Source organism: Lepidochelys kempii, chromosome 1, assembly GCF_965140265.1.
Source record: "Lepidochelys kempii isolate rLepKem1 chromosome 1, rLepKem1.hap2, whole genome shotgun sequence".
Classification (NCBI taxonomy): Eukaryota; Metazoa; Chordata; order Testudines; family Cheloniidae; genus Lepidochelys; species Lepidochelys kempii.
In genome coordinates, this window is record NC_133256.1 from 260,745,109 (window position 1) to 260,811,810 (window position 66,702).

A 66,702-nucleotide genomic window follows, 5' to 3' on the forward strand; every position below is an offset into this window, starting at 1 on the left:
GCCACCAGAGTTAAAGGAGGGTCTCCAGTCAGTCTTAGACATTTGTGCCTCTGCAACCTCAAGAGGTCAGTGTGATCACTCTCACTTGATCAGGTCAGAAATTCCATGTAGTAATGAGCAGGGTGCAGCCAACATGCTAGCCAACCAATTAACATCAGGATTCCAAAAGTTCATATACGTACCTGGGAATAACAATCTGACAGGCCCTATTCCTGCCCTGGTAGCTTCTATGAGAACAGGACCTCAATGCTACCTACTGAACCAACAGTCTCCCCACCAAGTACTCTTCAGGGCCACCGTGCTTAGCGTACAAGATATGACAGGATCGCAGCACGAAGTAGTCCGGCTATCTTTTGTAATGCTGTGGATTTTATGTGTCTGTTTTCTAAGGGTTTCTTATCTCAATTTTTCTCAGACCAATTCTGTAAATTTGGACTTAGACTTCACATGGGCAATCACTAATATGCTATTTAAGAGCCAATTACAATGTAATTTGCTTTGTTTACGACTCAGAAGAAGAAGCTGACATTTAGAAATTTCACACAAAATGAAAGTTTTTTAAAAACGGTTTCAGGTTAATCAAAATTTAAAAAATACTATAAAAATAAAATATAAAAATAAAACAATAAAATAAAATAAAAGTGAAATGAAGTAATTTCTAAATGAAAAATTGAAATATGCTGTGACAAAGTTCCTCCTCTACCTTGGCGGGTCTTGCGCTTATTGGCAGATTTGCTCGCCTTGGAGCTTCACGGCAGCCCTCAGCTTGGCCGTTTTCGTGAACCCACAGTCCAGGTCAACTCCTCCTATGTCTGACCAGGAGTTGGGAGGTTTGAGGGGAACCTGGGCCCTCCCTCGACTCCGGGTTCCAGCCCAGGGCCCTGTGGAATGCAGCTGTCTAGAGTGCCTCCTGGAACAGCTGTGTGACAGCTACAACTCCCTGGGCTACTTCCCCATGACCTCCTCCCAACCCTTTCTTTATTCCCACCATAGGGCTTTCCTCCTGGTGTCTGATAATGCTTGTACTCCTCAGTCCTCCAACAGTCCACGTTGTCACACTCAGCTCCTAGTGCCTCTTGCTCCCAGCTCCTCACATGGGCACCACAAACTGAAATGAGCTCCTTTTTAAACCCAGGTGCCCTGATTAGCCTGCCTTAATTGATTCTAGCAGCTTCTTGATTGGCTGCAGGTGTTCTAATCAGCCTGTCTGTCTTAATTGTCTCCAGATGGTTCCTGATTGTTCTGGAACCTTCCCTGTTGGGAAACGGAACGTCTTTTGCTTGCTCCTCAGCTATCTGCTTTCTATTCTTTCCTAAAGCCCCCTGGCCTGGATTTTTCTTACTTTTTGAACCTGCCTTAGTTCCCCCCTCCGACTGGGCCAGACGCCTTTTTGTTTCGTTTCGTCTTTCTGCCATTTCTTTGCCGTTGCTGAGTGCTGGTTAGCTGCCAACTTTCACCAGCACCCCCCCACGCCTGTTCCCGGGCGCAGCTATTTGCCTCAGCTGAAACCCCCGGAGGAGGGGGGGAAGATTGCCAATCTGCTATCCGGAGCGGGGAGTGGAAGCCCCCAGACCCAGCTGTTTTGCTGTCAGCTTATTTCTGTAATTTTTCTCAGCCTGCTGGAAGCCTTGGAACACAGCCAACACAGCTGGAGAAGAAGATTTCAGAAGACAGGAGAAATAACCCAGGGAAGCTACAAATCATCGTGAAGGGAGCCATAAGACTGAGTAATTTTCTGAATTACACTCTTGTGGGGGGGAGTTTGACTGTGGTTTAATTGCATTTGTGGCGGCAGAGGGGGTGTGGCACGGAGCCCCCCCAATCCATCGGTGCCTGCCCCCCCCATACTACTACAACTGTCACGGCCCCCCCGCCATCCGTCCCTGCTGGCAACTTGCCATCTGCCTTCGGATCCAGCTGTTTGCTTTGAACTTTGCCTTTCGGACCGGACACAATAGCCGACCAAACGAGACTCTTTGGACAAACGTGCGTGGGTCCACACACACACACACACCCCCGGATTGTTTATTTTACAGCTTGCCCCCATCACCGGACCCCGGTTTTTGTTTTTCCCCCCTTCCAGTCCAACCTATTTGGCACCCCCCCGCACACCTGCAGCCCAGCAGGGAGGAGCGGTTAATCTGCTTCCCCCTCCCCCCTCCTCCTTCCGGCGTCTCCCCGTCTCTCCCTGCTCACAATGGCAGGGAATGAGAGGGGTGAGGCCCCTCTAACAAAATTAGCTGTCCCTCCCCCACCTCCCCCCCCGCCCGACCCCCAAGGTCCCCCCCACCACTATTGTCAAAATACTTGCCCCCCCCCATTGGGGCACCGGCAGCAGGAGGCACCAGGGTGATTACTGCCGCTGCTGCGCCCACTGTCCCCCCAGATTCTAGGAACCACCCCCAGCTGGCCAGAAAGGTCAGGGCGGGAATAAAGGAAAGGGCCCCACTAAAACCACTAGGCCCTCCATGGCAGGGGCTGCCCCCACAGCTGTGGCCTCATCATCAACCGTGGCGCCCCTCCCTGCATTTCCCTCCACCAGCTCCGTGAATGTTCCTCCCCCGGCCCCCAGGACGTATGCCCGGGTGGTGACGGGCTCCCCCCTGCCTGCCACCTCGTCATCTCCCTCGTCACCCCCTGTCTCCGCTACCATCACCAGCGGCCGGGGCCCTTTCCCCACCTTGACCAGGAGGCACGGTGTCCGTTGCCTCTCGGTGCCCACCTCGCCCCACGTGGAGACATACGTGCAGGCGTTGGCGAAGGTGGTAGGACCCACAGCTATTGTGGCGGCCTCCAAGATGTATGGGAAGGTCGGTTTTTTTTTAGCTTCGGAGGCTGCCGCCCAAGAAGCGGTGGAGAGGGACCTGGCGGTGGGGGGGGTGTTTGTCCCCCTAGAGCCGCTAGAAGACCTGGGCGTTCGCCTCGTCCTCACCTCCGTTCCTCCCTTTTTACCCAATGTTGCCCTGTTACCCGCTCTCTCCACTCTGGGGAAACTTGTCTCTGTCATCAGCCCTCTCCCGTTGGGCTGCAAGGACCCCACCCTCCGTCACGTCCTTTCGTTCCGCCGGCAAGTGCAGCTTCTACCGCCGGCGGGGGCGCGTGACGGAGAGGCGCTCGAGGGGTCCTTCCTAGTCCCCTACCAGGGAGCCCGCTATCGGGTCTTTTACTCCACCCGAGAGGCCCGGTGCTACCTCTGCCGCTCAGCGGGGCATGTCCGCAGAGACTGCCCTATGGCCCGGGGGGGAGGGGCACCCGAAACCCCCGAGACTCGGCAGGACATCGGCCCCGTCGTTGCCGACGCCCCTCGCTGCCCGGCACCTAAAACCAACCCTCCTCCTACTCGACCCTTCGCTGCTCCCGTCCGGGCCCAAGAGATACCTTCCCTACAATGCCCGGGCGAGCAAGAGAGTCCCAGCCTTGCTATTACCAATCCAGCAGAGCCTATGGAGGAGGGTGTGGCAAGGATAGTACCAGGTATAGGAGAGGGCCCGCCCCAAGGAGAACCCCCCGCCCCTCATGCTGCCTCACCGCTACCCCCCCGAACCTCTGAACCATCGCCTCCGCCCCCTGACACGACCCCTGCTAACCAACCCCCAGACGACGCTATGGAGGGCTGGACCCTAGTCCAGGGGAAGCGAGGCAAGCGGAAGCTGCATCCATCCATTTCTTCAGTTCTTCATTTACCCCTGAATGCTTGTAAACTTGACAACAAGGGAAGCTAACGGAGTGTTCCCATCACTAATACATTCACAGAGCCAAAGAGATCTACACCTGCCCCTCTCCTCCTACCTTCTCTATCTCTTGTAGAAAAGCATCAGTGAAGTCTCTCTTTTGGGTAGGATTCCAGGTCATCCTGTGCTCCTTCAGAAGCTCATTTGTGAAGTCCAGGATCTCCTTTTGGGATCGGAAGATGCTCTGTGGCACTCCAGGGATGCGCAGCAGCCAAGGTACTACGACAAGGAGCTAAGATAACAGAGAGTGAGAGAGAGAGAGAGAGAACCACACTCTATGGCTCCCAGAAAAGAATCACTAAAATACAATCTTACTGATCAATCAAATGACAGCTTCTTACTGACCAAGTCATACATGCTGAGTTACCTGGGGCAGGAATCCAGCTTCTTCATTCAAGGCCTGATCAATCAAATGCAACAACCTCTGAAATTTCTTATTGTCATAGTCAAAGCGCTCACCATAGATGAGGGAGCAGATCACATTGCTAACTGCGTTGTTTATAAGAAAATGTGGATCAAAAGGATGACCTGAAAAACATACAGGACCAACCAAAGACATTAGGAGGCACAACATCATTGTAGCCTGCCCCTCACTGCATGGAACATACTGAGCAAGAACCGCTAACATTTCAAGACTTCTTATGGAACAACCAGTTGAAAGTCCATGCTCATGTAAGCTGGGGAAGTTAAAGATGTCTCACAGACTAACAGGGTTGGGCCTGCTCAATACTTGGAAGAGAGATCACCATGGAAAAAACTTAAGAATTGCAGATTTCTGCTGCGGATTCAGTCAGTGGTACTATCAGGATAAGCCCTGTCGCATTGTACGCTTACCATGTGTATTCTGCTTGGTAATTGTTAATAAATAGAGGTTATTACTGTGTAAGGCTCTTTCACTGGTAAAAGGTCTTGCAAACCCCCAAACGGTATGCCCTGAGCCCTAGGATTGGGGTAAGGGTGGGTGTCTAAATTAAGAGGGTTACGCCTTCAGCCTTAAGAACTGGGTCAAGTGGGTGCCCCCAGAATGTGCAAGTAACAGAGAATTGTGTGCAGGTAACAGTACTCATCTCCTTGCCTCGGGACTGAACCCGGGCCGCCTGTGTACAGACAGATGTTACTGTGCTGCTACAGACATTTTTAAGTTGAGGCATAAAAGTGACGTCCTTAAAGACGTCATGGCATGTTTTGGAAGCATCTTAGTGTTGACGCCTTCACCAGATTCCAGTTGAGGTAATTACATTCTACCAACCTAAAATTCCTCTTGCACATTCAATTGGAGGTGTCGGGGTTTTGTTGTTTTTTTTTACTTCCCATCACAAACTGTCATGTTAAAACAGCTGTCAGGTTCGACCCCACAGGTGGCTTCATGATAGTGCTGGATGAATGATCACTATGTGTCTGGTCTCCAAAGCACTTTAGTATCCTTCTGGCTATCAGGGATTATGTAGAAATGTGAGATACTGTGTTATTATTCCTTCCTTCATAATCAGTCATATTATCCTTTCATTTCCTTATCTATGGAAGTTACACGGCTCCTCTGCCCCATCTCCCTGGATGCCACAAACCTTTTTCAGAACTGATCGTAGAGCATAGAAATCCAGCTTCCTCGGTCACACGGTGCTCCAAGGATTTCTTTCCCATCCCAAAGTTCCTCAAGGTGGAGAGTGCAAATCTCCTTTGCTCCTTCCACGCATGACCATATCTTGCAAGCACCACCCCTGGAAAATATTAACAAACAAGAGACATAATAACCTCTGGGAAGCACCATACAAAATTCACTGGACAGCAACAAAATAGGGCTGGAGGGACTGGCTTCTGAGAAAGGATAAAAGGAACCAAGTATAGCTTGGCCAAAATGGCAACTAATGGGAGCTATTATTTCAGCTTTCATAGGTGTAGGTGGTTAGTGCAGAAGGAGAGGGATTATTCAGGGAGGTCCAAGGTATAGCTAGGAGTAAGGGGATGAAATTCAGGACCAGATCCGCAGCTCGTATAACCGGATGCAATCAATGGAGCTAAGCCATGCTATACCCTCAGGGTGTGAGGCTCACGCTGGATGTCAGAAAACATTTCCCAACGATTAGATCGACTAAACTACTCAATAGTCTCTCAAAGGAATTCATGGATTCCCCACCACAAGTCATTTAAAATTGGACTGGAGAAAGCACTGGAGAACATACTATAGGGCACATTCCTGCATTGGCCAGAGTATGGGCCAGGGTGAGCTGAGAACATAGGCGGTGTGTAACGGAGGCTGGAGGAGGCTAAGCCTCCCCAAACTTCTGCGAATAATCCCCACCATGGCCCCAGGCCAGCGGGAGGACTCAGAGCTCCTCCAGCCAGCCAGGGCTCGGGGTGGTTCAGGCCGGCGGTGGCTTGGCCAGGGCTTCTCCAGCTGCAGTAGAGAGCTCAGGGCAGGGAACTAGCCTCCCCAAATGGGGGGTTCACATACTGCCCATGGTTGAGAAGATGTGACTCTATAGATATTTGTCCAGCTCTAATCTTTCTAATGAAAGTGCTCTGGGATAACCCGAGAGGATTCCAGCCCAACAAGCCTCCCTTTTAGGTTGCTTTTCTTTCTACCCTCCCCCACTTTCATTCTTGGGTCCTGGAGGTTCCTTGGAAGGAGGTTATTTTTTTTACAAGCCGAGGAAGGTGCATACATATGGTGAGGGGTAGGACTCCGCCAGTTCTGACAGTGGCAGCCAATCGGTATTGATTGGCATGTACATCCCACTGAGCATTTCAGAACGGCCCTGTCTTAGTAGTTGTTGCAGCGCTGAAGTTGGGAAGGAGAGTCCCCAGTTCCATCTCGCCTGACTTCCTCCTCGTGAGAGGGAGCGTCAGGGGCAGACTCCAGCTCACTCGCTAAGTCCCCTTCAACCTCTCCAGGAGCTCAAATGATAAAGCCAGTCCCCCTGCAATGCTGCCAGAGAACTATGTTAGTTTCCAAGGTACTTGCCTTCAGAGTTCTCTCCATAACCCAAGTGTTCATATATAGGAAAGTATGGTCGGTCAGCAAAGTCCTCTGATTTCTGGACCAATGCTTCCTTTACTGCTTTGAATCCATTCACTACTATCAGATTAGTCCAGCAGTTCTGAAGACTAAAGACATTTCCATATTTTTTACTCAGCTGCCAAGAAAAGAAAAGGGGAAAATATCTCGTTGGAAGCCAGATGGGGTCTTTAACAACTACCAGAGGTCAGGACCTCTTTTGGTGTCTTCAAGGATAACAGACCCAAGCGTACATTGTTCCTGGTGTGGCAATGGTTTAACCACTGACACAGACAGCCTCCTACAACGCTTCCTGCAGCACATGGCTTTGCCTAGGCGATATCCCATTCAAGTACTCACCAGGCCCAACCTTGCTTCGGTTATAAAATCTGATATTACCACAGAGGGTACAGCAGTGCTGCCTACAGATACACACAAAATAAAAATTACTGACATAAGGGATTGGGGGTGGGGGAGGGCGTTTCCTGTGATGCTGGCAAACAAGGTGCCAGCACTTGCCCAGGCTGCAGGCACTAGCTAAGAACTAACAAACTCATAGCTGGAGACCAGACCAGGTCACCTGTATGTTACTTTGCTCAAAGTAGGTATTAGTCTTACAAGAATGTATTTCATGTTTAGGCTATGAAATGCTTGTGAGTTGCTGCAGGCTTTAATCTCACTTGCAATGTCGGTGTTCCACGCCACGAGAAAATCTGTACGTTTTGCTTTATAACTTTGCAAATGTCCGCTCTGCGCTTGTGAACCAGGCACAGGACTCCTCCCCCACCCCATCCAGAAGGACTATCAAAATCAGCTGGGTCAAGGAACATTGCAATACAAAGGACTGCTTAATGGCCCTATCCCCCCTTGGAAATGCTCTGTGCAAGGAAGCTTGTTCTGTGGACTTGGAAGCTGAATGAAGGAAATAAAACAAAGTCACAGGAAAATTTTCCATCTCTTTGGCTGTCTGAACTCTGACAGGGCTAGAGATCCCCAGGGCTGCCTGCTGGGTCTGCCCCGAAAGACACTTTGAATAGACACATCACTGCAACTTGGTCACTCTTAGGATTTAGATGGTAACTCATCTGTGAGTATATGTTTGCTTGCTTGAACCTGCAATTAACTTTGTAATTTCTTTTTCCTAGTTAACAAACCTTTAGATCATTTATTACAGGATTGGCTACAGGTGTTGTCTTTGGTGTAAGATCTAGGGTACCAACTGATCTGGCGTAAGTGACTGGTCTCTTGGGAGCGGGAATAAGCTGAATGTGGGGTGATTTTTTTTGGTGACCATTTATCAGTAAGTTCAGTTTGTCTGAGTGGCAAGATAGACTGGAGAGTCTAAGGGGACTTTCTGTGACTCCATGGTAAGACTGTTACAATGATCCAGGAGCAGGGGTGCCGGAACAGAGGGGGCCGGGGGCTCTCAACTGTGGCCAGGCTCCCTGGGTGGCTCTTACCACAGCCAGGCTTGGGCTTCCAGGCTGGCTGGGGGGTAGGGCCTCAGGGGAAAGAGAAGGAGCAGGGGGTGGGGCCACAGAGAGGGCAGAGCCTGGGGGGAAGAAGAGAGGAAAGATAGGGTCACAGAGGGGGCAGAGCCCCATGTTCTCCCACACACTTCTACCGAGGTTCCAGCACTCCTGTCCAGGAGGCAGAGGTGAAAGTAAGCCGGTCCGGCGTACCGGCAAGCGTCAGTACGCCGTGCCGGACCGGACTGGCTTCCCCGGCAGTGCTTTAAAGGGCCCGGTCCTCCGGCCACTGCGGGGAGCCCTGGACCCTTTTAAGCGCCACCGGAGCTCTGGCAGCGGGGCAGTGGGAGCACTCTCACTCATGAGCCACTCCCGAAAGCGTGACCGTTTCTTTGCCCCATCTCTTAACCTATGTGGGTGGTGCATTACCCCAAATACATTCGCCAGGAGATGGCTTATTGCCGCTATGAAATGTAATGTAACTATGATGGTATCCTAGCCAATGCTGTTCTGGGCATTACAGCAGATGGCAATGACACTCAGACAAAGGGAAATGTTAGGGCGTTGACTAGTGCCCTAATGCAGCTCTGATTCAACTATTTTGGTAGGGGAAGAAATCACATCCCTGACTGAAATCATAACTCGATACAAAAACTGTGTGTAGACCAGACGTGCCTAGAAAGGGGACGCATAAAAGTCCTGCCCTTTTTCCACACTCAAGGGAAACCTGAGGAGGGGGCACCTATGGAATTGCAGGTGTTCAGCTCGTGCCCAGCAACTTTCAGGTCTTCGACCAAAGCAAACCAGGTAAACTTCATTGAGAATGTCATGCTTCTAAGTTCTTGGCTGCAAATCTGAGTTTGTAATTACGAACCTTGATCCTTTCCCGCAGCCAACAATTGTGTGGTGCAACGCAGGAGAGGGTAGTACAAAGTTCTTTAAGATACCTCTGGACTCTCCTGGTCATGTGTGCCAGGCCAGTCCCGTTCCCCTGCAGTAATTTAGATTAGCCTGAAGGCCGTTCTAAATTGTGGCAGTTTTCGAGAACCATGAGAGGCAATTTCAGCAGCTGGGATTCTGCAGGGCACTGAAAACCGTGGCCCATGCCCCGGGCTACAGGAAAGCATCCCGTAGGAATTGCTTTTGGATTATCCCTCTGTCCTGGCTGAATGCGCTGTGGCTGGCTAGACTAGCTTTGAGGCTACTTTGCACCACTCCGCCAGCACAGAGTGTGCCTGATGTGAGCGAGGACCAGGGCCACTGCACCCTGGTGACAGACAGGCATTGCAGAGCACAAAGCAGAACAGTTTAAAACAATCATCAAATAGTTTAGGCTCAAAATTTAACCTATTTTCAGCTTTTTGTGGGATTTCTTGAGGATTGTCCACTCATACAAGAGAAAATGCCTTTCTGGGCCAAGAATTTAGGGAGAGAAAAACCACAAGTACTTGTTTTTTGTGTACATGAAAAACACAAAGCACAACATATTGTGTTCCTGCTTTTCTACAATAACTTTCCTCAAAGCCACATGGGCATCAGCCAACGAGATTAGGGAGCTGGATGGGTTGATTCATGAGGAAAGATAAATTGAGGTAAATATATAGACTGGTCAAATATCTAAGGAAGGGGACTATGATTGATGCCTGCAAGTATCTGAAAGGTGCAAATGGAAAGGACAGAGGGAAATTGTTTAAGGTTGGTTGAAGGAGTAATGGAATGAGACTAAATAATGGAAAATTGACTCTGGACAGCAAGAAACACAACCTCAGCGAGAGGTGTATTAGACTGGGGAAGTGTCCTAGCAGAAGTGATGAAAGCCTCATTGCTGGTTATTAAAAAGGGATAAAGCCCTCAGGGGCACACCACCAGAAGGGAGAGGGGTGGATAAGAATAGGCCATTTCTACCTTTAATTTCTAAGATTCTGTAAGTAAAAGGACAGAAAAGGGAATAATACGTTGTTAGTAAAAATGTGGAGTTAAAACAGCTGCAGGTCAAAAGTGTTGTTGCTAGCATTGTCATAATCCGATTTGATCTGGAAACTCAAATGCTCTTTCTACCGCATGGTGAAAACAAGACCCGGTTTCCACGCTCAGACGCTCAATCATCTCTGGTGACTTACAAGGAAGCGGTCGTCCCTGCCTCCACGTCCCCAAAGCAGAGAAACTTTGGAATGAACGGAGGGAGCTGAGCAGAGACAAATGCATTTTCATATACGATAAATCTTTCGCTAGCCCTTTTCATCCCAGAGGATACGGATGGTACATAAAGGGACCACTTCACCCACCACTGAGTGCACCCACCTCTGAGGGGGAATGCAGCAGCTGTTTAACAGTGCTAATATTGCGTAACAGCCCAGCACGCTACAATGTCTCCAACTGAAATTACAGGGAGAAGGTAAAGAGTCGGGTGGGGGGGGGTGTCCCGGGGGGGGGGGGGGTGCGCAGTGGGGGTCACACTCCTCCAGCGCTATCACAACCTTTGCAGAGAACTGGGCTGGACTCCGGAGTGGAATGCTGCCCTCTGGGGTCCGGAGCCAGAGCAAGGCCGAAGCAGAGAAGCAGAGAGCCTTAGGGCCCCCCCGCCCCGAGGGGCACTGCCGGCTCCTGCCTTGGAAAAGCCCCGGGCCGGTCAAATAACCCGTCCAGCCCGCACCAGCTGCATTAACGAACCACCAGCCCCGCTCCCCAGCACGCTGGGCTCTCCAGCCCCTCTGGCACTGACCTGGGTAAAGGAGACGTGCGGGTTGTGGAAGTCGATCTGCAGCATGGTCCCAAGGAAGGGCAGAGAGCTCGGCCCTGGTGGGTAGCGACTCCAGCGCTTCCTGCGCTTCAGGAAATCAAACAGCAGAGCGAAGACTGTGAGGGCTATGCCCAGGGCTGGGAGGTTGTTCCCGCAGGATCGAAGCTGGGACCAGAGCCACAGGAGCAGCTCCATGATCTCTCTTTGCTCTCCTCCCCGTGCCTTCACCTCTCCCCCGGGCCTCTTTTTCCTGCTCCTGTTCTCTCACTCTTTGCTGTTTCTGCCTCCCTAGTTTCCTCCGCCCATTCCCCTTCTCTCGCTCTCGGTTTATTGCTCAGACACCCGCCCCTCTCTTGCTACTGTCACAGCTTGGAGCTGCCTGGCCAGAATTGCTCTGTAGCCCCTCCTCTGCCCAGACCATACAAACTGCAGGGGAGTGGTCGTGAAGGGTGGCCCAACCTCTGTAAAAGGGAAAGGGCATAGCTCTATTTCCAGCATCTGCAGTGTGTAACATGAGGGAGAGAGGAGCCCCTGGAGCCTGTGGGAGCTGTCAGGCTGGGTCCACATGCAAGGATGAGTCTCTCCTAGGGCTCGAATTGCCCCTTGTATTCAGAAGTAGCAATCCTTACCTAGCGTGACCAGATGTCCCCATTTTATAGGAAGAAGAACGAGGAGGACTTGTGGCACCTTAGAGACTAACAAATTTATTAGAGCATAAGCTTTCCTGAGCTACAGCTCACTTCATCGGATGCAGAGAATGAAACATATAGTAAGATATAGATCTAGGTATATATACATACAGATAAGTTGGAAGTTACCTTACAAAACTGTGAGAGGCTAATTAGTTCAGATGAACTTGTGGAGTGATAATCAAGATGGCCCATTTAGACAGTTGACAAGAAGATGTGAAGATACTTAACTTAAGGAAATAGATTCAACATGTGTAATGAGCCAGCCATTCCCAGTCTCTATTCAAAGCCAAGTTAATGGTACCTAGTTTGCATATTAATTCAAGCTCAGCAGTTTCTCCTTGGAGTCTGTTTTTGAAGCTTTTCTGTTGCAAAATTACCTTAAATCTTTTACTGAATGGCCACAGAGGTTGAAGTGTGCTCCTACTGGTTTTTGAATGTTATGATTCCTGATGTCAGATTTGTGTCCATTTATTCTTTTGCATAGAGACTGTCCGGTTTGGCCAATGTAAATGGCAGAGGGGCATTGCTGGCACATGATGGCATATATCACATTGGTAGATGTGCAGGTGAACGAGCCCCTGATGGCATGGCTAATGTGATTAGGTCCTATGACGGTGTCACTTGAATAAATATGTGGACATATATATTTTCCACTGAATGCATCCGATAAAGCGAGCTGTAGCTCACAAAAGCTTATGCTCAAATAAATGTGTTAGTCTCTAATGTGCCACAAGTCCTCCTTTTCTTTTTGCAGATACAGACTAACACGGCTGCTACTCTGAACCCTATGTGGACAGAGTTGGCATCGGGCTTTGTTGCAAGGATAGGTTCCTGGGTTAGTGTTTTTGTTGTGTGGTTGCTGGTGAGTATTTGCTTCAGGTTGGGGGGGCTGTCTGTAAGCGAGGACTGGCCTGTCTCCCAAGATCTGTGAGAGTGCGGGATCATTTTTCAGGATAGGTTGTAGATCTTTGATGATGCGTTGGAGAGGTTTTAGTTGGGGGCTGAAGGTGACGGCTAGTGGCGTTCTGTTATTTTCTTTGTTGGGCCTGTCCTGTAGTAGGTGACTTCTGGGTACTCTTCTGGCTCTGTCAATCTGTTTCTTCACTTCAGCAGGTGTGTATGTATATATATATGTCTTACTATATGTTCCATTCTATGCATCCGATGAAGTGAGCTGTAGCTCACGAAAGCTTATGCTCTAATAGATTTGTTAGTCTCTAAGGTGCCACAAGTACTCCTGTTCTTTTTGTGGATAGAGACTAACACGGCTCTGAAACCTACCATTTTATAGGGACAGTCCCACTATTCAGGACGTTTTCTTATTATATAGGCGCCTATTACTGTCCCCTCTCCCCATCTGGATATTTCACACTTGCTATCTGGTCACCTTACCATCAGGGTTTCTCCTCACTTGGTTGGTTAGTAACCAGTTTTTCCTGAGCCCTCAAGAGGTTGCTTAAAATGGGTTTAACTAGATCTGAAGCCCCTCTCTTTCTTATTGGATGATTTTTACAAAGGATTTAAGGGAGAACCAGCTACTGAACACTGGCAGGTCAAGAGTTTCCGAAAGAACCTGTGGCTTTGCGTACCACCTTTTTGGCTGCCCAGCTTGTGCCACCTTAAAGTGGGCTGGTTTTCAGCAGGTGGGTGCTCAGCACTGTGCAAATCAAATCTCTTCAAGGTGTCTCGATCAAGCTGAGCCCCCCAACAATTGGGGCAAAGTCACTAGCCACTTTTGAAAACCCTACCCAGACCATTATGAAGACAGTTCCCGCTTTCGCTAACTTTTGAAGGAAAATGATTCACTCAGTGAGACAGAAAAATTATCTGCCAGCCCCTGGCCAGGAGCTGAAATCCACTTCCTGCACAGACCACTGTCTGAGGATCTTCTGTGTGGAGAGAAGAGCCCCTTGTACCGCCTTTAAAAATACACTTGTTACAGCCAGGGGAGGTTATTTTTTATGCTATAGAAGGCAACATTTCTGTTAATGCAATGGTAGGGTGTGAGCTAGGCAACTCCTGATGCCAACTGACAGAGGGCACAGGGGTGCACAGAGTTTGACAGGAAACCCCCTGGATCAGATCGCTGTGAACATTGTGAAAGTCCAGTGGAACAGGGGCTGGACACTGCAGGGAGATGCCCAGGGGGCTCAGGGCTTGGTGTATGTGTGCCTATCCCTGGCCTGCAGAGAGACAGCAGAGCTTGCACAGACCTAGAGGGGAGTGCTTATGTTGCCTGGGGCTGGTGGAGCTGCAGATAAGGCTCCCTCACACTAAGAGCAGGCGGTAGGGAGGTGCCCTCATGCCAGGCTCAGGCTCTGAGGCCTGGAGAAAGGGTTGGGTGTCAGAGCCTGAGCCCAAACATCTACCCAGCTATTTTTAGCGCTATAGCCCAAGCCCCACAAACCTGACTCTGTAGCCCCCAGCTCCAAGACTTGCTGCTGCAGCATTTTTTTGGCCATATAGACATGTGCTGTGATGCTCAGAATGGGGGTCACACAATTTGTCTTCCCAGCAGCACCTCATAGATCCCTAGAGAGTGCTTCTGGAATCACGTTTCTCATCAGGCTGGGCCATGTTTGACTTTAACCTATCTCTGGATATTCCAACACAGAGCAGACAGCTCCCCCCCGGCTTTGTTAAAATCCAGGCAATGCCCCTGTTCCCTATGAAATCAATGGCAAAATACTCACTGATTTCAATGGGAACTTGGTTGAGCCCTAAATCTGAGAGTGAGATTGGTTATGTCCTGGGAGAGTTCCATGCTCATTTCATGGAGGTTAGGTCCCTCAATGGCTCTTAGCCAAGATGGTCAGGGCTGCAACCCCATGCTCTGGGTGTCCCTAAGCCTCTGACTGCCACATGCTGGGACTGGATGGGAGGGGATGGAACACCTGATCATTGCCCTGTCCTTTTCACTCCTTCTGAAGCATCTGGCATTGGTCACTGTCGGAAGACAGGATCCTGGGCTACACGGACCATTGGTCTGACCCCCCATGGCCATTCTTATGCCAATCAGAATCGATGCCACTCCAGATCCTTCAGTGGGATAGGTGGAGCAATCTGATCCTGATTTAGAGAGTTGTAAGGAATAAATTAGGGGTAGATTCCTCATTTATTCCAATGATGCCCAATATACTCGCAACAGCACTAATACGCTTAGACATGAGACTCATAACGGTACAGTGCTGATGGGTCCCATCAATACTATCTGCCTTCTGGTAGATCATTTTGATGGTCTCCTCCATCTGCTGTTTCTGCTCAGGGACTTCTTCACAAAGAATGCCATGTTTTTGACTCTTCCATAGCTTTCTGCAAACTTTCTTATTTCCTCCTGCCTGTTGCGGGAAGGGAGGGTGTTCAAGGAGATGCCCATATGGACAGCAACAAAACAAGCCATAGACGCACTGTTAGAGGGCTTTCCCTTCACTTTCCCACTTCCCTGGTTCTTGTCACGCAGACAGCAAGCAGAAAAAGACCAGAAGTCCGAAATGCGGACAATGTGATGTTTATTGGGGTTAGTTTCCAAGCAAGCATATTCCGAAGCCCTTCATAACAGTTGGGCTTATCTCTATATGCCGCGAGAGTCGGTTCCCGTGTTCCCTTTCCAACTCTGATGCTGCGGAGCCTTTACCCCGTTTCCCTCCTTTCCAGCTCTGACGCCGCAGAGCCTTGCCTGTGTCCCTGTTCCTCCTGCTTTAGCGAGCATGATTCCAATTTCCCTTCCACTTCCTGCTTGACCCCAGTTTATAGAGTAATATTCTCAGCTACACCTTAACCAATCATTTTACTGAAATTTAACTAATCAGTCCTAACATACTGTAACATAATTATCTAACCAATTATATCCCACTACCCTAATTCATTTACACCTAGCAAAATTAATTATACAGTGGACAGAAACAATTAGAGAACCAGACAGATTAACAATAGAAAAGTGGGGCCCATAAAGAAAAAACAATACAGAAATGAGGGTTTCACAACTACAACAACTGATAAGAGATTTCTTGCCAGACAGGATGCTATCAAACTAAGTTTTCTTTAACCATCTTAAGATCTGTTTCTTTATCTGGTGGTGATGGGCACTATCAGGACAGGATTGTCTTCCTAACAGCCCAATACCACCTTATTTCAATGTGACTGGTTTGGAATGTGAGGATCTGACCATACGCTTCCCAGCTTATGGCTGGCTGCCCCTGCTGCTTAGTCAAAGGCCTTAGCCTAAGAACAAGGCCTCAGACTTTCTTAGTGAGAGAAGGCCCATACACAGGCGGACTGTGATTTTGATTCTTTGTTTTTGTTCCCCTGTAATTAGCTACGTGATAAAAATACACCTAAGTTCTTAAAGTATAGGCTTTACAGGCAGGCCTGAATATCTATATTCTAACACGCGCACCAGAATGTCCAAGTGTTATCAGTTCATTACATTCGTGAATTAAACAATTAGGTGCCAACATGATGTACAGCATAGAACTGTTTACATTGGAGACTGAGGACCTGATCCAGTCAAGCATTTAAGCATGTTTCTATGGGACTACTCATGGTCTTCACATTAGGCATGTGCTAAAAATCCTTTGCTGGACCAGGGCCTCACTTAGCACATTATGGGCCATATCCTCCTCTTACGCACGCCAGTGTACATCAGGAATAAGCCCACGGATGAGCTATTTGATGGTGGTAAAGCTGGTGCAAGTGTTGAATCTGGCCCTCAGTGTGCTCTACACATTCATTTTTCCATCATTTTAATTACTGCATTTTTGAAATTTTTGCTCTAAATTGGCCCTTAATGTTCAGATTTTAACACTAATTAAAACAAATATACAAGGCCCAGTTCTCAGAATATGGCACCCTCATTTTATGACACACCATGTGTGATGTGTAAGAGTGGAGCAGGCGAAGGTGCCATAGGACCATCTTCCGAGGGGTACAGCCTACGTTGTGTCTTCTATACCATCCCTCCTTCCTTGCTGCCACTGTAAAGGGGCATGGCCGGGGTGTACCGAGGCCCTACTGATCTCCAGTTGTCATACTGGCCTGTGGTTAGCTGGTGTATTAGTCTGCTGTAAATGACGTGAGGAGACAAGAACACCTCAGTCAGCCCAGGTTTGGGAGAGCACAAAGACTAGCTTTCTGTCCCCCGTTTTGAACTGTGCTGTGCTCTCCTCAGTCATAGCTGAGGACCCGGGCCACGGAGACCATTTCAAACCCCACAGTATTTCTAAGTGATCAGTATGGAAAATAAACTTTCAGAATTCATGCTAGGCTAGGGACTGTAGCAATCAGGGAAGTGGGGATGGGATACAGAACCTGTCATCCTAGGTCAGTGCTTCCAATCCTGCTTCTCAGACCATTGCTCAGTGGCTATGGGGAGATGAGTGAGTGGCCTCAGTCAAAGTGCTAATAGGCTAGTTATCCACATCACCTAAACAGCTTCACAACCAGCAGGAACTTTGTTGGCATTGTCAGTATAGAGGACAAGGACTGAGCAAAGCCCATGGAGACTTAATTACCCTCTTGCGCAAACAGCAGGTTCCGATCCAGGCTGCGACACCCAGTATTGACAGGGGAAGGGCAATGATGAGTTTCCATCGATGCCTCTTGTGAAGCCCTGCTCTGTGGAGAATAGCAGACCCCTCAGTTTCCAGAATATGATGTAACTGGAATATGCTTTATGCAAAAGGGCTCTTGTAAGGTATCATTACAAAGCTTATAGTCTGCTAAGTGTGTTCATCCTATTTGTTTGCATGTATTATTTCAATGTCTGGAGTTAGGCGAATAAGATATAAACTCGTATTACTGATGTACATGTATTAAGTGGAAGCCATTAAGGGTGCTTCCAAATCAAGGACCTGTAAATGGCTCTGTTTACTTGCAAACCTTCTTGGGTATCTGTGGGCCAGCCCTAGAAAAATGGAGGCTGGGCTCTCACAGGACATGTGAACATGTCTCCTGGTACTGGGATCTATCTTAAACCTGGTGCTTTTCCATTTAGAAGGGGGGGTGGGGACCCAGAGAGACAAAAGATTCCCGCCTTCTGCCAAAGCTATAAAAAGGGGGTGGAACAGAACAAAGGGGGTTCCAGTCATGAGAAAACCTCTGTTTTCCACCTAAGATGTCTGCTGCAACTAACAAGGATGGTACCAGGGGAAAGGATTGGGCCCAGACTAGGAAGGAGTCTAGTCGGTGAAAGAAGCTTATTGGAACATCTCTGAGGGTGAGATATTACCTGTAATCAGTTTCTTAATGCATTAGACTTAGACGTGCATGTTTTTGCTTTATTTTGCTTGGTAACTTACTTTGTTCTAAGAAAAAAGAAAAGGAGTACTTGTGGCACCTTAGAGACTAACCAATTTATTTGAGCATGAGCTTTCATGAGCTACAGCTCACTTCATCGGATGCATACCGTGGAAACTGCAGCAGACTTTATATACACACAGAGAATATGAAACAATACCTCCTCCCACCCCACTGTCCTGCTGGTAATAGCTTATCTAAAGTGATCATCAAGTTGGGCCATTTCCAGCACAAATCCAGGTTTTCTCACCCTCCACCCCCCCACACAAATTCACTCTCCTGCTGGTGATAGCCCATCCAAAGTGACAACTCTCTACACAATGTGCATGATAATCAAGTTGGGCCATTTCCTGCACAAATCCAGGTTCTCTCACCCCCTCACCCCCCCTCCCAAAAACCACACACACAAACTCACTCTCCTGCTGGTAATAGCTCATCCAAAGTGACCACTCTCCCTACAATGTGCATGGTAATCAAGGTGGGCCATTTCCAGCACAAATCCAGGTTTTCTCACCCCCCCACCCCCATACACACACAAACTCACTCTCCTGCTGGTAATAGCTCATCCAAACTGACCACTTACTTTGTTCTGTCTGTTAGTACTTGGAACCACTTAAATCCTACTTTTTATACTTAATAAAATCACTTTTGTTTATGAATGAACCCAGAGTAAGTGATTAATACCTGGGGGAGCAAACAGCTCTGCATAGCTCTCGATCAGTGTTATAGAGGGTGGACAATTTATGAGTTTACCCTGTATAAGCTTTATACAGAGTAAAACAGATTTATTTGGGGTTTGGATCCCATTGGGAGCTGGCTGTCTGGGTGCTGGAGATAGGTTACCTGCTGAGCAGTTTTCACTGAAAGCCTGCCGGCTTGGGGGTGTGGTCCAGACCCTGGCTGTGTGTTGCAGCCGGCTAACATGTCTGGCTCAATAAGGGAGGGTCCTGGAAGTCCCAAGCTGGCAGGGAAAATGGGCTCAGAGGTAATTTCAGCACATCAGGTGACAGTTCCAAGGGGTCTCTGTGATTGAACCCTTCACAGTGGCATAGGCGAGCAGGATCTGTGCACAGCTGATTGCTTTGAGACACTGGTAGTGATTTTAAGTGAGTTTTAAGTGTGCTGGCTGGACAGCAGACAAAGTGGTTAGTGGTTTGTTATTTTCTGTTTGCTTATTTCGGGAATGGGAAGTAGGAACAGAAAAACAGGAAAATGAGTGAAAGAGTGAAGCGATTGCGAAGTTGGAGCTTCTTAGGCTGCAAGGTGCAGAAAAGGAGAGGGGGCTCAGAGGTACTTTCAGCACATCAGGTGACAATCCCAAGGGGATCTCTGTGACCAAACCCAGCACAACAACATCCTGTAAAGCAGGGATCGGCAACCTTCGGCACGCCGCCCATCAGGGTAATCCACTGGCGGGCCGTGAGACATCTTGTTTGTTTGTTGACCGTCCGCAGGCACAGCCCCCTGCAGCTCTCAGTGGCCACAGTTCACTGTTCCCGGCCAATGGGAGCTGCGGGAAGCGGTGGCCAGCATGTCCCTGCAGCCCGCACCACTTTCCGCAGCTCCCTTTGGCCAGGAACGGCAAAGCAACCGAGCAACAGAGATTGGGACAATGGAAGCAAGAACACCAGCATGAGGAGAAGCACCTTGTTGACTGTGAGCAAGAGAGTGGGATAGGCACAACCTGGCCCCACCAGTACCTTTAAATTAGGGATTGTGTTTCTCAAACCTCTAGAAATGTTATTCTACACAGAAAGCAAACTCTAATGAAAGTGATGTGTGACGCTCTCCTTAGCAAGCCCAGAACTGTAAGCCACTCTGTCACCTCTCTGCCATAGCCAGAGAGAGCTTTGCGGGAGCATAAACTTGTGTCCTGCCACACCTGCCCACTTCTGTCTGCCTCACTAGCCAACTCCTTGAGAATCTGCCAGTCTAAACCTGGCTTTGCAGAGAACATTCAGGGAACCCCAATTCCTGAGTTCCCCAGTGACATGTCTTGGTAGTGTCCAGTCCCTCTCACTGGACAATCACAGAAGTCTGCTGTTGGCTCAACTGAGGATCCACACCTCACTTTAATATAACAGCACTAAGATGCATTTATAATAAAACATGAATAAGTTTATTAATAAAGAACAGAGATTTAAGTGATCTTAAGCAGAGATAATAGGAGCAAAAGATGGTTACAAATAAAACAAAAGAAAACACACTTTCTAGTGTCTACAGTTTAACAGATTATAATTCTGGTCTGAGGCAATTTCTCACCTCCAGTCAGTTCTCAGCCTCTTCAACCCACCTGGCTGGTGGACCCACTTTCCACAGCTTTCAAGAACACTGGCCTCTTTTGCCCCTTAAGGGATGGATAGCTAAGGGGTCCTCTCCTTTTCTTTTTATAGAGCCAGCACCCAGCCTGTCTCTCTCATATCCTGGGACTGACATGGCTACAACTACACTGCATACTTCTTTTTATAGTCCTGTGCAATGTTCCCTCTAATGTTTTCCACCCAGGCGTGGAATGAATTTTGTTCTGTGCACCAGCATCGAGGTAATGTGTGATGTGCGCCACCAGTAGAAACAAAAAACCTAGACATAATATATATTTTTTAAAAGTTACCATAGGGCTAATTACTCCAGCCAGGACATCTTAGGCATTTTAGAACTCACTACTGAAAGAATTAAATTTAAGCATGAGAGAGAAATAAAAATTATGAAAGGCACAGACCAGTCAAAAAACTCAAACAACAGCACTTTGAAAGACTAAAATTACAGAGAACATGTGTGCCTTGCAGGAAATATCAAGAAGTAACAACAACAACAACATAAGTGTGTGTTGGGAGGTGAGTGTAAGAGAGAGAGACACACACAGGGTGTGTGTGTGTAACTGTGTGAAAGAGACACACGCGCTGCCTCTTTAAGTAGATGGCACGGACAAGTCTGAAGCCGTTTGTTCGGACACAGCAGCAGCCGCCGCCAGCAAGCTCTGTCCCACATCCCACTCCTGAGCCCTGCAGAGATGAGGTACAGAGGGGACGGACACCCTGACATCAGAGCCCCCTCCTCCCCCCGGCTTCTTTCTCTAGGACAAACTTTTTTATCAGCTGCCTCTGCAACATATTTTAAGACTCTATTACAACACATACATAGATAACTCTCATTACACAACCCATACACACATCACACAATGCTATCCGTGACCAGCGGGTCACCAGTTTTTATAGGATACCTTACAAAACACTGTTTGGCTAAATATTTGGACATCACTGAGTTGAGTGTGCCCTTTGCCAATTAGCACACAGGGGGTCTTATCTCCCCTCTTACAGGGCTGCAGGAGGGTCCGCCATTGGCACAATTTCCAAGTCATATTCTTGGAGCCTCATGTTCCACCGCAGCAGTTTGGAATTAGTGTCTTTGGTTCTATGTACCCAAATGAATGGAGAGTGGCCAGTTAAAGCCCTGAACTCTCTATTAAAGAGAGATGACCTTAATTGCCCGATTGCCTACTCAACAGCATAGCATCCTTTTCCTATGACAGAGTAATTCTGTTCAGTGGGAGTCAGTGTTTTGCTCAAGAAAGCAAGGGGATGCTTTTGTAACTTTCCCGATTGCACTGCTACTGCACCTAAACTTATGTCGGACACACCAGTTCAAACATTTCATCAAAATCAAGACTGGCCAGAACAGGCTTTTCGGACAGAATTTTTTTTACCTTATCAAAACCCTGTGGGCAAGCCTTTGCCCACACGACTGTGTTTGGTTTTCTCTTCTTGCACAAGCCTGTGATAGCAGACACAATGTCACTGAACCCCTGCACAAATTGGCAGTAACAAATAACCAAGCCTATGAAAGGCTGGAACTCCGTTTTGGTCTGGGATATAAGCCAGTTAAAAACGGCTTGCACTTCCAAGGGGTCAGGCAAGATTTCCCTGCTCTCAGCCCAGTGTCCCAAATAAGGAACCTTGGCTGCTCCAATTTCATATTCACAATACTACCACATCCCTGTGTTTGGGCAACACATTTCCCGAGTGATTCTTGTGCTCTGACCAAGAACTGCTCAAATCGCAAGAGGCTTGATATAAGCTCATCCAAAGTCCTTTGATTGGCAAGCCTCTGAGAAGTGGCTCCTGCGTTAATTAACCCAAGTGGTAACATTTTGAATTCATAAAGTCCCATATCTGCAGATTTCTTCTGCATCGTTTGTCTCTCACCTTTTCTTTCTTTCTTTCTTTCTTTCTTTTCTTTTTATAAATAAACCTTTCGATTTTAGATACTGAAGGATCGGCAGCAGCATGATTTTGGGGTGAAATCTGAGTTATATATTGACCTGGGTGTGTGGCTGGTCCTTTGGGCTCAGAAGAAACTTTTATTTAATGAGACTGGTTGTAAAGAACCACTCCCCTTTGCTTCCTTTACAGCTTCTAACTCATTCAGCATGGCCACATTTTTCCATTCAACCTGAAGAGAGAAGATCTTCCCAGACTTCTCATGGGGCTGTCAAGTAAGAGGGCAAAGAGATAAAAAAAGAACGAAACAGGATTAAAGAGAAAAACCAGCTACACAGGCTGTACCTTAACATGAGAGACACTGTAGCATAGTCTGTGGCAGGCAGAGGGCACAGGAGCTTTGACTGCAGAGTGCTTAATCCCTGCAAAGCTGTCGACCCAAGAGGGAATGTGCCCAAAGTTGGTAGGAGGCATCTAGCTCAGCAGCACATTTTCATATCATGCCGTGTGGATTTGGGCAGGAAGCCAATCAGTGTCCCTCTCCCCGGCCACCTTAATTTCCCAGTTGCTCTTTGTCCATAAAGAACATTGTTGGGTTTCAAAGTACTGTCTCACTGCACCAATACTCAGCTGTCCATTAGCCTGGTCAAAACTCAATTTCCAGATAGCGGGAAATTTTGACATTTTGAAATTTGTTTCCAGCATAAAAATGAATTTCTCGGACATTGACATTTCCAACAAAGTTCTGTTTTGGAAAGTTTTTGTTTCAAAATGTCATTTTGAAATCTGGACGTTTGGATTCTAATGCTGTTTTGTTACATGGGGCTTTTTTATTTGCACAGGATTACATTTTATCCATAACATGTCAGTGGTAATAGCACTCTGAATAGTACTGCTACTGATGTGTTACGAAATAATATAAAAATAATTAGAAATGAAGAACTCGGAAACAAACATTTTCCAAAGTGAACACATTTTCCCTTCAAAAGGCCACCCCCGGGGAATAGTCATCAAAACCAGCATTTCTGGTCTAAAAACCGGTTCAATGAAGACATTCCCACCAGCTCTACTGTACAGCTGTGTATGGGACCCATTGCTAAAGTGCTGTAATTCTCCAATTTGCACACACCCCTTGGGAGGGTGCGTCCAAGTCCTAGTTTAAGGGCCCAAATGAGGAATAAGGCACTTACATGGCTGCTTTCTCAACCATTAGAGTAGTGTAAACTAGTGTCAATGCTTTCTTTATGTTAACATTTACTTTAACAAGTATAGTGAACGATGCAAACTGGTTTACAGTTTTGCTGTACATATGGTTCCATAATGTATTACTGATCAACAATTAACCACCCACCTACAGTGAGACGGGGATGTCACAAGTTCACATGATGAAAATTAGTGATTTTTTTTTGCCTTGCTTTTATTCTGTTTAGCTTTTCTCCTTTTATAGATTGAAATCTTCCTGCAATGCAGTAAATAATAGGTGCAGTTCAGCTGCCACACAAGAACCGGAAACCGATCTGGCATGGCTGCTATTCACCAACCCTCTCTGCCAGTCAGTGAAAGGCATCTGTCCCTCTGGCACTTACCTCTGTTAAGGCAAGGCGAGGACATTGGAAATTGATCTGCAGCAAGTTCCCAATGAAAGGGAAGGAGACAGGACCCGGGGGGTAGTTGTTCCATCTCTTTCTGCGCTTCATGTGATCGAAAAGCAGGATAAAGACAGCACAAGAGAGGCCAAGTGTTGTGAAGCTGTTCCAGAGGGATGGGAGCTGGGACCCGAGACAGAAGAGCAGTTCCATTGTGTCTCTCCTACCTCACTCTGTCCCCCAATACGTTTTTCCCTTTCCCCTCCAACACTTTCCCTATTCCTGTTTCACCTTCTCCCAGTCTGTCTTTCTGTTTCTTTCTCCTACTTTCCCTCTCTCACTCTCCCCATCCCTCTCTTCCTTTCCCTCCGTTTTTATCTATTTTGCTAGCTATTCTATTCTAGTCACGCCCTCTCTTCTAAGAATGAAGTGCCATAAGCCTACACAGGACTTTACAAATAGCAAAGTGCCGGGCTGTGTAGTTATTGTTTCTCTTCAGCTCCTTCCCAGACCTCGTAGGAGTGGTGATGAAGGTGTGCCTGTCCCCACTTTACGCAAGCCATAATTTTACACAAAATCTGTAGGAGGAGTCACAGCTGGGGGCCGATCTTGTGATAGTTGGAGCCAAAAAATGTACCGGTGAGGACTCTTGATTCCCTCCCACTCTCTCCACCGCTCCACTTCAGCAACAGAATTAGCTAAAAAGGAAGAGGTTTGATTGGGTTTGTTCCCTCTAACAGCACTGTCTCGGGTTGTTGTTTTTAAGATATGGCTGCTCATCCCTGTGGTATCTAACCATCACAGTGGCACTGCTTAAGAAGGATCTGAGTTATCCATGACTGGAATTATAACAACTGAACACCAATCATTAATAACATAACTTAATTACAACCTAATTTCTTCAAAATAATTTATGCACGTGTTTTCTAGGAGGTTTAACGACATAGAAATGTCTGTCTTACTCTGTTATTAGGATCGTTCAGTCAAAGTAAAGGTGAGCCAAAGTGCTGCATTCCTTAAAAGCTCACTGTTGATTGATTTTAACATTAACTAATTAACAATTTGACTTGTAAATCCTCAGAGAAGTCAGTCAGTACGGTCAGCCCTGTGGCCTGAAGCTTAGGAAAGAAGGAAGGAAACAGAGTCAGCTCTCTGCTGGAGAGCAAGAGGAGTGGACTGAGCAAGGCAGCACCACATTTACATATGAACTTCAGATAGTTTGGGGACATAGGGGTATAACTTGGCTGAGTTTTGAACTTGCGGCCCATATTTTGGAGATTACTCTGGTGGGAACGATCTGGGCAAAGCCTGAACAATGACTGAGTACAGGGTCACCCAGAAGAAGACTGATGTTTGCCAAGGTCAGGTAAGAGCCCTTGGACAGAAGGAGCCCAAGTTCCAGAAAAAAGAGAGATTGTCCATTCCTGGTTAATTGCTGGGACTGCTTTCGTAGGGGGTAAGAACTCTAAGGGGGCTCTTAGATCACTGATTCCCCTGGTACCATAACAAAACAAAAAATAAAATCTGAGCGGAAAGCTACAGTTGCCTGATATGGGCAGAGCTCAGCAGTGGTTCTAGTCATAGAGCAAGTCTGCAGTTCTGGTCACCTGGCCAGCAGTGAGTGGAGCAAAGTGGCAACTGGTCTCACCTACAGCTTGCAAGCAGACTGAGAGCTGCTGTGGGGACTATGGTGGAAGCAGAGGAGTCTACAGCATCCGTCTACACTGGCCTAAAGACTTTGGTGAGGTCTCTCTGTCCTAGCTACTGAAACTGTTATAGCAGGAGGTGGTAGAGCAAGCAGGTATGGATTTGCCTATCAAAGGCGCCTAGATTGGATATAGGAGCCCAGATTACTGAGTGGGAACCCGAGTCAAAATTAAGCAAATTGTAGCAAATCATCTAGAAAGAAGGCACTGGCCCTTGCTGCTGCCGATGCCATTGGCCGAGGGGTTACAGTACTCAGTGCCCTAAATTTGGCGAAGGTACATTGTATTCCTCGTACATAGTAAAGAGGTTTAGCTTTAAACTTTAAAGTTCTGCTTTAAGCAAAAAACTCAGTTCATTCTTAACTATGAAATTACAGTCTGGGAATCTTGGACCTACTGAAGTCAAGGTCAACCCCCAACTGATTTCGTAGGTCAGGGTTTTACTGCAAGCCTCCATAACAAACATAAGAGCTTCCACATGACTGCTCTGGTGAGCCTGCATTTTGTGGACTCATGGAGTACCAAACCTGAGCCGTCCTTTGTTGGTGATAAATCTGAGGAATTGTCACAGATTGAAGTGTCATTAGAAGAGGATTTGGAATTAATTGATAAACTGAACAAGTAACAAGTCATTGGGACCAGGTGGCATTCACCCAAGAGTTCTGAAAGAACTCAAATGTGAAATTGCAGAACTATTAACTATGGTTTGTAACCGGTCCTTTAAATCAGCTTCTGTACCCAATGACTGGAAGATAACTAATGTAACACCAATATTTAAGAAGGGCTCTGGAGGGGATCCCGGCAATTACAGACCGGTAAGTCTAACGTCAGTACCGGGCAAATTAGTTGAAATAATAGTAAAGAATAAAATTGTCAGCCACATAGAAGAACATAAATTCTTGGGCAAAAGTCAACATGGTTTCTGTAAAGGGAAATCATGTCTTACTAATCTATTAAAGTTCTTCGAAGGGGTCAACAAACATGTGGACATCGGGGATCCGGTGGACATTATGTACTTAGATTTCCAGAAAGCCTTTGACAAGGTCCTTCACCAAAGGCTCTTATGTAAATTAAGTTGTCATGGGATAAGAGGGAAGATCCTTTCATGGCTTGAGAACTGCTTAAAAGACAGGGAACAAAGGATAGGAATAATTGGTAAATTTTCAGACTGGAGAGGGGTAACTAGTGGTGTTCCCCAAGGGTCAGCCTTAGGACCAATCCTACTCAATGTATTCATAAATGATCTGGAGAAAGGGATAAACAATGAGGTGGCAAAGTTTGCAGATGATACTAAACTGCTCAAGATAGTTAAGACCAAAGCAGACTGTGAAGAATTTCAAAAAGATCTCACAAAACTAAGTGATTGGGCAACAAAATGGCAAATGAAATTTAATGTGGATAAAGGTAAAGTAATAAACATTGGAAAAGATAACCCCAACTATACATACAATATGATGGGGGCTAATTTAGCTACAACTAATCAGGAAAGAGATCTTGGAGTCATTGTGGATAGGTCTCTGAAGAGGTCCACGCAGAGTGCAGCGGCAGTCAAAAGAGCAAACAGGATGTTAGGAATCATTAAAAAAGGGAGAGAGAGACTAAGACGGAGAATATCTTATTGCCCTTATATAAATCCATGGTACGCCCACATCTTGAATACTGCACGCAGATGTGGTCTCCTTATCTCAAAAAAGATATACTGGCATTGGAATAGGTTCAGAGAAGGGCAACTAAAATGATTAGGGGTTTGGAACGGGACCCATATGAGGAGAGATTAAAGAGGCTAGGACTTTTCAGCTTGGAAAAGAGGAGACTAAGGGGGATATGATAGAGGTATATAAAATCACGAGTGGTGTGGAGAAAGTGAATAGGGAAAAGTTATTTACTTGTTCCCATAATATAAGAACTAGGGGCCACCAAATGAAATTAATAGGCAGCAGGTTTAAAACAAATAAAAGGAAGCTCTTCTTCACTCAGTGCAGTGCCAAGCTGTGGAATTCCTGGCCTGAGGAGGTTGTGAAGGCTAGGACTATAACAGGGTTTAAAAGAGAACTAGATAAATCCATGGAGGTTAAGTCCATTAATGGCTATTTGCCAGGATGGGTAAGGAATGGTGTCCCCAGCCTCTGTTTGTCAGAGGGTGGAGATGGATGGCAGGAGAGAGATCACTAGATCATTACCTGTTAGGTTCACTCCTCTGGGGCACCTGGGATTGGCCACTGTCGGCAGACAGGATGCTGGGCTGGATGGACCTTTGGTCTGACCCAGTGTGGCCGTTCTTATGTTCTTACGAGGCATGACACCATAACCAAAGCTAGCACAGAAGCCAAAACACACAACTACTCAAGGTTATGGAGAAGAGTTTGCCTTTTGGGACCTTGATTGCTCGAATTCTCTTGCAATATCACTGAATACAGGCTGAGGAGAACGTAATGGGCTGGACACACAGCAAAAGCATTGCAGTCAGACTTTAGGTGCATAAGGCACTTCAAGGTGGAAAGATTTATTTGTTTATTTTATTACTCAGTGTTCCTGGAATGCTAATTGGGCCTTTACACAACAATAAGCAGCACTAAATGTGCACCTACCATCTCCAGGAACGCCGGCTCCATGTGGAGCTTAAGGATGATCCTCACCACTCTTGGGTCCAGACCATGGCCCCAAGCCAAGTCTGGTGGGACTGAGTTTTGAGACCCAGAATATCCAGAATTTGCTGCAGAACTTCAGAATGAGACCTCCAGAGTGAGCTATCCCCAATATCTAATCACCACCAAAAGCATGGACATTGGCCCGTGGGAGCTGACTAACCTGGAGAGTTACTGGACTGGGAAGTCCACAGTGGGTGCTGGTGTAATGGAGGTGGGCGTAACTATACAGCGTGCATCCATAGGGATGTGACCAGTGTGGCTGAGATCATAGAAGGATACAACTGGGCATCCACAATGAACCCATGTGTCCATTCAGCACTGCCTTTCCTGCATCAGGGCCGGATTTAGGGGCAGGCAACCCAGGCGATCCTAAGATGCAAATTTAACATCTTATATGACAGGGATAAATCGTGCATGTAAATTGTGCATCCAAGTCATGAAATGGGCTAGAAATGCAATAAAAGATAAGGTATTCAAAAGTTTAACAAATGCGGGGAGGGGGGTGGGGGGCACCGAAGACTCTCCTTGCCTGGGACACCATTTGGTCTAGGGCTGGCCCTGCCTACAATATTAAATAAAGAGTTAGATACCTAGTGTAATGACAGGTTTCAGAGTAGCAGCAGTGTTAGTCTGTATCTGTAAAAAGAACAGGAGTCCTTGTGGCACCTTAGAGACTCACAAATTTATTACAGCATAAGTTTTCGTGAGCTGCAGCTCACTTCATCGGATGCATTTAGTGGAAAATACGATGGGGAGATTTTATATACACAGAGAACATGAAACAATGGGTGTTACCATACGGACTGTAACAAGAGTGATCAGGAAAGGTGAGCTATTACCAGCAGGAGAGTGGGGCGGGGCGGGAGGAGGGGGGAACCTTTTGCAGTGAAAATCAAGTTGAATAACTTAGGCTTGAATAAAGACTGGGAGTGGATGACACTCATGAGAGGTGGGTGCTGACCCTGTTACACCTAGTTAGGAATGTGACTGTATGCTGGTAAACGTTACTGCATTGGAGGCACTGCGTTCCATTCGTTGGGCAGGAAGTCCTCTGCATTAGTCAGCAGCACCCTAAGGAAGGACTAGTCTTAATGGAGTTCAAAGGGAATCCTGTCTCATCCATGACACGCAAATGTCAGCTGCAACGGGGGAATACCCAAAAGAGTAGGGATGGACAGAGGGATCCTTAAGACTCCCAGATGGAAAGGGCGGTGGGGGGGGACGGACGGACCTTTTGTAGTGATCAAGGTGGGCCATTTCCAGCAGTTTACAAGAACCATAGGAGGGCAAATAAACAAGGGGATATAGTTTTACTCTGTGTAATGACACATCCACTCCCAGTCTTTATTCAAGCCTAAGTTATTCACCTTGATTATCACTGCAAAAGGTTCCCCTTCCCTCCTCCCCCACCTGCCCCGCTCTCCTGCTGGTAACAGCTCACTTTTCCTGATCACTCTTGTTACAGTCCATACGGTAACACCCATCTAGTCACACAGCCCAAATCTCCTTCGTACAGTAACATAGAGCGTGGACTTGATATGAAGCGCCAGCGGCAAGAAATTTTCAAGAACGAAAGAGACAGGAAGAAATAAACATTAAAGAATAAAATAGTCCTTTTTTTATTAACGTAATTTTACTATTTTGTATACATCACTCAAATTATAACAATCCTTTGCAAGGGCAAATTACAGGCTTATCATGGAAAAACCACAATATTTTGAGGCAAATTAGTGGCAATTCCTCCCATAGTCGCTTTACTCTAACAGAAGAGGTTTCTATTCCAAAGAAACTGTGTTAACCCTTTTCCGGGCTGAAAGTGAAAGGAACATGTATAATGGAAGAAGGAAGGTGTCGTGTACGAGCATAGCATAATATCCCTTTAAATAGTTTGTGAGCCTTATTGTTCCATTCCCCATGCGCTGGTTCTTTTAGAAGTTGCCAGAACCCAACCAGAGCAGCAGTGTGTAGGTGGAGGAATGCCTGGCACGTTGCGTATTTCCAATAAACACGGGTTTGGACCCCACTGTACACATGTGGTTCCTTCATATTACGTTTGTGTAAAGAGCAAAAGATAAGATCAAAACTGGAATTATACCAGACAAACTGTTTGGCCCGAGGGCCACATCTGGGAATAGAAATTGTATGGTGAGCCATTAATGCTTGGGGTTGGCATGCAGAAAATTGGGGTTGGCATGCAGGAGGGGGTGCAGGCTCTGGGGTGGGGCAGGGGATGAGGAGTTTGGGGTGCAGGAGGGTGCTCAGGGCGAGGATCGAGGGGTTTCGAGAGAGGGAGCAAGATCAGGACTGGGGCAAGGGGTTGGGGCGTGGGGAGAGGCTCAGGAGGCGCAGGCTCCAAGCGGCGCTTACCTCAAGCAGTTCTTGGAAGCAGTGGCATCTCCTTTCTCCGGCTCCTACGCCGAGACATGGCCAGACGGCTCTGCACGCTGCCCCATCCGCAGGCACCGCCCCTGCAGCTCCCATTGGAGTGCGTAGGAGCCGGAGAGGGGCCATGGCGTGGCTTCGGGGAGCCACAGACACAACACTAAGGCCAGGTATACACTACAGGCTTATATCGGTATAATTATGTCGCTCAGGGTGTGAAAAATCCACACCCCTGAGTGACATAGTTATACCGACCTAACCTCTGGGTAGACAGCGCTGTGTCATCAGAGCTTCTCCCATTGACACAGCTAACGCCTCTCAGGGAGGTGGCTTAACTGTGCCGACGGGAGAAGCTGCCCCGTTGGAGTAGGAGCATCTTTCAGCTGAGCACTACAGCGGTCCTAAAATATATGAGGGGAACTTGGCAGAAAACAGCACTTATCTTGGGACAGCCTGGATCTGGTAGGGGTGGGGCCTGAGTGTTGCAGCAAAGTGTCCATCCTCTCGAGGCCTGGCCTGGCCCTCAGGGAGACGGATGGTGAAGTGCTGCAGGAGGCTGGTGAAGAAGAGGAAAAGCTCCATCCTGGCCAGTTGTTCCCCCAGGCAAACACGGCGACCTGCAAGCGTGGGAGTGAGAAAAGAGGGGAGGAGGAGGATACAACATCACATGTAAATGACTAGTCACTGAAGGAGTAAGACCCGTACTGCGCACCCACAGGTTGGAGTGAACAGAGAATCTGCCTTCATATGCAGCAGATGCTGAGTCTCCCTATTCCCAGACCCTGTGTGAACAGGAACAACTAGGAAATACTTCTCCAGACCGACCAATGTTCTGTTTAATCCGATTCCCTGTCTCTGATGGTGGCCAGGACCAGAAGCTTGGAAAGGGGAATTACTGCCTAGTCAGCCTGACTCAAAAGGGTCAGAGACACTCTAATGCACAGGGCTAAATCTGTAGCTGGTTAAATTGGCAAAACTCCTTCGATGTAAAAGGAGCTGTGGTAATTTACACCAGCTGACGATCTGTCCCATACGCTCTTTGTGGAATTCTTGCCTTCTAGAATCTAAATGGGCAAATAAATGCCTTTTGGATAGAGAAATCTGAGGTGGAACAACATGCCCATGCTACCAGGCAGGAGATTCTGGTTCAAGTGCGATCTGGGGACATTGGTTTTCTGGACTCAAGGCAAATACAAGTGACGCATCTTCACCAATGACCCATCTCAGGCTAAACCACTGCAGCAAGCCTTTGCAGTACTCGTACAAACAGGATCACCTCACCGCCAGCCCGAAAGACTTCACTGGTCCCATATCTACTCCCGCAGCCACTGCAAAATCCTTCTCTTGTCATAAAGGTTCCTAATGACCAACACCCCCATCTTCCTCTTTGGACTGTTCCCTTTGAAGATAGTCAAATGAAACTTTGAGGTCTAAGAGCTGATACCTGAAGTGAATGAGTTACGGGTCAGACCATGTTATGAGCTGGGTGAAACCTTGTGTGACACAGGACCACAAAGGGTTACACAACTAGCCAGCTAATTGACCCAGATTCAACCTTGAGAAACGTATTAGTAGATAAGGATTATTTTGTTGTGCATTTAGATCAGGGTGGACAAAGTTTTTGGCCCGAGGGCCACATCGGGATGTGAAATTGTATGGAGGGCCAGGTAGGGAAGGCTGTGCCCCCCAAACAGCCTGGCCCCTTCCCCCTATTCGCCCCCTCCCACTTCCCGCCCCCTAAATGTCCCCCTCAGAACCGCCGACCCATTCAACCCCCCCCTGCTCCTTGTGCCCTGACTGCCCCTAGGACTCCCTCCACCCCAAACCACCCCCCCGGGATCCCACCCCCTATCCAAGCTCCCCCCGCCTGCTCCCTGTCCCCTGACTTCCCCAACCTATCCACACCCCCGCTCCCTGACAGGCCCCTCAGGACTCCCACACCTATCCAATTTCCCCCTGTTCCCCGACCCCTGTCCACCCCAGAACCTCCACCCCATCCAACTGCCCCCTGCTCCCTGTCCCCTGACTGCCCCCCGGGACCCTCTACCCAACCCCATCACGTGTGCCACCACCCGCTTTCCATGACACTCAGAGCAGCAGGAGCTCGCAGCCCCACTGCCTACGTGGTGGCATCACTGCGTGGCTGGGGGAGTAGTGGGGGAGGGGCCGGGGACGAGCCTCCTGGGCCAGGAGCTCAGGGGCTGGGCAGGACGGTCCTGCGGACCGGATGTAGCCCGCAGGCCATAGTTTGCCCAAATCTGGTTTAGATACCTATTGTTAGAGGTTGACAATGTAACCAAAGGGCTCCTGTCTATCGCTGTCAGAGATCAAAAGGAGATGATAACATTAAATGAACTGTCAATGTAGTAATAGCACTGTCTTCATTTCTCTTTGAAGTATGTAGTAAACTTCCTGTAAATGGCAGGCAATGGGCAGTTGCCTTACATTAATTCATGTAACTAATTAGCAATGGTGCTTAGGAAATAGGAGGTTACTTCAAGACCACTACTGGTCACCCAAGGACTGCACGCTGTCAAGAGGCTGCTGAACAACTATAAAAAGAACTCTAGGGCCCTGAGCCTCTTATCTCAGATCTGCTTAACCTTCATCAGGGGAAGTTTGAGTCACAAGACTGAGGTCTCCAGCTCCATTCTGGATCACCCTGATCTTGGATATTGGACTTTGGACAAGAACCTGAAAAACTGATTCTGGAAAGGACTCTCTGAAATTCTAGAGCTCACCCACTCTACTATGAAACTGACCTAAGCACTTTGTTCATATCTGTATGAATAATGATCTTTTAACCAATACTCTCTCTCTTTTTTCTTTTTTAATAAATCTTAGTTTTGTTAATAAGAATGGGCTGTAAGTGTGTATTTGGGTAAGATCTGAGATATTCATTAACCTGATGGGCAATGTGTCCGATCCTTTGGGATTGGTAAATTTTTTACATGATGAACAAGATTTTCAGTAATCCTCATCATATCTGACTTGGGTGTCTGGGTGGGAGCTCAAGGGTGGGTTGCTTTCAGGGAACTGTATTTTGGCTTCTGGGTAACCAGTAAGGTATTGTATTGTAGAAGCTGTTTTGTTGCTGGCTTGGTGAATCTAAGTATTACAATAACCACCACTGTTGGGAATTGTCTGCCCCATTCTTTGCAGTCTGCCCTAATTGAGCAATGTCAGCATGCCCGCCCCCCCGCCTCGGTACTCCGGTCACACCTTGTTATGGGTTGACTCAAAACCTCATTCAAACTCATGTGTGAACATGCCTGTCACTTACGATAGTTGTAAGAAATACATAAGGGGCCACACCTAATACAAGGCCGAATAGAATCCACCCAGAAACTAGCATCAGGTGGGTAGGGAGTTCCACTTGGTATTGTGACCAGGATGAGGGGGAGTGGAAGGGGGTTGTGAGTCTGTGAGAGAACACACACAAACTGAGAACAGACAAAAACAGAGAGAGGCAGAGACAAAAGCAAGAAGGACAAGCAGTAATAGCCTGTGAGCGCAGCGAGACCCTAGAGAAAAGCTTTGGGTCTGTTGGCAAAAGAGGCTTTGGGCCATAAGCCAAGAACCTGCTCCTTTTGTTACTGGTTCCTCTTGAGTTCAGAGGAGCAGGACTTTGTACATTCCTTATAAATAAACAAGACTGCATCAAAGAAAATACCTGACTCCATCAATTTCTACTTCCAACTGGAATGTCTCCAGGGCCCTGAAATTTGAAGAACATAAGAACAGCCATAGTGGGTCAGACCAAAGGTCCATCTAGCCCAGTATCCTGTCTTCCAACAGTGGCCAATGCAAATAGGAAAGGTAGAGGTGTTGTGCTTTGTGCTGCTAAAGTACAAATACTGAGCTAGCTAACAAAAGTCCATTCTTGAATTCTGTGAGGCTCTAGACCAGCAGGTCCCAATTTTTTTTCCGGAGTGACCCCGTTTTAATGAAGTATTTCTGTCCGGAATCCCAGACTACATGGAGGAGCCAAATGGTGTCCTCTGCACAGCACGATCTCAGACACACCGTAAGGGAGAGCTCACCCCTTGAGGAGAACGCCATTTTGCTCTACAAAATGGTGTCCCCCACCAGGTGTGACCTCCTACATATGGTGCATGCGAGGTCATGCTGTACAGAGCAAAATGGCGTCCTCTGCACACAAAGGATTGCCACGATCCCATGTGCTGCTGGCACAGCCCCATTTGGGGTTGTGAGCTGCGCTTTGGGAACCGCTGCTCCAGAGAGAGTGAAAGGCAGGCACTGACAAAGGGTGCAAGGGAAACTCTGATTACACTGCAGTTTGGCACAAATGGAAGTTGGCTGCTCAATTACCTGTTTACAGGCTAAAATAAAATCATAAAATGAAAAACAAAAGTGGCTTTTAACCAAGGATATGTCCACACTTCGGTAGGTGTAAGCTCCAGCTCAAGGAGACGTGCCTCCATTAACTCTGAGCTAGCTAGTGTGTTAAAAAGAGAAGTGTAGCCATGGGGATACAAGCAGTGGGAGGGGCTAGCCACCTGAGCAGGTACCTACCATCTTCGACGGGATCATCCTCATTGCGGCCAGCCCCGCCCATTGCTCACGCTGCAGTGGCTACGCTCCTACATGCTATCACTGAGTTAGCGTGGGTATGTGTCCCCAACCTGGAACATACACCCCCAGTCTGAAGTGTAGATGTACCCGCTGAGCCAATACCAGAGTATCCTGGAAATGCGTTAGAAGCTGCCTAACTAAGTTTGTGTCACATTTTTTTCTTTGATGGGACCTCAACCCCTCTCTGCCACTGAAACGGTTGGCTGCATTGAAACAAACCTAGAGAGCACCAACCAGTCACTGGGAAAGGTTCTGTGGAAAAGCTATAATCCTGCTCAGTGCATAGACCCTCCTGTCAAAGTCCTCATGGTTCACACTGCTGGGACTTCTGGGCTGCACTCGTACAAGCCTGGCAGAGGCAGTGACCCACTGGTTCAGGCTTCCCACTGCTGCTGATGTGGTGTCCAGAGGGGTTAGGACAGACCCTACAGACCCTCCACCAGCCACAGCTGGCCTCCTTTGGTGTGTATCCAAGAATCAGTATTTCCCTCTTCCCATCTCTCTGGTGAGTTGAGAGCATACGGGAAACTGGGAACATTCATCTCCCCTTTATCCCCGACTGATCCATGTTCCCCATTGCAGTGGTCCCAGAGCCTCCACGAACAAACACCTTCCTTTGATCAGGGGGCCTTGCAACAGATAAAGAAGCATGTGGGACACAGCAATTTTGATCATGCTTTAACAGAAAGCCTTAACTCTGACCTCGTCCCTTTCCCAATAACACACACCTCACCTGCGTGCACATTGTTTCTGAACAGATTCCTGGGCTTGTAGTTAAGGTTTTCCATTAGAGTGCAGAAGGGATTAATGTGTTGCATTCAGTATGTCCCTGTGTCTATTGGAGTATGAAGTAGTTTCTCTGGGGAGATGCAGCATGCTCATGAAGAACAGGCCCAGCTCAGCACAGACTGCACTGATCTTCCCCTTGAGGAAGCTGCTCTCATGATGAGAGGGACATCTTGCTTTAGAGGAGACTCATTTTCCCATAACTATAGTGGGTCACATCTCATGCACTGTGTCTCATTTCCACAGGGATGGCCTCTGCCAGCTGCTCCTCCCCTTGGATTTACCTGCAGAGAAAGGCAGGAAGGCCTCTCGCTTCACAAACTGCCCATCTGCATCCAGGAAGTGCTCCGGGTAGAACTGGTGCGGCTTCTCCCAAACCGTTTCATCCTTCAGCACCGAGGTCAAGTTAGTGATGACTGTCGTCCCCTGATCCACCCCAGAGAAGGAACAGGGTACATAAGAATTGTCACACCAGAACAGGCCAGTCCCTCTGCATTCAATATCCCATCTCAAGCAGTGGCCATTGTAGGATGCTTCAGAGGAAGACATAGAACCCAGCTCAGGTACCTCATTATATAATCTTACAGCACAATGGAGTGGGACGCTTTCAAGGCCCCAGCCAGTGCACAGCATATGCTCTAAAGCCCTTGTCCATTGCATGCTAGCTAGACTAAGAGTATGCAAGGGGTGTTTTCATGGTCTAATGAGGTTCAGGAGATGAACTCCCCCAGTTGCTTCAAATATTTTCTCAAGTTAATTTTAGCTCTGGTAAGAGTGTGCTGACTGAGAGACTCCAAACCGCAATTCTCATTGTCTTCACAGAAAAAGCGAGATCTTTCCCCTCTCACATGCCTCAGGCCTGAGCTAGAGGAGCTTCCTCTAGGGGCGAAAGTGGAATTGAGTACTGTGTGGCTTTGGTCTCTCCAATGAGACTCTCACCAAAGAAGGCAGTAATTGCCTGTCATTGTCTCTTGTCCATTTGGAACTGGACTGAGATGCACAGTGGCCTCTGAACACCCTTCAGATAATAGTGTGTTAGTTGCTACTGTGTTGGATTTGAACTGCTGACCTAGCCGGTAGTTTCTATACAGTCAGTCAGCATTACCTTTCTCCACCTTCAAGCAGATGTACTGAATGTTAGAAGGTGCCCAAGGCAAAATTACAGTCTCCCCTGTAAGGATTGAAATCCTTAGTAGTGTCTTAGCTCAATTCGTTGTTTTTTCAGATATCCAAAGACCTGTTCAAGATGGAGCTAACCACATAAACAAGGCTGTCTCTGAAGCCCAAGGCCTTTTAAAACTGCACATTTGATAACTCGCCAATGGTTGTGTGATTCAGGGCCTGGTGCTCCACCCCCCTCTGCATGGAACCTTGGGGAGATTCACATATGGAATGTCTGCAGCTGCAGGACATAAGTCTGCAAGGGGAGAGGAGGTCTGCATCCCCTGCCTGGCCATAGATACCTTTGGAATGAAGAAGCCTTGGAGCTCGGTGTCCCGGTATGTCATGTGAGGAACTCCAGAGGGAATGATATCCCCATAACGTTGAGTTTCATGGATCACAGCACTGGTATAAGGCATGTTCGCTTGGTCCTCCATCTGGGGTGACCTGTCCCTGCCAATCACCTTATCAATTTCCTCATGGACTTTACCTGGAAAAAGACACTTTACATCCTCCTCAATGCAACATAATGATGTACATCAACACCATAAAAATGGGGAACCTATGCATTTACCCTTAGGCTTTAAACCCTGTGGGGCAGGAATGGTCTGTCTATTTGTACAGCGCTGGGTTTATATTCGGTGAGTTTGTTAGCCACCTTCCTACCAATCACTGAGCAGTTTACAAGCACCTGAAAGCAAGAGTGCAAGGGAGGCAGGGTTTACCTGGCTGAGGGCAAGGGGGCAGAGCAAGCCCCATAGACAGTAGGAAAGAGAGAAATGCGGAATTAGGAGCTGAAGGACAGCACACTCATCTTCGGTTACTCAGCCCAACTTACACAGTCATCCTCTGTTCTATAGGCCAATAAGCTCATTGGTCGAGACATCCCACCTTATCCATACTCTATTTGACCCACTTGTGCCTCTGGCATTAGCACATTCAAGCAGGTTAGCATTTATCCCTGCAGAGACCCTAAGAGAAGGAAGAGTTACCAAGTAGCTACAAGGGTCTCAAAGTGCACTTGTCATGAAGAAAAGTGGTGAGTGCTCCCTCTGACACTGAAATCTTGAACAGAGGCTTGCTCTCTCCTTTCTCCCTTCCCACAGGTCTTTGCTCTCCCCCTCAGAGAGTGCTCCACTGGAATTATTCCCCAATCACTGCTGTGACTGCTGCTACGGCAGCTTCTCTTTCTACGGCAGCGGAAAAGGACCTAAGGATGACAGTGGACGAGAAGCTGGATATGAGTCAGCAGTGTGCCCTTGTTGCCAAGAAGGCCAATGGCATTTTGGGATGTATAAGTAGGGGCATAGCGAGCAGATCGAGGGACGTGATCGTTCCCCTCTATTCAACATTGGTGAGGCCTCATCTGGAGTACTGTGTCCAGTTTTGGGCCCCACACTTCAAGAAGGATGTGGATAAATTGGAGAGAGTCCAGCGAAGGGCAACAAAAATGATAAGGGGACTGGAACACATGAGTTATGAGGAGAGGCTGAGGGAGCTGGGATTGTTTAGCCTGCAGAAGAGAAGAATGAGGGGGGATTTGATAGCTGCTTTCAACTACCTGAAAGGGGGTTCCAAAGAGGATGGCTCTAGAGTGTTCTCAATGGTAGCAGATGACAGAACGAGGAGTAATGGTCTCAAGTTGCAGTGGGGGAGGTTTAGATTGGATATTAGGAAAAACTTTTTCACTAAGAGGGTGGTGAAACACTGGAATGCGTTACCTAGGGAGGTGGTAGAATCTCCTTCCTTAGAGGTTTTTAAGGTCAGGCTTGACAAAGCCCTGGCTGGGATGATTTAACTGGGAATTGGTCCTGCTTCGAGCGGGGGGTTGGACTAGATGACCTTCTGGGGTCCCTTCCAACCCTGATATTCTATGATTCTATGATTCTATGATTCATACCCCCAGAACACAAAGGTGACAGCAGATGCTAAGAAGTTCTCTGTGGAAGATGCAGGGTTGGGAGAACCGGTCACATCTCCACCAGTCCCCTTGCTTACACTGGATGTCAGGGCGGAGAAGCATGAACAGCAATGCCCAGCGCAGGGTGGTGGAAGTGGTCTCAGTGCCAGCGGTAAACAAGTCAACTGTTACCATAGGAAGGTTGTTGTCATTGAAACTGCTCCCCGCATGCTCTTTAGCCTAAGGGAACAAAGGAGAGCAAGATTTGACCTAGATTTTTCTTGGGGAGAGAGGAGCAGAATTGTAGATAGTGGTAATTCATATTCTCAGACTGAAAGGTTGAATTGTTTGCAGAGTGCAGCAAAACACGTACATATGACAACACATGCTGTAATGGCTCCTTGGTCACATACATTTCAAAGTAACAATTTGTCCCACACAACATAGACTTCATCAGGAATAAAGCTCGGGACCTTCTCCTCCAAAAACACAGGGTATGTCTACACAGGCAATATAAGCCCAGGGTTCGGGACACTTGACTCAGCTGACCCTGCGTTAGAGAACCATGGGCTTGAGCATCTACACCGGGATAGTCAATAGGTAGACCGCAAGCCAAATCTGGACTGGTAGATGCTTTTGAACAGACCCTGAAATCTTTTTATATACTTATTATTATTGGTTTTTTTCTCTCTGCAGTCTGGATCTTGCCTATACCTTGACCAAGAAATGTGGACCTTGACAAAAATTTATTGACTACCCCTGCAGAAGTCTATGCTGATTATAAACCCTACGTTAAGAATTTTCGAGCCCAGGCGTGAACCTGGGGTTCTGGCATCCACACAGTAGCAGGCAGACCTGAGCCAAACCAACCATATCCCAGACTCCCTAGCACCCCCCCAGAGTGTGGCCGCTCTAGCCTTTGACTGTGGGGAAGCTTCATGCCCACCCTGCACGTTACAGGAAGCGTGACCAGCCTGCCAGCACTGCCTGCCGAGCAACATGGAAGAGGCCCCTTTTCAAGAACTTTTTTTGCTTGTGCTGTCACGCCTGGGTCAGGAATTGGGCAGAGTTTCCTTGAGGCGCTGGTGGACATTTCAGCAGCATTTTCTGACCCACCAAAGTCCAGGGGTGCCGAAACAATTTTTATAGTGGGAGTGCTGATGCTGGAAACCATGTATTTGGTCTGTGTTATTACTGCTTCAAGCCAGGGGGTGCGGCAGCACCCCCAGTTCCAGCACCACTGCCAAAGGCACCTGGAAGAGTTTACGAAGACGGAGGAGGAGTACCCAGGCACGGCAGACTCCCACTGGCTGATGCTGCTCAGTACACTCAGCATACATGCTGGAAACTCTGCCCACAGTCTCTTGCCACCAGAGTTAAAGGAGGGTCTCCAGTCAGTCTTAGACATTTGTGCCTCTGCAACCTCAAGAGGTCAGTGTGATCACTCTCACTTGATCAGGTCAGAAATTCCATGTAGTAACGAGCAGGGTGCAGCCAACATGCTAGCCAACCAATTAACATCAGGATTCCAAAAGTTCATATACGTACCTGGGAATAACAATCTGACAGGCCCTATTCCTGCCCTGGTAGCTTCTATGAGAACAGGACCGCAATGCTACCTACTGAACCAACAGTCTCCCCACCAAGTACTCTTCAGGGCCACCGTGCTTAGCGTACAAGATATGACAGGATCGCAGCACGAAGTAGTCCGGCTATCTTTTGTAATGCTGTGGATTTTATGTGTCTGTTTTCTAAGGGTTTCTTATCTCAATTTTTCTCAGACCAATTCTGTAAATTTGGACTTAGACTTCACATGGGCAATCACTAATATGCTATTTAAGAGCCAATTACAATGTAATTTGCTTTGTTTACGACTCAGAAGAAGAAGCTGACATTTAGAAATTTCACACAAAATGAAAGTTTTTTAAAAACGGTTTCAGGTTAATCAAAATTTAAAATATACTATAAAAATAAAATATAAAAATAAAACAAACAATAAAATAAAATAAAAGTGAAATGAAGTAATTTCTAAATGAAAAATTGAAATGTGCTGTGACAAAGTTCCTCCTCTACCTTGGCGGGTCTTGCGCTTATTGGCAGATTTGCTCGCCTTGGAGCTTCACGGCAGCCCTCAGCTTGGCCGTTTTCGTGAACCCACAGTCCAGGTCAACTCCTCCTGTGTCTGACCAGGAGTTGGGAGGTTTGGGGGGAACCTGGGCCCTCCCTCGACTCCGGGTTCCAGCCCAGGGCCCTGTGGAATGCAGCTGTCTAGAGTGCCTCCTGGAACAGCTGTGTGACAGCTACAACTCCCTGGGCTACTTCCCCATGACCTCCTCCCAACCCTTTCTTTATTTCCACCATAGGATCTTCCTCCTGGTGCCTGATAATGCTTGTACTCCTCAGTCCTCCAACAGTCCACGTTGTCATACTCAGCTCCTAGTGCCTCTTGCTCCCAGCTCCTCACACGGGCACCACAAACTGAAGTGAGCTCCTTTTTAAACCCAGATGCCCTGATTAGCCTGCCTTAATTGATTCTAGCAGCTTCTTGATTGGCTGCAGGTGTTCTAATCAGCCTGTCTTAATTGTCTCCAGATGGTTCCTGATTGTTCTGGAACCTTCCCTGTTGGGAAACGGAACGTCCTTTGCTTGCTCCTCAGCTATCTGCTTTCTATTCTTTCCTAAAGCCCCCTGGCCTGGATTTTTCTTACTTTTTGAACCTGCCTTAGTTCCCCCCTCCGACTGGGCCAGACGCCTTTTTGTTTCGTTTCGTCTTTCTGCCATTTCTTTGCCGTTGCTGAGTGCTGGTTAGCTGCCAACTTTCGCCAGCACCCCCCCACGCCTGTTCCCGGGTGCAGCTATTTGCCTCAGCTGAAACCCCCGGAGGAGGGGGGGAAGATTGCCAATCTGCTATCCAGAGCGGGGAGTGGAAGCCCCCAGACCCAGCTGTTTTGCTGTCAGCTTATTTCTGTAATTTTTCTCAGCCTGCTGGAAGCCTTGGAACACAGCCAACACAGCTGGAGAAGAAGATTTCAGAAGACAGGAGAAATAACCCAGGGAAGCTACAAATCATCGTGAAGGGAGCCATAAGACTGAGTAATTTTCTGAATTACACTCTCGTGGGGGGGAGTTTGACTGTGGTTTAATTGCATTTGTGGCGGCAGAGGGGGTGTGGCACGGAGCCCCCCCCCATCCATCGGTGCCTGCCCCCCCCCAATACTACTACAACTGTCACGGCCCCCCCGCCGTCCGTCCCTGCTGGCAACTTGCCATCTGCCTTCGGATCCAGCTGTTTGCTTTGAACTTTGCCTTTCGGACTGGACACAATAGCCGACCAAACGAGACTCTTTGGACAAACGTGCGTGGGTCCACACACACACCCCCCCCCCGGATTGTTTATTTTACAGCTTGCCCCCATCACCGGACCCCGGTTTTTGTTTTTCCCCCCTTCCAGTCCAACCTATTTGGCACCCCCCCGCACACCTGCAGCCCAGCAGGGAGGAGCGGTTAATCTGCTTCCCCCTCCCCCCTCCTCCTTCCGGCGTCTCCCCGTCTCTCCCTGCTCACAATGGCAGGGAATGAGAGGGGTGAGGCCCCTCTAACAAAATTAGCTGTCCCTCCCCCACCTCCCCCCCGCCCGACCCCCAAGGTCCCCCCCACCACTATTGTCAAAATACTTGCCCCCCCCCATTGGGGCACCGGCAGCAGGAGGCACCAGGGTGATTACTGCCGCTGCTGCGCCCACTGTCCCCCCAGATTCTAGGAACCACCCCCAGCTGGCCAGAAAGGTCAGGGCGGGAATAAAGGAAAGGGCCCCACTAAAACCACTAGGCCCTCCATGGCAGGGGCTGCCCCCACAGCTGTGGCCTCGTCATCGACCGTGGCGCCCCTCCCTGCATTTCCCTCCACCAGCTCCGTGAATGTTCCTCCCCCGGCCCCCAGGACGTATGCCCGGATGGTGACGGGCTCCCCCCTGCCTGCCACCTCGTCATCTCCCTCGTCACCCCCTGTCTCCGCTACCATCACCAGCGGCCGGGGCCCTTTCCCCACCTTGACCAGGAGGCACGGTGTCCGTTGCCTCTCGGTGCCCACCTCGCCCCACGTGGAGACATACGTGCAGGCGTTGGCGAAGGTGGTAGGACCCACAGCTATTGTGGCGGCCTCCAAGATGTATGGGAAGGTCGGGTTTTTTTTTAGCTTCGGAGGCTGCCGCCCAAGAAGCGGTGGAGAGGGACCTGGCGGTGGGGGGGGTGTTTGTCCCCCTAGAGCCGCTAGAAGACCTGGGCGTTCGCCTCGTCCTCACCTCCGTTCCTCCCTTTTTACCCAATGTTGCCCTGTTACCCGCTCTCTCCACTCTGGGGAAACTTGTCTCTGTCATCAGCCTTCTCCCGTTGGGCTGCAAGGACCCCACCCTCCGTCACGTCCTTTCGTTCCGCCGGCAAGTGCAGCTTCTACCGCCGGCGGGGGCGCGTGACGGAGAGGCGCTCGAGGGGTCTTTCCTAGTCCCCTACCAGGGAGCCCGCTATCGGGTCTTTTACTCCACCCGAGAGGCCCGGTGCTACCTCTGCCGCTCAGCGGGGCATGTCCGCAGAGACTGCCCTATGGCCCGGGGGGGAGGGGCACCCGAAACCCCCGAGACTCGGCAGGACATCGGCCCCGTCGTTGCCGACGCCCCTCGCTGCCCGGCACCTGAAACCAACCCTCCTCCTACTCGACCCTTCGCTGCTCCCGTCCGGGCCCAAGAGATACCTTCCCTACAATGCCCGGGCGAGCAAGAGAGTCGCAGCCTTGCTATTACCAATCCAGCAGAGCCTATGGAGGAGGGTGTGGCAAGGATAGTACCAGGTATAGGAGAGGGCCCGCCCCAAGGAGAACCCCCCGCCCCTCATGCTGCCTCACCGCTACCCCCCCGAACCCCTGAACCATCGCCTCCGCCCCCTGACACGACCCCTGCTAACCAACCCCCAGACGACGCTATGGAGGGCTGGACCCTAGTCCAGGGGAAGCGAGGCAAGCGGAAGGCTCGAGCTCTGCTGCATCCATCCGACGCGGAAGCCCCCCGGAAGACCAGGAAAGGAGTCACTGATATTGAGCCTCCTGCTACGGCCAGAGTGAGGGGAAGATGGTGTCGGGAGGGGAAGATGGACTGGCATTGGAGGGCAGAATCCCCCCTCCACGGGAGACCCTCCCCTCCGAGACTCCTGAGGACGCCCCTTCTGCCTGGATATCACCCGAACCTCCCGCGGACCCCGAGGCGACCGTTGAGGCGGACCCTAGAGGAGAGGCCCCCGGGGTAGCAGGAGCTGGCCTCTCCTCCGTGTATGCGGAGATTGAGGCCCTAGATTTGACCCCGGTCACCCAGGGGGAGGATGATCTACTGCCGGCTGACCTCGAGCCTGGCAACCTTACCCCAGCCCCCCTTTCCCCATGCTCCCTCCCCCTAATTGCCTTCCCGGGCGAGCACCCTGCAGAAGGTGGTCCACCACCTGATGCCATGGCCGCCAAGACCACCACGGAGCCAGCGCCTAGCATTATTGGGAGCCCCCTCCCTTACCCTTTAACCCTTGACTCTGCTCAGGAGGCACTTTCCTTTAGCTGCTTGGCTCCTGAACCCCAGAGCCTTACCCCTGCCCCTGCCCAAGTCCCCTCCTCCTGCAATGCTAATGCCGCCCCTGGGGTTATTTCCTTCCCGCCTTTCGCAGATCCCCCCCAAGAAGCAGTCTTTGCACTTTCAAGTCGCGACCCATTAGGAGTTGCAATTTTTTCCCTGCCATCCCCCTCCACCCCAAGGTGTGAAATGAATTTAATAACCCCAGCCTGTCAGACGCCCCGTCGGTGGTCCACACCCTCTCTACCCGCCTTAGCGGACCACGAGGCTGTATTAAGAGCCCCACCAGGGAATACCCCGGAAATTGTAACCCCACCGCCCCATGAGCTGTGGCATGCACTACGAAAGTTCCTAGAACAGACCTGTGGCGCCCGCAATAGGGTACAGCTGGCTCTTCAGCTATGGGGGGACTTTGACCAAATCCTCCAGGCCACAAGGGCCCTTATACAGGAGGGCAGGGGGCAAGGAAGGCGCGGTGCTGTGGCCTACGAGCGAGCCCGCGGCTTCCGAAACGATCTACTCATCCACGGGATGGGTCACGGGTTGCTACGCAACCTGCCGGGGGCCATGAACACCCCCACCAACAAGAAACCCCCACCTCCCAGCCCTCCGCATGACGCCTCTTATTATTGCAACCCTGAATACCAGGGGCTGTAGGATGGCTCTCCGCAGGTCCCAGGTGCTCTCTTACCTTCGGGAAGGGGGGTACTCTGTAGTTTTCCTGCAGGAGACCCACAAGGACCCAACCGCCGAGGACAGGTGGCGCCTGGAGAGGGGGGACGGGGTATACTTCAGCCACTTCACGACTTGGCAAGCTGGAGTGGTGACCCTGTTCTCCCCCAACCTACGGCCCGAGGTGCTAGGGATCACTAAGGCCGTGCCGGGCCACCTGCTGCACCTTCGAGTCCGTATGGAGGGGCTCGTGGTCAATCTTGTTAACATCTATGCCCTGCAAATGAGCTTAAGGCGGCCACAATTCTATCAGCGGGTGTCCGACTTTCTCGGCACCCTAGATTCGCATGAGTGCCTAGTCTTGGGAGGGGACTTTAACACCACCCTCGAGGAATGGGACCACTTAGGGGCCGAGCCGAGCCCGGCCGCCGTGAATATTCTCTGAGGAATAGTTGAACATCACTCCTTAGTGGACATCTGGTGTGACCATCACCCAGATGACACTTCCACGTTCACTTTTGTCCGGGTGGAGGCCCATCGGTCACACCACTCCCAGTTAGACCGTATTTACTTATCTCGTTTCCATCTTTCACAGGCCCACTCCTCCTCCATTCGGCCGGCCCCATTCTCCGACCATCATTTAGTCACCATAACGGTCTCCTCCGTGCAGAGAGACCGGGGCCGGCCTATTGGCACTTTAACAACAGCCTGTTGGAGGACGAGAGCTTCGTGACGTCCTTCCGGGAGTTTTGGCTGGCCTGGCGAGAGCAGTGGCGTGCCTTTCCCTCGGTGCGGCGATGGTGGGATCTCGGGAAGGTGCTCACCAAGCTCTTCTGCCATGACTACACCCGGGGCACCAGCCGACGGCGAAATGCAGCGATAAAGCAGTTGGAACGGGAGGTCTTAGAGATGGAGAGGCGTCTGGCCGCCAACCCCGAGGACCCGTCCCTCTGCGGAGCGTGCCGGGAGAAGCGGGAGGAGCTCCGGGCCCTCGAGGACCACCGGGCCCGAGGTGCCTTCATTCGGTCCCGCATCCGCCTCCTTCGGGAGATGGACCGCAGCTCTCGCTTCTTCTATGCCCTGGAGAAAACGAGGGGGGCCAAGAAACACGTCACCTGCCTTCTTGCGGAAGACGGCACCCCCCTCACGGATCCAGAGGAGATGTGTGGGAGGGCCCGTGACTTCTACACAAGCCTTTTCTCCCCGGATCCGACCGATCCTGGTGCTTGCGAGGTGCTCTGGGAGGAACTCCCCACGGTCAGCATGGGCGACCGAGACCGCCTAGAGCTGCCTCTCACCCTGGCCAAGTTCTCGGAAGCCCTCCATCGCATGCCCACCAATAAATCTCCGGGCATGGACGGGCTGACCGTGGAGTTTTACCACGCGTTCTGGGACATTCTCGGCCCAGACCTAGTCACTGTCTGGGCTGAGTCCTTGCAGAGCGGGGTCCTCCCTCTGTCGTGCAGGCGAGCGGTGCTCGCCTTGCTGCCGAAGAAGGGGGACCTCCGCGATTTGCAAAACTGGCATCCCGTCTCACTCCTTAGCACGGATTACAAAATCGTAGCGAAAGCAATCTCGCTGCGGCTAGGGTCCATGATGGCGGACGTGATCCACCCAGACCAGACCTATACTGTCCCAGGTCACAGCATTTTTGACAACCTATTTCTAGTCCGAGACCTTTTGGAACTCGGGCGGAGAGATGGTCTGTCGTTCGCCCTCCTGTCTCTTGATCAGGAGAAGGCGTTCGATAGAGTAGACCATGGGTACCTCCTGAGCACTCTGCAGGCGTTTGGATTCGGACCTCAGTTTGTGAGTTTTCTTCGGGTGCTGTATGCCTCTGCGGAGTGTTTGGTTAGGCTCAACTGGACCCTGACTGAACCGGTCAGCTTCGGGCAAGGAGTGCGGCAGGGGTGCCCCCTCTCGGGCCAGTTGTACGCTCTGGCGATCGAGCCTTTCCTCTGTCTCCTCCGCAGGAGGATGACAGGGTTGGTGCTGCGGGAGCCGGAGCTGCGGCTGGTCCTGTCGGCGTACGCCGATGACGTACTCCTTGTGGTCCAGGACCCGGGCGACTTGGCGCGAGTGGAGGCATGCCAGGCCATCTATTCGGCAGCCTCCTCTGCCCGAGTCAACTGGGTCAAGAGCTCTGGCTTGGCGGTGGGGGACTGGCGGCAGGGGAGCTCCCTCCCACCCGCGCTTCAGACCATCCGGTGGAGTGCGGGTCCACTGCTCTATCTCTATCTATCTTACCTTTCCGCCACGCACCCTTCCCCGCCGGAGAACTGGCAAAATTTAGAGGGCGGGGTGATAGAGCGGATCCGGAAATGGACGAGGCTACTCCGATGTCTCTCCCTCCGAGGGAGAGCACTGGTGCTTAACCAACTAGTCCTGTCCACGTTCTGGTACCGGCTCAACACCCTGGCCCCGGCCCCAGGTTTCCTGACCCACCTCCGGAGATTGATTCTAGAGTTCTTCTGGTCAGGAACGCACTGGGCCCCTGTTGGAGTTCTTCATCTACCCCTGAAGGAAGGAGGGCAGGGCCTGAAGTGTTTACACACCCAGGTCCATGTCTTCCGCCTCCAGGCCCTGCAGAGGCTCCTTTATGGTGCAGGTAGTCCGGCGTGGAGCATACTGGCGCACGCCTTCCTGCGCCGCTTCCAAGGGCTCCGATACGACCGGCAGCTCTTTTATCTTTGTCCGAGAGGTTTTCCACGAGACCTCTCCGGGCTGCCGGTCTTCTACCAGGACCTCCTCCGGACCTGGAAACTGTTTCTAACGACCAGGTCCGTGGTGGCCACCGTGGGACCAGATCTCCTCATGGAGCCCCTGCTGCACAATCCCCAACTCCGTGTGCAGGTGGCGGAGTCCCGCTCGGTGCGCTAGAGGTTGGTCCTGGCGGAAGTCATGAGGGTCGGAGACCTCCTGGACTACGACCGGAGAGACTGGCTGGATCCCCTGATGCTCGCTCGGCGCATGGGGCTCTCCAGCCCTCATACCCCCCCGGCGCATACTTCAGGAGGTGAAGGCCGCCTTGACGCCCGCTGCTTGGGCTTATGTCAACCGAGCCTTGCGTGAGGGCGCACCCCACCCATCCTCTACCCCAAGCCCGCCGGACCTTTCCATTGGGCCCCCACCCTGCCGATCCCAACAAACCCCTCACCCCTTCACTGCAAGCCGGCTGCAAGAACTGCAGACGGTCAGTTTTCAAATTGCACCATGGAAATATTTATACACATTCCCGCTTCACACCCTTCACGCCCGCACCCTGGTGTCCCGCCCCGATACAAAGTGGCGGAACCTCCTGCCACCTTTGGAGGGTGAGCAACCTCGATGGGCCAGCCTGTATTCCACCTTGGTCCCGAGGCCTGTCGGGGACATCAGTTGGCGGCTCCTTCACGGAGCTGTGAGCACGGGCGTGTTTCTGACACGGTTTACCCCCATCCCGGATACTTGCCCTTTTTGTAATGTGAGGGAAACCCTGGCGCACGTTTATTTAGAGTGTGCCAGATTGCAGCCCCTTTTCCGGCTCCTCACAAATATTCTATTGCGCTTCTGGCTTCATTTCTCCCCTCACCTTTTTATCTATACACTTCCCATCCGTGGCCCCACAAAATCGCGGGATTTCCTGGTCAACCTCCTCCTAGCCTTGGCTAAAACAGCCATTTATAAAACCAGAGAGAGGAGGTTGGCCCATGAAACGTCCTGCGATTGTAGGGCCTTTTTCCGATCCTCAGTACATTCACGTATCCGGGTGGAGTTCCTCTGGGCGGCGTCCACCGACTCACTTGATGCCTTCAAGGAGCGGTGGGCGCTGTCCAGGGTTCTCTGCTCGGTGACCCCATCCGGTTCCCTCCGTCTGACCCTTTGATTGAGGGGAAGAGGGAGAGACGCCAGCCCCAGCCGTTGCCGCTGTGGATACCATCATTACTGTCATCTAAGAGGGGTCCTATAATACATGGGTGTCTACCCCCCCACCCCTAAACCGCCCACCCCGCAGCCGTGCCCATCTTGCTGGGCAGTCTCAGGAGAGGGAGGATCGGTGACACTGGGCGCGGCCCTAGGTAACTCGAGGGGGTGGAAGACCACGAGTGTCGAGGAAGCCCCCCTGCTCTGGGCCCAGGCTAGCCTGAACACTTCTCCCTCCTGAAAGCTGCTCTGTTATACCTTCTGTTTGTGTTGTTTTGTTGCATAGTTGTTTTGTTTCCTTTGGTAATTCTTGTAAGTGTTACAAATAAACCTCTTTTCTCTTTCAAAAAAAAAATCCTTCCCTGTTACCTTACCCAGGGAAAAGGGACCTACTTAACCTGGGGCTAATATATCTGCCTTCTATTACTCTCCTGTAGCCATTTGACCCGACCCTGTTGCAGTGCTGTTCTGACAACCTCAAAATGGAATGTTTCAAGCCTATCAAAATGTTTCATTTTCATTTTTTTCTAAATGAAATTTTGTCAAAAGTGACACGTTTCCTTGTTTCATGTTTCAGCCTATTCTTCAGCTGATTTCTGAGCGTGAACTCATTAAACTCACTAGATAAGTGAAAACCAGAAGAAATAGAATAGCGAGCTGTTCATACCAGTTCTATTACAAGCAAAATCCTATTGCTAAACTTGACAACACGGGAAGCTAACATGGAGTGTTCCCATCACTAATACATTCACAGAGCCAAAGAGATCTACACCTGCCCCTCTCCTCCTACCTTCTCTATCTCTTGTAGAAAAGCATCAGTGAAGTCTCTCTTTTGGGTAGGATTCCAGGTCATCCTGTGCTCCTTCAAAAGCTCATTTGTGAAGTCCAGGATCTCCTTTTGGGATCGGAAGATGCTCTGTGGCACTCCAGGGATGCGCAGCAGCCAAGGTACTACGACAAGGAGCTAAGATAACAGAGAGTGAGAGAGAGAGAGAGAGAGAGAGAGAACCACACCCTATGGCTCCCAGAAAAGAATCACTAAAATACAATCTTACTGATCAATCAAATGACAGCTTCTTACTGACCAAGTCATACATGCTGAGTTACCTGGGGCAGGAATCCAGCTTCTTCATTCAAGGCCTGATCAATCAAATGCAACAACCTCTGAAATTTCTTATTGTCATAGTCAAAGCGCTCACCATAGATGAGGGAGCAGATCACATTGCTAACTGCGTTGTTTATAAGAAAATGTGGATCAAAAGGACGACCTGAAAAACATACAGGACCAACCAAAGACATTAGGAGGCACAACATCATTGTAGCCTGCCCCTCACTGCATGGAACATACTGAGCAAGAACCGCTAACATTTCAAGACTTCTTATGGAACAACCAGTTGAAAGTCCATGCTCATGTAAGCTGGGGAAGTTAAAGATGTCTCACAGACTAACAGGGTTGGGCCTGCTCAATACTTGGAAGAGAGATCACCATGGAAAAAACTTAAGAATTGCAGGTTTCTGCTGCGGATTCAGTCAGTGGTACTGTCAGGATAAGCCCTGTCGCATTGTACGCTTACCATGTGTATTCTGCTTGGTAATTGTTAATAAATAGAGGTTATTACTGTGTAAGGCTCTTTCACATGTAAAAGATCTTGCAAACCCCCAAACGGTATGCCCTGAGCCCTAGGATTGGGGTAAGGGTGGGTGTCTAAATTAAGAGGGTTACGCCTTCAGCCTTAAGAACTGGGTCAAGTGGGTGCCCCCAGAATGTGCAAGTAACAGAGAATTGTATGCAGGTAACAGTACTCATCTCCTTGCCTCGGGACTGAACCCGGGCCGCCTGTGTACAGACAGATGTTACTGTGCTGCTACAGACATTTTTAAGTTGAGGCATAAAAGTGACGTCCTTAAAGACGTCATGGCATGTTTTGGAAGCGTCTTAGTGTTGATGCCTTCACCAGATTCCAGTTGAGGTAATTACATTCTACCAACCTAAAATTCCTCTTGCACATTCAATTGGAGGTGTCGGGGTTTTGTTGTTTTTTTTTTACTTCCCATCACAAACTGTCATGTTAAAACAGCTGTCAGGTTCGACCCCACAGGTGGCTTCATGATAGTGCTGGATGAATGATCACTATGTGTCTGGTCTCCAAAGCACTTTAGTATCCTTCTGGCTATCAGGGATTATGTAGAAATGTGAGATACTGTGTTATTATTCCTTCCTTCATAATCAGTCATATTACCCTTTCATTTCCTTATCTATGGAAGTTACACGGCTCCTCTGCCCCATCTCCCTGGATGCCACAAACCTTTTTCAGAACTGATCGCAGAGCATAGAAATCCAGCTTCCTCGGTCACACGGTGCTCCAAGGATTTCTTTCCCATCCCAAAGTTCCTCAAGGTGGAGAGTGCAAATCTCCTTTGCTCCTTCCACGCATGACCATATCTTGCAAGCACCACCCCTGGAAAATATTAACAAACAAGAGACATAATAACCTCTGGGAAGCACCATACAAAATTCACTGGACAGCAACAAAATAGGGCTGGAGGGACTGGCTTCTGAGAAAGGATAAAAGGAACCAAGTATAGCTTGGCCAAAATGGCAACTAATGGGAGCTATTATTTCAGCCTTCATAGGTGTAGGTGGTTAGTGCAGAAGGAGAGGGATTATTCAGGGAGGTCCAAGGTATAGCTAGGAGTAAGGGGATGAAATTCAGGACCAGATCCGCAGCTCGTATAACCGGATGCAATCAATGGAGCTAAGCCATGCTATACCCTTAGGGTGTGAGGCTCATGCTGGATGTCAGAAAACATTTCCCAATGATTAGATTGACTAAACTACTCAATAGTCTCTCAAAGGAATTCATGGATTCCCCACCACAAGTCATTTAAAATTGGACTGGAGAAAGCACTGGAGAACATACTATAGGGCGCATTCCTGCATTGGCCAGAGTATGGGCCAGGGTGAGCTGAGAACATAGGCGGTGTGTAACGGAGGCTGGAGGAGGCTAAGCCTCCCCAAACTTCTGCGAATAATCCCCACCATGGCCCCAGGCCAGCGGGAGGACTCAGAGCTCCTCCAGCCAGCCAGGGCTCGGGGTGCCTCAGGCCGGCGGTGGCTTGGGCAGGGCTTCTCCAGCTGCAGTAGAGAGCTCAGGGCAGGGAACTAGCCTCCCCAAATGGGAGGTTCACATACTGCCCATGGTTGAGAAGATGTGACTCTATAGATATTTGTCCAGCTCTAATCTTTCTAATGAAAGTGCTCTGGGATAACCCGAGAGGATTCCAGCCCAACAAGCCTCCCTTTTAGGTTGCTTTTCTTTCTACCCTCCCCCACTTTCACTCTTGGGTCCTGGAGGTTCCTTGGAAGGAGGTTACTTTTTTTTACAAGCCGAGGAAGGTGCATACATATGGTGAGGGGTAGGACTCCGCCAGTTCTGACAGTGGCAGCCAATCGGTATTGATTGGCATGTACATCCCACTGAGCATTTCAGAACGGCCCTGTCTTAGTAGTTGTTGCAGCGCTGAAGTTGGGAAGGAGAGTCCCCAGTTCCATCTCGCCTGACTTCCTCCTCGCGAGAGGGAGCGTCAGGGGCAGACTCCAGCTCACTCGCTAAGTCCCCTTCAACCTCTCCAGGAGCTCAAATGATAAAGCCAGTCCCCCTGCAATGCTGCCAGAGAACTATGTTAGTTTCCAAGGTACTTGCCTTCAGAGTTCTCTCCATAACCCATCTGTTCATATATAGGAAAGTATGGTCGGTCAGCAAAGTCCTCTGATTTCTGGACCAATGCTTCCTTTACTGCTTTGAATCCATTCACTACTATCAGATTAGTCCAGCAATTCTGAAGACTAAAGACATTTCCATATTTTTTACTCAGCTGCCAAGAAAAGAAAAGGGGAAAATATCTCGTTGGAAGCCAGATGGGGTCTTTAACAACTACCAGAGGTCAGGACCTCTTTTGGTGTCTTCAAGGATAACAGACCCAAGCATACATTGTTCCTGGTGTGGCACTGGTTTAACCACTGACACAGACAGCCTTCTACAACGCTTCCTGCAGCACATGGCTTTGCCTAGGCGATATCCCATTCAAGTACTCACCAGGCCCAACCTTGCTTCGGTTATGAAATCTGATATCACCACAGAGGGTACAGCAGTGCTGCCTACAGATACACACAAAATAAAAATTACTGACAAAAGGGATTGGGGGTGGGGGAGGGCGTTTCCTGTGATGCTGGCAAACGAGGTGCCAGCACTTGCCCAGGCTGCAGGCACTAGCTAAGAACTAACAAACTCATAGCTGGAAACCAGACCAGGTCACCTGTATGTTAGTTTGCTCAAAGTAGGTATTAGTCTTACAAGAATGTATTTCGTGTTTAGGCTATGAAATGCTTGTGAGTTGCTGCAGGCGTTAATCTCACTTGCAATGTCGGTGTTCCACGCCACGAGAAAATCTGTACGTTTTGCTTTATAACTTTGCAAATGTCCGCTCTGCGCTTGTGAACCAGGCACAGGACTCCTCCCCCACCCCATCCAGAAGGGCTATCAAAATCAGCTGGCTCAAGGAACATTGCAATACAAAGGACTGCTTAATGGCCCTATCCCCCCTTGGAAATGCTCTGTGCAAGGAAGCTTGTTCTGTGGACTTGGAAGCTGAATGAAGGAAATAAAACAAAGTCACAGGAAAATTTTCCATCTCTTTGGCTGTCTGAACTCTGACAGGGCTAGAGATCCCCAGGGCTGCCTGCTGGGTCTGCCCCGAAAGACACTTTGAATAGACACATCACTGCAACTTGGTCACTCTTAGGATTTAGATGGTAACTCATCTGTGAGTATATGTTTGCTTGCTTGAACCTGCAAATAACTTTGTAATTTCTTTTTCCTAGTTAACAAACCTTTAGATCATTTATTACAGGATTGGCTACAGGTGTTGTCTTTGGTGTAAGATCTAGGGTACCAACTGATCTGGCGTAAGTGACTGGTCTCTTGGGAGCGGGAATAAGCTGAATGTGGGGTGATTTTTTTTGGTGACCATTTATCAGTAAGTTCAGTTTGTCTGAGTGGCAAGATAGACTGGAGAGTCTAAGGGGACTTTCTGTGACTCCATGGTAAGACTGTTACAATGATCCAGGAGCAGGGGTGCCGGAACAGAGGGGGCCGGGGGCTCTCAACTGTGGCCAGGCTCCCTGGGTGGCTCTTACCACAGCCAGGCTTGGGCTTCCAGGCTGGCTGGGGGGTAGGGCCTCAGGGGAAAGAGAAGGAGCAGGGGGTGGGGCCACAGAGAGGGCAGAGCCTGGGGGGAAGAAGAGAGGAAAGATAGGGTCACAGAGGGGGCAGAGCCCCATGTTCTCCCACACACTTCTACCGAGGTCCAGCACTCCTGTCCAGGAGGCAGAGGTGAAAGTAAGCCAGTCCGGCGTACCGGCAAGAGTCAGTACGCCATGCCGGACCGGACCGGCTTCCCCGGCAGTGCTTTAAAGGGCCCGGTCCTCCGGCCACTGCGGGGAGCCCTGGACCCTTTTAAGCACCACCGGAGCTCTGGCAGCGGGGCAGTGGGAGCACTCTCACTCATGAGCCACTCCCGAAAGCGTGACCGTTTCTTTGCCCCATCTCTTAACCTATGTGGGTGGTGCATTACCCCAAATACATTCGCCAGGAGATGGCTTATTGCCGCTATGAAATGTAATGTAACTATGATGGTATCCTAGCCAATGCTGTTCTGAGCATTACAGCAGATGGCAATGACACTCAGACAAAGGGAAATGTTAGGGCGTTGACTAGTGCCCTAATGCAGCTCTGATTCAACTATTTTGGTCGGGGAAGAAATCACATCCCTGACTGAAATCATAACTCGATACAAAAACTGTGTGTAGACCAGACATGCCTAGAAAGGGGACGCATAAAAGTCCTGCCCTTTTTCCACACTCAAGGGAAACCTGAGGAGGGGGCACCTATGGAATTGCAGGTGTTCAGCTCGTGCCCAGCAACTTTCAGGTCTTCGACCAAAGCAAACCAGGTAAACTTCATTGAGAATGTCATGCTTCTAAGTTCTTGGCTGCAAATCTGAGTTTTCTAATTATGAACCTTGATCCTTTCCCGCAGCCAACAATTGTGTGGTGCAACGCAGGAGAGGGTAGTACAAAGTTCTTTAAGATACCTCTGGACTCTCCTGGTCATGTGTGCCAGGCCAGTCCCGTTCCCCTGCAGTAATTTAGATTAGCCTGAAGGCCTTTCTAAATCGTGGCAGTTTTCAAGAACCATGAGAGGCAATTTCAGCAGCTGGGATTCTGCAGGGCACTGAAAACCATGGCCCATGCCCCTGGGCTACAGGAAAGCATCCCGTAGGAATTGCTTTTGGATTATCCCTCTGTCCTGGCTGAATGCGCTGTGGCTGGCTAGACTAGCTTTGAGGCTACTTTGCACCACTCCGCCAGCACAGAGTGTGCCTGATGTGAGCGAGGACCAGGGCCACTGCACCCTGGTGACAGACAGGCATTGCAGAGCACAAAGCAGAACAGTTTAAAACAATCATCAAATAGTTTAGGCTCAAAATTTAACCTATTTTCAGCTTTTTGTGGGATTTCTTGAGGATTGTCCACTCATACAAGAGAAAATGCCTTTCTGGGCCAAGAATTTAGGGAGAGAAAAACCACAAGTACTTGTTTTTTGTGTACATGAAAAACACAAAGCACAACATATTGTGTTCCTGCTTTTCTACAATAACTTTCCTCAAAGCCACATGGGCATCAGCCAACGAGATTAGGGAGCTGGATGGGTTGATTCATGAGGAAAGATAAAATGAGGTAAATATATAGACTGGTCAAATATCTAAGGAAGGGGACTATGATTGATGCCTGCAAGTATCTGAAAGGTGCAAATGGAAAGGACAGAGTGAAATTGTTTAAGGTTGGTTGAAGGAGTAATGCAATGAAACTAAATAATGGAAAATTGACTCTGGACAGCAAGAAACACAACCTCAGCGAGAGGTGTATTAGACTGGGGAAGTGTCCTAGCAGAAGTGATGAAAGCCTCATTGCTGGTTATTAAAAAGGGATAAAGCCCTCAGGGGCACACCACCAGAAGGGAGAGGGGTGGATAAGAATAGGCCATTTCTACCTTTAATTTCTAAGATTCTGTAAGTAAAAGGACAGAAAAGGGAATAATACGTTGTTAGTAAAAATGTGGAGTTAAAACAGCTGCAGGTCAAAAGTGTTGTTGCTAGCATTGTCATAATCCGATTTGATCTGGAAACTCAAATGCTCTTTCTACCGCATGGTGAAAACAAGACCCGGTTTCCACGCTCAGACGCTCAATCATCTCTGGTGACTTACAAGGAAGCGGTCGTCCCTGCCTCCACGTCCCCAAAGCAGAGAAACTTTGGAATGAACGGAGGGAGCTGAGCAGAGACAAATGCATTTTCATATACGATAAATCTTTCGCTAGCCCTTTTCATCCCAGAGGATACGGATGGTACATAAAGGGACCACTTCACCCACCACTGAGTGCACCCACCTCTGAGGGGGAATGCAGCAGCTGTTTAACAGTGCTAATATTGCGTAACAGCCCAGCACGCTACAATGTCTCCAACTGAAATTACAGGGAGAAGGTAAAGAGTCGGGTGGGGGGGGTGTCCCGGGGGGGGGGGTGCGCAGTGGGGGTCACACTCCTCCAGCGCTATCACAACCTTTGCAGAGAACTGGGCTGGACTCCGGAGTGGAATGCTGCCCTCTGGGGTCCGGAGCCAGAGCAAGGCCGAAGCAGAGAAGCAGAGAGCCTTAGGGCCCCCCCGCCCCGAGGGGCACTGCCGGCTCCTGCCTTGGAAAAGCCCCGGGCCGGTCAAATAACCCGTCCAGCCCGCACCAGCTGCATTAACGAACCACCAGCCCCGCTCCCCAGCACGCTGGGCTCTCCAGCCCCTCTGGCACTGACCTGGGTAAAGGAGACGTGCGGGTTGTGGAAGTCGATCTGCAGCATGGTCCCAAGGAAGGGCAGAGAGCTCGGCCCTGGTGGGTAGCGACTCCAGCGCTTCCTGCGCTTCAGGAAATCAAACAGCAGAGCGAAGACTGTGAGGGCTATGCCCAGGGCTGGGAGGTTGTTCCCGCAGGATCGAAGCTGGGACCAGAGCCACAGGAGCAGCTCCATGATCTCTTTTTGCTCTCCTCCCCGTGCCTTCACCTCTCCCCCGGGCCTCTTTTTCCTGCTCCTGTTCTCTCACTCTTTGCTGTTTCTGCCTCCCTAGTTTCCTCCGCCCATTCCCCTTCTCTCGCTCTCGGTTTATTGCTCAGACACCCGCCCCGCTCTTGCTACTGTCACAGCTTGGAGCTGCCTGGCCAGAATTGCTCTGTAGCCCCTCCTCTGCCCAGACCATACAAACTGCAGGGGAGTGGTCGTGAAGGGTGGCCCAACCTCTGTAAAAGGGAAAGGGCATAGCTCCATTTCCAGCATCTGCAGTGTGTAACATGAGGGAGAGAGGAGCCCCTGGAGCCTGTGGGAGCTGTCAGGCTGGGTCCACATGCAAGGATGAGTCTCTCCTAGGGCTCGAATTGCCCCTTGTATTCAGAAGTAGCAATCCTTACCTAGCGTGACCAGATGTCCCCATTTTATAGGGACAGTCCTGCTAGTCAGGACTTTTTCTTTTATCGGCGCCTATTACTGTTCCCCCTCCCCATCTGGATTTTTCACACTTGCTATCTGGTCACCCTGCCATCAGGGTTTCTCCTCACGTGGTTGGTTAGTAACCAGTTTTTGCTGAGCACTGGAGAGCCCCAAGCAGCATATGCTGCTTCTGCTCAGGGACTTCTCCACAAAGAATGTCATGGTTTTGATGCTTCGATAGCTTTCTGCAAACTTTGTGATTTTCCTGCCTGTTAAAGGGGGTGGAGGGATTTCAAGGAGATGCCCAAATGGACAGCAAGAAAACAAGCCATAGACACGGTTTTGTAAAACACAGTGTTGGAGGGCCTTCCCTTCACCCTCCCACTTCCCTGGTTCTTGTCAGGCAGACAGCAAGCAGCAAAAGACCAGAAGTCCAAAGTGCAGACAATGCGATGTTTATTGGGGTTAATTTCCAAACAAGCATATTCCGAAGCCTTTCACACCAATTGGGCGTATCTCTGTATGCTGATAGAGTTTGTTCCCGTGTTCCCTTCCTGGATCTGATGCCTCAGAGCCTTTACCCCGTGTCCCCTTCCTGGCTCTGACGCCGCAGAGCCTTGCCTTGCCTGGTTTGGAATGTGAGGATGTGACCATACACTTCCCAGCATATGGCTGGCTGCCCCTGCTGCTTAGTCAAAGGCCTTAGCCTAAGAACAAGGCCTCAGACTTTCTTAGTGAGAGAAGGCCCATACACAGGCGGACTGTGATTTTGATTCTTTGTTTTATACCTCTATAACTAGCTAAGTGATAAAAATACACCGAAGTTCTTAAAGTATAGGCCTTTACAGGCAGGCCCGCATAGCTATATTCTAACACACACACCAGAATGTCCAAGTGTTATCAGTTCATTACATTCGTGAATTAAACAATTAGGTGCCAACATGATGTACAGCATAGAACTGTTTACATTGGAGACTGAGGACCTGATCCAGTCAAGCATTTAAGCATGTGTGACTATGGGACTACTCATGGTCTTCACATTAGGCATGTGCTAAATCCTTTGCTGGACCAGGGCCTCACTTAGCACATTATGGGCCATATTCTCCTCTTACGCACGCCAGTGTACATCAGGAATAAGCCCACGGATGAGCTATTTGATGATGGTAAAGCTGATGCAAGTATTGAATCTGGCCCTCAGTGTGCTCTACACATTCATTTTTGCATCATTTTAATTACTGCATTTTTGAAATTTTTGCTCTAAATTTCTAAATTGGCCCGTAATGTTCAGATTTTAACACTGATTAAAACAAATATACAAGGCCCAGCTCTCAGGATATGGCACCCCTATTTTATGACACACCATGGGTGATGTGTAAGAGTGGAGCAGGCGAAGGTGCCATAGGACCATCTTCCTAGGGGTACAGCCTACGTTGTGGCTCCTATGCCATCCCTCCGTCCTTGCTGCCACTGCCAAGGCCAGAATCCGACATGAGGCACAAAGCCTGGCAAACCAGATCACTGACTTCAAATTTCTGGTCTCAGTTTTGGTTTGGCATGATACCCTGTTCCAAGTAAACGTTGTAAGCAAGGCATTACAAACTCATTCGACAGACATCGTAACCATGAGGAGCTACCTTGATTTCATTGTGGCCTACAGAGACAACAGATTTGAAGATGCCATCACTGCTGCTAAAGCAATAGCGGAAAACTTAGGAGCTGAGCCTGTCTTCAAAGAATCTCATATTCACTGGAAGAAGAGACAGTTTGGTTTTGAGGCCAGAGATGAGGTGATGGGAAACTCGGAAGAAAAATTCAAGATGGAGTTTTTTTTCCCTCACTCGTTGACACTGCTTGAGTGTTCACTGAAGAAAGGTTTGGACAAATGAAGCACCATGAAAAGACCTGGGGGTTTTGTATGACCTTAGTAAGCTGCCAGCAGACAGAAAAACACTCTTGAACAATTGTACGGACCTTCACCAGACAGACACATGAAAGATGTTTGGATGTCTCGATGTCAAACTGGACAACATCCATCACATTATGCCATGCTGGAAGCACTCTCCACTCCAAGTTCTCCAATTCATTCCTGATGCAGAGCTGAAGGACACTTTTCCTCATGTGTGGATAGCTTTGAGGATTCTGATCATGCTGCCAGTCACAGATGCAAGTGGTGAGCGCAGCTTTTTGAAGCTCAGGCTCATTATAACTTATCTGTGATGGACGGTGGCTGACCAGAGACTGACACCACTTGATATTTTATCGCTTGAAAATACCATTGTCCAGTCTCTGGATCTCTCGGACGCTGGGCTTCAGTTCACGAGGGCAAAGGCGAGAAAAGCAACCTTTCGAACTAAAGAGACGAGGGTTAACGGTCTAAGGCTGTCACCTGCTGTAACCCTATTTAATAATGCCCCGCCCAGTGTTGGTGCACAGTTCAATTTCTTGATGTTAGTACATTTCAGTTATTCTTAAAATTAAAAGGTTTCTGTAAACTTAGAGGAAACCATTTTTATTTGCTTACCTATGGCATGAATAAATATAGATTTAGAGATCCTAGTGTGCAAATTTATCATCTTATATGACAGGGATAAATCATGCATGCAAATCGTGCATCCAAATTGTGAAATGGGCTACAAATGCAATAAAAAAATAAGGTATTCAAAAGTTTAACAAATGGAGATGGGGGGAGCACCAAAGACACTCCTCGCCTGGGGCACTATTTGTTTAGGGCCAGCCCTGCCAAGGAGGACAGTAAGTATTGTTTATATAGCAGTTGGTTATGGTAAGGGGATAAGGAAGTTTGCTACTTGCCTAAAGGGCTGCCTTACTCTTCTTATTCTAGGAAGCCAACTTAGAATTAAGTAAGTAGAACAATTGTGTTTGTGTGAATATACATATTATTGAGCCACAAGGCATGGCCCTGTGCCCTGACTGGTAGCGCACCAGTCAGATCCAGCCCAGCCCTGCAGGGAGAAGATAGAGCTGCCAGAGGTAACCCAGACTGAATCTGTGGGTTGGATTTCATTCCAATTTCCTGTAACTTTACAGAAATCAGTGGGCTTGAGACTGGGAAAACACCATTAAGGAGGAATCACAGACAGGAGGCCAAATGTCTTTGTGAGGCGTATTACATAATAGGACCAAAGCCAGCACGTGAGCCTGACAGCTTCAGTAATCGTCTCGGTTTTTTTCCTTTCTGATTTGAAGGTGTCTCTGTGCTCAGTAGTGTGGCTGCTGAAACTATTCATTATGTAGGACAACAAAATGTTTTACTGAATTGTCAATATAGTACCCAGGGTGAGCCTATGTAAATCTGAAGGTCTCCAATTGTCAGAAGTCCTGTGTTATATTCTTCATTTTAAAGGAAAACAACAAATTTCCCAGTAGTGATATTAGTTAGTCCAGGGAGGGTGCATTGTAACTGCTGTGCAATAACAGTTTATCTTTGGAGTGTTATTCGTTAAAAAGGCATTTGAAATTATTAATTGTGTGTGTGCGCATCACTGTCTTATGGTAAAGACTAGTCCTGCATTCCTAACAGAAAGAAAATGAATCCTACTATAATTTCTCATTTAGTATTTAGATCAGGGGTGGGCAAACTTTTTGGCCCAAGGGCCACATCTCAGTGGCGAAATTGCATGCAGGGCCATGAATGTAGGGCTGGGGCAGGGGGTTGGGGTGCGGGAGGGAGTGCAAGGTGTGGGAGGGGGTGCGGTGTGCAGGAAGGGGCTCAGGGCAAGGGATTGGGGCACAGGAGGGGTGCGAGGTGTACAAGGGGGCTCAGGGCAGGGGGTTGAGGTTCAGGAGGGATGCAGCAGGGAGCTCAAGGCAGGGGGTTGGAGTGCAGGAGGGGTTCGGGGTGTGGGCTCCGGCCCAGTGCCGCTTACCTGGAGAGGCTCCAGGGTGGCAGCGGCACTGAGGCAGGCTCCCCGCCCTGGCCCCGTGCTGCACCATGCCACTCCCAGAAGCGACCGGCACCACATCCCTACAGCCCCGGGGGGAGTGCAGAGGGCTCCGCGCGCTGCCCTCGCCTGCGGGTACCTCCCCCAAAGCTCCCATTGGCCGCGGTTCCCCGTTCCCGGTCAATGGGAGCTGTGGGGGGTGGTGCCTGCAGGCGAGGGCCATGCACAGTACCCCCTTCCCCGCCCCCCCCAGGGGCCTCAGAGACGTGATGCCAGCCGCTTCTGGGAGCGGCATGCTGCCTGCAGTGCCACGGGGGTGGCAATCCTGTGGGCTGGATCCAAAGCCCTGATGGGCTGGATCCGGCCCGCGGGCCGTAGTTTGCCCACCCCAATTTAAATGGCTCATACCGAAAATCCAGCAATTGTCTCTTGCAAGGATAGGAATTCATGGTCTGTGCAAATACTTTAAGTCAGACTTACCTCCCTTCTACATCGGTTACACAGCTTCAGCTTCCAGCCACTGGATCATGTTATATCTTTCTCTGCTAGGCTGAAGAGCCCACTGTTAAATGTTTGTTCGCCATGTAGATACTGACAAAATGTAATCAAGTCACCCCTTAAACTTCTCTTTCTTAAGCTAAATAGATTGAGCTCTTTGAGTCTACCGTAGAACCTCAGAGTTATGAACACCATCGTTATGAACTGACCAGTCAACCACATACCTCATTTGGAACCGGAAATGGAAAATCAGGCCGCAGCAGAGGCAAAAAAGCAAATACATACAGTACTGTGTTAAATGTAAACTACTAAAAAAAAATAATAAGGGGGAAAGCAGCATTTTTCTTCTGCATAGTAAAGTTTCAGAGCTGTGTTAAGTCAATGTTCAGTTGTAAATTTTTGAAAGAACAACCTTCATGTTTTGTTCAGAGTTACGAACATTCCAGAGTTACAAACAACCTCCATTCTCAAGATGTTCGTAACTCTGAGGTTCTACTGGATCACTAGAAGGGAAGGTTTTTTTAACCCTTTAATCGTTTTTGTTGCTCTTTGAATTCTCTCCAGTTTATCGGTATCCTTTTTGAACTGTGGGCACTAGAACTGAACACAGTATTCCAGCCCTGGTTGCACCAGTGCCAAATGCAGAGATAAAGTAACTTCTGTACCCATACTCAAGATCCCCTAGTGTGTGCCTCTGAGGATCGCATTAGCTCTTTTGGCCACAGCATCACACTGAAAGCTCATGTTCAGCTGATTATACCCCTCCCAAATCTTTTTCAGAGCACTGCTTGCTAGGAAAGAATCCCTCATCCTGTAAGTATGGCCTACATTCTTTGTTCCTAGATGTAGACATTTACATTTAACCATATATTGTCTGCTTGCACCCAGTTTACCAGCCAATCCAATTTGCTCTGAATCAGTGACCACTCCTCTCCATTACCTACCACTCCCCCAATTTTTGCATCATCTGCAAACTTTATCAGTGATGATTTTATGTTTTCATCCAGGTCATTGATAAAAAAAAATGCTAAATAGCGTAAGGCCAAGAAACAATCCCTGCAAGATCCCACTGGAAACACACCCCGCTCAGTGATTATTTCCTATTTACAGTTACATTTTGAGACCTATCAGTTAGCCAGTTTTTAATCCAGTTAATGCGTGCCATCTTAATTTTATATCATTCTAGTTATTTTTAATCAAAACATTGTGGTATCAAGTCAAAAGCCTTACAGACATCTAAGTCTATTATGTCACTACTATTACCTTTATCAACCAAATTTGTAATTTCATCACAAAAAGATATGAAATTAACTTGACAGGATGATTTTTCCATAAACCCATGTTAAATTGCATTAATTACATTACCCTTCTTTAATTCTTTGTTAATCAAATCCCATATCAACTGTTCCATTATCTTGTTGGGGATCAAAGTCTATACAGGCCTATAATTACCTGGATTATTCTGTTTATCTTTCTTAAAAATTGGCACATTCACTTTCTTCCAATGTTCTGGAACTTTCCTAGCGCTCCAAGACTTAATGAAAAGCAACATTAATGGTCCAGTGTGCTTCTCAGCGAGAGCTTTTAAAACTCTTGAATGTAAGTTATCTGGACCAACTGAATTAAAAATATTTAACTTTAGTAGGTTCTGTTTAACATCCTCCAGAGATACTAGTGGAATGGAAAGAGTGTTATCACCTAATGATGAGACTGTGTCATATGTTTTCCCCCAAATACAGAAATAGTTATTGACCACTTTTGCCTTTTCTGCATTATTATTAATAATTCTACCATTTCCATCAAGCAATGGACCAGTCCCACTGTCAGGATTCTTTTTGTTCCTAATATATTTTTTAAAATTTTATTTATTGTCCTTAACTCTGCTGGCCATAGATTTCTCCTTGCATCCCTTTGCTTTCCTTAGCACTTTTCTACAATTCCTAATTTCTGTTTTAATATTAACTACTATCAATTTCCAATTTCTTCCAGTTGTTATATATTATTTTTTATTTTTATAGCTGCCTCCATTTCTCCTCTAAACCAGATCCGTTTTTTTTAAATCAACCCTGTCTTCTTCCTCAGTTGCAGGATTGTAGATTTTTTGGGCATCTAGTGTATGGTGTTCTTAAATGATTCCCAATTAGCATTCATATTTTTCTGATTAAATTCTTCCTCCGAGTTGCTTTGGCTCGTAATTGTTTTCAGCTTTGTGAAAGCACCAACTGTATATAGTACTGATCTGGACTTTATTCTGCTTGCATATTATGTGATCAAATCATGATCACTTGGACCTAATTTCTATGATAAAGAGGAACTTATCTGTTAGGACAAGGTCTATGTTGGCTGTAATCTTTTTTCTGAGTTAGGAAATTGTCATAAATAATGTTTAGAAATTCCAAGGATGTTTTTAGTATTGGCAGCATAAACCCTCCAGCATACGTCTCAGATTGAAGTCCCTCATGATCACTCAGTTTTGGTTTTTTTTCCCTCTACAAATAGGTGCATAAGGAGCAAGTCACCCTGTTCCCTGGTGTGATTTTGGTGGTCATTAGTAGATACTAACTAATACCCCATCTTGTGCTTTATCTGTTAGGACACTGCAGGAGCGAAATCTCTTGTCTTCAGCAGAAGCATGGGGGTTTGGGAAAAAACACACGTCAGTGTATACTTTGATTGATGTGAAATTTAGAAACAAGCTTGGGGAGACACTTGGGGTGTAGTCACAGAGAAGCCTTCTCTTTGTGAAAAATAGTATAAGGAGGGTCCACCACGATGGTGCTGAGCTCATTGACCCTCCTGGCCAAAGTGATAGCCACTAAGAATGCCACCTCCATCGATAGGTAGGTCAAGGAACATGTCACCATGGGTTTGAAAGTGTTGACATAATGAGATTAAGTTCTCACTGAGGTGTAGGTTTGATCACTGGTGAGAAAGTCCAGATTAGGCCTTTCATAAACCGCACTGCAGCTAGATGAGTACAGACAAAACGTCCTTCTATCAGGGGGAGGGAAGCACTAATCACTTCTAGGTGCACTCGAAACTAGCTAATAGAGACACCTGAGGTCTTTGGGGACAGGAGATAGTCTACGACAACCAGGATACTTGGAGTGGCTGGAGAATGTTGGTGGAGTTGTGCCCAGGCCAAAATGTATCGCCGTTGGGCCAGCTAGCAGGTTCTCTAGTAGAATCTTTTCTGCTTTGGTTGAGAATAGTCTGAACAGGGGCCGAACATGAGTGGTCTATTTCTGACGCCCTCCAAACATCAGGCCATGAGGTAGGGATCTGGGTAATTGATTCCCCCCCTGTCCTGGGTTAGGAGGTCCAGGAATGGGTGAATCCTGTTTGGAGGGTGGGACGACATCATTAGAAGTTCCATGAACCAGAACTGTCTGGGTCAGCAGGGTGCTAAGAGAACGATGTTGGCACGGTCGCAACGTATCTTCCCTATGACTTGTGGAAGTAGGGGAAGGGGAGGAAAGGGAGATCTGAGATAGTTTATCCAGAATAGCAGAAGAGCATTGCCCTGGAAACCGCGACCCGTGATGCCTCTGGAGCAATATAGGGGAAAGTTCCTATTAGTTAAGAATGCAAAAAGATCCCAGAGCGGTGTACCTCATTGTGTAAATATCTCACTTAGGCCTGTGTGGTGCATCTCGCACTCCTGTCTGTCACCAAGCTTCTGCTTAGTCTGCCTGCAAGAGGGTTATGCATACCAGGGTGGTAAGCAGCCCGTATTGTGATTCAGTTCCTGGAGCACACCAGTTCCAGAGTCTGACAGCTTCCAGGCAGAGGGAACAAGATCTCGCTCCTCCCTGTTTGCTTATATAGACCAGGATGGTGATATTGGCCAACATTATCTGTATATGGAGTGAGCATGCCTGCCCTAGTGCAGGTATCGCCCTCATCCTTCTCTAGAGCCAGAGGGTTAGATACCAGGACAAGCCCCCGTGTATCACAGAAACTGCTCTGACCCTCTTCCTTTTAGCGGCCACTCAGTATTTATCCCAAACAGTTCTGCCAACGCCAGTACAGTGCCACATCACGGTTTTTAATTCCTATGTCTTTCAGTCCCTTTCCATCAGGGCCCAAGGGGGAAAAAGAGATCTCAGTGTCTTGGATGCTCTTTCAGCCTGGGCTCCATGAGCTCTGTTGCCCTCCCCGGTGTCACTTTCTTCCTTGCTTTTATCGGGTTAGCCAGATGAGGGCTAATTAGTTCCTCACCATGCCAGCTTCTCCATCTCATAAGCTTATTGCTCAATCAGCCATTACTGGGAAACTAACTGAGGTTGCAGTGATGGGAGTGCGACCCACTCGCCAGGCCTCAGCACTCTGTCTCACTGGTGCAGGCAGTTTCCTACATCACATCCTAGGGCCCTGATCCCATAGAAGATATTATGCAAACAGAGTCCCAGCAGAGCAAAGTGAAAACCCTGCACAAACAGCATCCATGGAGCAAAGTCAATAGGTTATTTTGAAACACTTTCATCTTTAATAATCTGAAACGCTCTTAGAAACATGGATAGGGACACTGGAGGCCCTTATCCCTGCTGGTGAGCACTTGCCCATGTGACTAGCCTCATTGGTTTGAATGGGACTACTCCTGTAGGCAAGGCTACATTGGCCCTATA

At 48.8% G+C, this 66,702-nt stretch overlaps 2 protein-coding genes across 2 annotated transcripts in view; both read right to left on the reverse strand.

Moving 5' to 3' along the window:
• The window catches only part of LOC140904904 (cytochrome P450 2D14-like), a 20,506-nt gene extending 9,199 nt beyond the window's left edge, over positions 1–11,307 (reverse strand). The window contains exons 1-5 of the mRNA XM_073327259.1: positions 10,918–11,307; positions 6,694–6,865; positions 5,297–5,449; positions 4,099–4,259; positions 3,790–3,963 (exon numbers count right to left, since the gene is read on the reverse strand). Of these exons, the coding sequence (XP_073183360.1) occupies positions 3,790–3,963; positions 4,099–4,259; positions 5,297–5,449; positions 6,694–6,865; positions 10,918–11,130 (873 nt within the window). The 5' untranslated portion in view covers positions 11,131–11,307. The remainder of the gene's footprint in view (positions 1–3,789; positions 3,964–4,098; positions 4,260–5,296; positions 5,450–6,693; positions 6,866–10,917) is intronic.
• An 18,366-nt stretch (positions 11,308–29,673) lies between these two features.
• On the reverse strand, positions 29,674–57,416 carry LOC140904906 (cytochrome P450 2D14-like). The gene is made up of 9 exons (XM_073327260.1): positions 57,009–57,416; positions 52,788–52,959; positions 51,390–51,542; positions 50,191–50,351; positions 49,874–50,047; positions 39,002–39,143; positions 37,306–37,493; positions 36,127–36,268; positions 29,674–31,077 (listed from the first exon to the last, which is right to left on the reverse strand). Exons 1-9 carry the CDS (start codon positions 57,219–57,221, stop codon positions 30,899–30,901), a joined length of 1,524 nt encoding a protein of 507 aa, XP_073183361.1. The 5' UTR covers positions 57,222–57,416; the 3' UTR covers positions 29,674–30,898.
• Between the last annotated feature and the right edge of the window lie 9,286 nt (positions 57,417–66,702).

Excerpts from the sequence above, each read along its gene's own strand:
- LOC140904906 (XM_073327260.1), bottom strand. The coding sequence starts at position 57,221 with ATGGAGCTGCTCCTGTGGCTCTGGTCCCAGCTTCGATCCTGCGGGAAC. Across the intron at positions 50,048-50,190 it reads AAGCTGGATTCCTGCCCCAG|CTCCTTGTCGTAGTACCTTG; the intron begins GTAACTCAGCAT and ends CTGTTATCTTAG. Across the intron at positions 31,078-36,126 it reads CTTCCTGCCTTTCTCTGCAG|GTCGCCGTGTTTGCCTGGGG; the intron begins GTAAATCCAAGG and ends CCACGCTTGCAG.